The 72,089-nt window shown below is 37.2% G+C and overlaps 4 protein-coding genes, 1 long non-coding RNA gene, 1 other non-coding gene and 1 pseudogene across 22 annotated transcripts; 5 read left to right on the top strand and 2 right to left on the bottom strand.

The window, feature by feature from the left end:
- The first annotated feature begins 3,395 nt into the window (after positions 1–3,395).
- On the top strand, positions 3,396–6,204 carry LOC133309105 (uncharacterized). Its single transcript, XR_009751278.1, has 4 exons — positions 3,396–3,828; positions 3,934–4,379; positions 5,112–5,176; positions 5,859–6,204. It is a non-coding gene; the product is annotated as an uncharacterized LOC133309105 (long non-coding RNA).
- Positions 6,205–30,183: 23,979 nt separating this feature from the next.
- Positions 30,184–40,005, bottom strand: LOC133309100 (uncharacterized). Of its 16 annotated transcripts, none has more exons than XR_009751276.1 (14): positions 39,697–40,005; positions 38,946–39,028; positions 38,579–38,707; positions 38,204–38,338; positions 32,837–32,884; positions 32,689–32,740; positions 32,523–32,584; positions 32,326–32,426; positions 32,031–32,105; positions 31,361–31,417; positions 31,038–31,157; positions 30,821–30,904; positions 30,623–30,675; positions 30,184–30,485 (listed from the first exon to the last, which is right to left on the bottom strand). XR_009751276.1 is itself a non-coding variant. In XM_061509842.1 (12 exons), exons 5-12 carry the CDS (start codon positions 32,871–32,873, stop codon positions 30,881–30,883), a joined length of 528 nt encoding a protein of 175 aa, XP_061365826.1. In that variant the 5' UTR covers positions 32,874–32,884; positions 38,204–38,338; positions 38,579–38,707; positions 38,946–39,028; positions 39,697–40,005; the 3' UTR covers positions 30,189–30,880. The 16 variants fall into 16 exon arrangements, 4 of the variants coding, with proteins under 4 accessions (XP_061365826.1, XP_061365824.1, XP_061365827.1 ...); XR_009751274.1 differs by having other exon boundaries at positions 30,184–30,495; positions 30,623–30,665; XR_009751275.1 differs by having other exon boundaries at positions 30,623–30,665.
- LOC133309102 (small ribosomal subunit protein uS3c) lies at positions 33,666–35,850 on the top strand. Its single transcript, XM_061509845.1, has one exon. The coding sequence runs from the start codon at positions 34,029–34,031 to the stop codon at positions 34,683–34,685; it is 657 nt and encodes a 218-aa protein (XP_061365829.1). The 5' UTR covers positions 33,666–34,028; the 3' UTR covers positions 34,686–35,850.
- Positions 36,351–37,022, top strand: LOC133309101 (small ribosomal subunit protein uS11c). The gene has a single exon (XM_061509844.1). The coding sequence runs from the start codon at positions 36,570–36,572 to the stop codon at positions 36,984–36,986; it is 417 nt and encodes a 138-aa protein (XP_061365828.1). The 5' UTR covers positions 36,351–36,569; the 3' UTR covers positions 36,987–37,022.
- On the top strand, positions 37,033–37,701 carry LOC133309103 (DNA-directed RNA polymerase subunit alpha-like; annotated as a pseudogene).
- An 8,795-nt stretch (positions 40,006–48,800) lies between the features above and the next one.
- LOC133309104 (small ribosomal subunit protein cS22) lies at positions 48,801–58,100 on the top strand. Of its 2 annotated transcripts, none has more exons than XM_061509847.1 (4): positions 48,801–49,227; positions 50,755–50,856; positions 51,031–51,255; positions 57,733–58,100. In XM_061509847.1, the coding sequence occupies exons 1-4, from the start codon at positions 48,919–48,921 to the stop codon at positions 57,769–57,771; spliced, it is 675 nt and encodes a 224-aa protein (XP_061365831.1). In that variant the 5' UTR covers positions 48,801–48,918; the 3' UTR covers positions 57,772–58,100. The 2 variants fall into 2 exon arrangements, with proteins under 2 accessions (XP_061365831.1, XP_061365830.1); XM_061509846.1 differs by having other exon boundaries at positions 48,807–49,227; positions 50,956–51,255.
- A 6,982-nt stretch (positions 58,101–65,082) lies between these two features.
- LOC133309108 (small nucleolar RNA R71) lies at positions 65,083–65,188 on the bottom strand. Its single transcript, XR_009751281.1, has one exon. It is a non-coding gene; the product is annotated as a small nucleolar RNA R71 (small nucleolar RNA).
- Positions 65,189–72,089: the final 6,901 nt, after the last annotated feature.

Here is a 72,089-nt window from a genome sequence, read left to right as displayed (position 1 = left end):
TCTACGATAACGTTGCGACTCTAATCGGTTTTAGCATACACTTCCCTTGGATGCATACAGTGGAGGGTGTTACACTAAATGGTATCAGAGCAATTTTGATTCATGGTGTTTGTGTATGATTGTGTAATTGTTTGTTGTTAGTGTTTGTTTGCGGGACTGTTTGCTGTCTAATTATAGTTGATGAACTGTTTGATGGCTACTGCATGTAGAATTAAATTATTGGACTGTCTGAACAATGATTGGCACGAGCTGAATTATTCTGTTAAATTGTGAAAGTTAGTATAATTGAAATATTAGAATTTTCCTGAGATATACTGAAATCACTTTGTGGCATTGTTACTTAAAGCAGTTTGAAATTTATTACTTGGAGCAGTTTTAATTCTTGAGGATTGTGTAATGTAGTGCTCGGTTATCTGAAGTGCCAGGCTGTATGGTAGGGATTTAACTTGCTGTTTGTATTATTGAATGTGTCCGGGTTGCTGTATGTTGTGTACTGTTTTATTATATGCCATGTTCGGTTGTGAGGTTTACACACTGTAATGAAGTATTTGACTTGAATGGTTGTTGTCACTAAATTGTGCAAGAGTTGTCTGATGGTACTATGTTGCAGTTGAATTGAAATATCTGCATTGTCTAATTGTATAATTGATTATTTGAGATTCTGTCCTGAAGTGGGAATCATGTCTCAATCCTGAGTCTGTTGTCGCGTATGCCATGCAGTGAGTAGGATCCACTCATTGTTTAGCATTACGAAAGTAGAATTAGTATTTATGAGGCACAAAAACCTCCTCAAGAGAGAAGTCTGATGTGTAGCAGATTGTAATTGATTAATGCCTGAATGACGAATAAATAATGAAGTATGGAATTTGACGATTCCCAGTGATTGATGAGATGATATTCCAGCTGTTACTGGGAATGGGTCTGGCCAACACATTCCTTGGTAATACGGTAGTATCAAATTGTCAAGCACCGAGAGTTAATTTAATGAAAAATTTTGATTGATGATTTAGTACCTAAGCATGAAAATCGGTAGAAGTGAATATAGGAATTAACTTGCATGTTTGGAATAAATAAATTATATTTTTAGTGTCGTGTGATTAAAGGTAGTAATGATCAACTTTTGAGATAAGATGGTGTTTAAATATGTATTAAGAATAGGGAGTCTTCAGTTTGATAAAATGAAATTATAAAAATATGTTATTTGTTTTGGGTATCAGTTTGTTAGGTATAGCAATTAAAAAGAAGTATTTGAAACTGGAAATTTGGTAGTATGTCAGGATTTGAGTTTATGAATTGCTTGAATTGTTTTAACCGTCTAGAATGTAAACTCCATAGCAGTGAAGCCTAGTTAAATTCAGTTTGGGCATTGTGCTCAAGAAATTATATGTGTTTCATGATCTGAATGCGTGAGTTCTATTATAATCTAATTACTACATGAAGACTCTTTTATTTTTGTGAATCTGGTTGGGTTAATTTTCTGTTTTGAGTACTTGATTTTGTGAACTTTATTTATGTTGAAAGCTGAAATTGAAGTGTGGCTTTATGCACTTGAACTATGAGAGCCTAGTCTATTTGATGGATTAAGATTGGTAGCTGTTTCAAATTGTAATGTGTGTAATGATTGGAAAGTTCATATCATGGTTAATGAATCCTCTGATCAGTGGAGTCAATTACATCCGAGGTACCTATGACAGCGGAAAGCTCGAGGAAGTTTCCTCATATGGATGTTTTGACGAACTGTATGAGAGGTACCACCTTACGTGATATGTACGAAGAGCATGCTAGAATTAATTAGCTGCATATATGACTGTTTGGTATCTTGGTTTTGTTGAGTACGTTGTAAAAGGATAGACATGGTTACACTTGATTCTAGGAAAATTTTAGACAGTAGCTACAGAATCAACGAACAAGCTTAACATCTCTTGTAATCATGGCAATTAGAAGTTAGTACTTTGGAATCTCGGTATCCTTACTCGTGTCCTTAATTCAGCTTCATAGTTAGAGTTTAATTAGAGGTGCCTCATAAACCCGAAGCTCTAGACAAAAGCACTACTCATCAATGTAATTCCTTTTCCGCAAGATAGTTGCAAATATTGTGCTATTAACTTAATTGATGCCGTTAAATTTTTATACCTAAATAGTGATAAAATTTTGTGATTTTATGAAGATCCTTCTACCTCATAAATTGGAATCTGATGCGTTCTGTTTACTTACTCGGTTTTCTATAGACTAGTAAGTTGTGAAATTCTAATCGTGATGTTTGCCAAGTCAGGTAATTAGTTGTGAAGTGTTTATTGAATTGAATTCTATCATATGTAAGGAGTAAGTAGGATGTGGGTGGAATTCTAAGTTGTAATGTGTAGACTGCAAAGATATAATAATTGTAATTGAAGGTCTTAGTTAATTAGCCCTCTGTTGCACAAGTAATAGACAAGTACCTCTAGTCGTTTTAAAATTTGTCTAATTCGGGATTGTAAAATTTTGTTTGTGTGATCAATTGTGAAGTAACCTTCTAGCATGCATAAAATTTTAGGGTCATCTTGTAGGTAATTACATGCATTTTCAGTATAGTAAGTATAGCAGGTGTATCAGTAAGAGTATGGCATGTTATTGATATTGACACACATGAAGAAATGCAGAACATAACTAGTAACGTAATGGGTAGCTGGAGTTTCTTGTTTAGTAAAATAATATGTTGTTTTACTCCATCTTTGTTGCAGTATGAATTTGATGTTGTTTAAAGAGATCCAGGCAATTGTTTTTATTATGATTAAGCTTAGGAAAGTTTCTATTTCCTTATGTACAAGTAAGATTTTGTTATATATTATCTGATGAACTTGTGAAGTACGAGTTATTTGTAATACTCTGAATTAATTGATGGCCTTGATAGCTGCCTAGTTGAATGTGTTATAATGTTTTGCACGAATATAATGGTGATAGGCATTCGACTTAAGCAGTCTTTGGGATGGTAGGACGAAGTTTGAGGACAAACTTCAAATTTTGGTGGGGAGAGTGTAACATCCCGCAAAAATTAGGTGATGCATTTATAATACAAATATGAGTGTGGACATATGTTATGAAATTGAAACACTTGTTAGAAAGGATAGGATTAAGGTAATTATAACATACGAGAATCTTAGTTACCACTTACGAATATTTGAGATAGTGTACACTAGGAGATGAATTGGACTCCATCTATTTTTGGGCTACGGCCCACATGTCTTGGGAGATGGCTAAGTCAGCCAAAACCATTAGTCAATCCTTTAAAAATATATCCTAATGAAATCTAAATGCATGCTTTTCATTGGTCACAGCCACACGTACATCTTCCTCCTATCACCATCCTTGTACGCACAGTGCAAGCAAAACATCTCTAATTAATTGGTTGGCCTTGAGTTGGGTTAGGGGTCAGCTTTATGTTCTCCCTCACACTATGCACGTTGCTAAGAGCAACAAGAATGGTCTCTCTCCTCTCCATTCAAAACAATAGACTCAATCAACCATTTAACCTCACAAACCGTGAAACCGTGAAGAACACCAAAAAGATTCAGTTGTGTCCCTTTCCCCCTCACCATCTTCAAAATCCGTAAGCCAAAGAAAGATGATAAAACCCCTAAGCACCTCCTTCTTTCCCCTCTTCTCTGGTTAAACCGAGGATCAACAAGCAAGGAGGATAAACTTGAGCTCTCATCCTTCATCCTTTTCCCCTGTGCGCACGACCAACATCAACCAGAAGTAGGCAATCTGAACTTGATTTCTTGAAGCTTAGGAAGGATAAAAGACTACTCCTTGTCCGATTTGGGGTCCCTTGAGTGCAAGCACGGAGATGTAAGTTCATCATCCAGACCCTTCTCTGTCCCTTACGGTTCTACCAGTACATGCATGCTATGAAGATGTAAATTTTGTCACCTCTTTCCCTTTGATTTTGTCCAGTCGTACAACCCATGGATTGGGGACATGCAAGCCCAAAACCCCTAAGGATGCCGTTTCTCCTTTCTTCTTTTAGTTGGCTGAGCCGTTAGCATCAAGGGGATGAAATGCCCCCTAACTTTGTGCGTTTTCTTGGCTCCTCACGGTGTTATGGAGTCTCCCCTCACTGCATGCCGCTGGAAACTCAAGCCATTGGAAATGTGGAAAGGTTAAAGACAATGTTCGGAGACTAGGTGGCTGTTTTCCTCAACCTTTTAGAGAGAATGTGGTTACATGCAAGAACGAGTGAGCCTCCCTACCTTGTGTATTCTCTGATTTCGACGCATGATAGGATGAGTGAGTGTCATTTTCTGTTTTAAATTCACGGACAGTGGGAAGGTGAGGGTACTGCCTCTCGCTTGGGGGATGCTTATGAACCGAGTGGAGAGCGAGTTGGGTACATGCTAGAGGTATAAATCCGAAATCTATACTCTTTTATTTCCCCTCACTGATTCGGCCTCTAAGTGTATTCAAGGAGAAAGTGTTTTTTTATTCCTCTCCTTGTTTTTGTTTCGTAGGAGACCCACGGCCTTGGTACATGTAAGCACCAGCCGATTTGGGAGCTTGAAAATAGCTCCATTAATTTTGTTGGACTATTTTCTGAATTAGAAGAATTAATTGAACCTGGCATGTGTTATAATTGTTGTAGGCAGCCTGTTAGAAGATATTTGTTCATGCCTAAGAACCGATTTGTGGGGCTGTTGGTTGAAGTAGAATAATGTATCTAGCCTTACCCATGTAATGACTAAGTAGACAGCATACTTTAGTCCTAATTAGCGCACCTTAAACCGTGTAGATGATATTGTGTAAATGATAAATTGTGGCACCCAATTAATGGACCAGAATCCGAACCTACATGCATGGAAGACCATGGTTATGTCACTGTCATCGATTGGTAAAAGAAGCTCTAAGTCAAAATAATTAAATTAGAACAAGAACCATGAAAACCGAATTGGTATGTGTAGACTACCTTAGATTTTGGTCAATTAAGGACAATTGGTAAACTAATACTATGGCAGAAAAGTTGTTTAGTAAATGAACATGGAAACCGATTGTAAAGCAAGAATTTAGGACAATGGGAAACTGTGTAATGTATAGGACGATATGAAGTAAATTCTGATTTGATATATATATTTGATTAGGTACGCAAGATCCTAGCTAATTGGACTGTTTGATGATATTTGGTTACAAGATTATACGCGCAGAGGTATGTGTTTGGTAGTTAATCCTTTGTGACTCTTAACTTAGTTCTTGGAATTTTTGATATGTTGCCCATGTGTCTCATTTTGATTATGTTTGGGAAATATTTGTATTCTGTATTGAAATATGACTTGTTGAAACTCCGATTTTTGTGGAGATATATTCTGCTTAGAAATTTGGTGTCATAGACATGTGAGCTATGATTTATGACTCTGAATTCTGATCATATTCACGAACATCATATATTCGCATTTATCATGTGTGTGAAGCAACTCAAAACATCGCATGCATCATTAAACATGCAGTTTTGGAATTTGAAATATTTGATCAAAAGAAGCATATGTTTGAGCACACATCATATAGGCATCCCTCAGGTACCAGGGATAAGGAACCGTGACTCAGTTCGCATAGGTCGCAGTTGGAATTTCCCTCTGTTGGGCCAAATGGAATCTCCACTGTGTTAGTTAGTAGTACGTGCACTGTAGTGCTATGAACGTACATTGCTCTAGCGTTATATACACATTCTGTTTAGCATTCTGATTATATCTTAGCATCCGTTCTGAACTTAAGTGCTGTAGCATGTTAGAAATTCTGCATCTAAGTTATTATTGTTGCACTATTGGATTTTCTGCCACACTACTGGGATTTTTTCTCACCCCTTCTGGGGCTCAATTTTTATAAAATTGCAGGAAGATAAAGAAGTGTTTGATGAGTTGATTACAGGACAGATTATGTTAAAATTTTGCTATTTGGGAACCTTGCTGTTGGTTCACTGTTTCTGTTGGTCATGCACTGTATATTCGTGGTTAATGTAATGCTTTGTACAGGGGTTAATTTGATTTCGTGCTTTGATTTTGTGGTGAAACATGGCTGTATTAGGAAGTTTACATCAGTGCATGGAATCCTGGTAAACGTGTCTCATGTTACTGTTATTCGAAAAATTCAGATTAAACCAGTTATGTTTTCTCGGTGTAAAGAGTGATTCAAGTGGCTAGAATATGTAAGGTGATGATGATTAATTGCAGGAAGTAACTAAGTTCTGTAGAGTAGGATTTCCTTATACACCATGCGAGTTCGATTAACTTTCAGTATGAAGTTTTAAAAGGAATACAGCCAGCACTTGTAATTCGGATTTCTCACTGATTTTTTATGCATATTGCGAGTTCGATTTCCGGGGCTACAGACCTCCGAATGAGGTATAACTTACATGCACGTAAAGCCCCATTTGTCTATTTTCCAATTATATAAAGATTATGTCTAAAACTGGTAAAACCGATTTATTATGATTTTTGCAAGTATGGAGGTTTTTGAAAAAATACACTGATTTAATGAGTACCTTGCGAGTTCTGTTTCTGGGGCTACAGATCTCCGTTTGGGATATAATTTACCTTGCGAGGTTTTTCAGAAAAGTTACGTTTCAGCATAATATAATTTATATCAAGAGCTTGAAAGTTTGATTTTATATGCTTTTGTGAGACAGACTGTTTTCAGGAAAAATTACCCTTTCAACGGCGAAAGTTTTATTTTTAAAAATTTAGTTACTGTTTCTATTTTACGAAGTTAGTTTTCCAGGCAAGATTTTAAATTGGTAACATCAAAATTTTTTTACGGATTAAGTATTTTCTACGATAACGTTGCGACTCTAATCGGTTTTAGCAGACACTTCCCTTGGATGCATAAAGGGGAGGGTGTCACAAAATGTTTGAATTTGAATTTGAATTGGCTATGAAAAGTTGTTTCATAACAAAAGGATAAGATAAGATCTTGTTGGAACAAATCCCATGTATCAAGAGGAGATCTTTGGAGATCACCAAGGGCTATTTGGGGCGCTGATTTGGTGTGATTATAAGTGTCATCTAGTCAACCAAATAAGCTCCAATCAGATTTGGTTGGTTGAGAGAATCACTGAGTGAGTTGGTTCAAATTTGAATGCAGCTGCTCAACATATCTGGACCCCTTTTGGGGCTGAATGGGGCACATAGATGGCTGGCCATATGATGGCCATTAGGTCAAAATTTTGACTAGATAAAGATCTAGTCTCATGAGGATTGAATGGTAGGTTGTTGCGAATTTTGAATTGCAACAACTCCACCATTTCTCTCCCTTTATGTGCGCCATTTGTGATCAGAATTTGGTGTAGAAAATCTGATTCCATCCTTGCTTCCTCTCATCCTTTTGGTGCGCCACTTTTGTTAGGTTTTCCCTAAGTGTTTTTGAAATTAACCTAGCTTTTTCTAAGAGCATCCATGCCCCACTTTTGTGAAGCTTTCATGCTGAAGACTTCACTCTTCTAAACACATTTGTCTAGCCGCCTCCTTCACACATTGGACACCTAGCAAGCTTTTGTGGTGATCAATTGGTGGCTTTTCAAGAAGAGTTCTTGCATCTTGACGTGGGGTGGTGTGGATCAACGTTAGAGGGTTTGGACCCTTCAAACCTGACATTGATTTCCTTGGTGTTTGAATCACAAACAAAGTTAACATCATGTTGTCTTAAAGCACGAGTCTTGATTGCATGTGTGATTCCGCTTGGGAAAATTTTTGTTTTTCCCTCTCACATGCTTCGGCCTTCAAGGCCATTTATCTTTTAAGTGGTATCAGAGTCCGGTCGCTTTACTATCGGCGGGTGATGGTACTTTGTTTGTGAAAATTATTTTTCACGGTCAAAAGTTCTTTAAGGATGTTAAAGATTTATTCTTTGCATGTGGGTTGTCTTTTTCCATGAACTTGATTAATATGATTATGGTGTTCATATATCTACGTGCACTCATGGTTTTGTTTGTTTATGATTCTTTGTGAAAGTTTTAAAAGAAACATCTTTTAGAAGGGAGTATGATTCAGCCATGATGTGAATATTCAAATGCCTTGTTTTCTCCATGATCTTTTTTATTTCAAAGTGCATGAAAAGGTTCATGGCATATCTCAACCATATGAATAAAATTAGGGTTTTTGATTTTTTCCATTTTGATCTTGATAATTTTATGTTTTGGTTAGATGAATTGTTCATGAACATAACATAAAATTTTTGTGATAAAATGTTTGTACATGATGATGTATGGTTCGGCCATGTTAGTATATGGTTGAATGAATGGTTTAATTTTTGTATTCTTTGAGAAAGATTTGACAAAGATTTTTTTTTTTGGTAAACGACAAAGATTTGAATTATGAATAAAGATGCATGATTCGACCATTTGGAGAAAATTAAAAATTTTGAATTTTGATTCTTGTTTTGATATTTTAATTGTTAAATATCAAGATATAAGTGAGAAAATATTTGATATGATATTTTGTGCTTGCAAGTTGTCTAACTTTTCAGGTGCAAAAAGGAAGGGGATGGTCATGGTGCCCGAATTTAAATTTTAAATTTTAAATTAAAGGAGAAATTTTGCTCTATTTAAATCAGAGGTGTAAATTTGAATTTTAAATTTTGTATATTCATTTGTCCCTCCAAAGATGTTTTGGAGTTTCTTTAATTATTTTGTAATTAGAGAATTAGGCTAGTGGAGTTTAGACGACAAGGAGCCGTGGCTTAAGAAGCAAGATGGACGAATGCACGAGCACCATGACCGTCTCAAATAAAATTGTTTTATATTCTTGTATATTTTTAAACGACTAGTATGCATGAGATAGTGTATCACGGATGCATGCTTTTATGTTTTAAAAACGACTAGTATGCATGAAATTGGACAAATCGCATTTGTATGTATTATTCTGCACATCCAATTACGACTAGTGTAATCTGATTGATGTTTGACATAGGTTACGACTAGCATGATAATAATACCTATGCGTTTGATGAGACTTAGTAAACCCTAAATAAAAGGAACCCTTAAAGGAATTAATTATTAAGTGCATGATTACCTCCCACCACCAATATTACTCAAACCTCCTCTAAATAGTGGTGCTCCACAACTCAGTTGGGACCCACTGTTTCGTTGAGTAAGAGTAGTATTAGAAGTGTTAAACACTTAGGGTGCTGGTTAGTGCTTAACTAAGAACATGAGTTGCAGGCTCAGCCGGGCTCATGTGCTTAGGGTAATAATGCTAGGTTGGTTCTGAGATGCACCACTAAGTGACAAGGAGTTGTCAACCTATGAGATACTGTTGATAAAGATCAACCCATTATTTAATTTAATCTTGCGTTCTCAGACGAGGGTTAAAATAATTAATCGCACTCTTAAAATCCCACTAAGGTAAAATCTAAGAGTAGAACAACCCTAAGTCAAAGTTTAAGGGTCGTTGACTTAGATAAAATAGTGGGAGGGGAAAATTATTTAAAGTCTTTAATAATTTGTTCTTATTACACGACAATATATTAATTAATCTATCTCTACATTTTTCAGTTTTTAATATGATTAAACCACTGTCACTGCGCTCAATACTCGATACGAACAAATTAACCGGTCCTAATTTTATGGACTGGTATCAGAACGTCAGAAATGTTCTGCGGGCCGAAAAAGTTGCTTATGTCCTTGACACTGTTTTACCTATTGCGCCTAAGGAAGGGGAAGATGGGTTCACGGAATTTGATTTTGAAGCCCACAAGCAACACATGGATGATAATGTGTTGGCTTGTTGCATCATGCTGGCATCCATGTCAAGCGAGCTGCATAAACAGCACGAGCATATGGATGCCCCCTCCATTGTCCTTCATCTCAAGGAGTTGTATGATAAGAAGGATAAGCATGAGAGGTATGAGACCTCTAGGGAATTGTTCCAATGCAAGATGACTGAAGGCATGTCTTTTAACCGTCATGTCCTGAAGATGATAGCGCTCGTTGAGAAGTTAGAGGGTCTAGGCTTCATAATGGATGCTGAATTAATTAATGACTTAGTTCTATCATCACTTCCTCCTTCCTTCAGTCAATTCATTATGAATTACAACATGCATGAGATGCTTGTGAGCTTGCCTGAATTGTTAAGTATGTTAACAACTGCTGAAGTGTCTATCAAGAAGGATAAGATACATGTTTTTCTGATTGGTGGGCCTAAAAAGGCCAAGGGTAAGGGCAAGGAGCCTGCTACAGGCGACTCCCTTAAGCGCAAAGGAAAATCCAAGAAGAAGAAAGGCAAAAAGAAGGGTAAGAGTGCACCTAAGGACAAAAGCGATGCTGAGTGCTTCCATTGTGGTTAGAAAAGCCATTGGAAGAGGAATTGTCCAGACTACCTGAAGAGTGTGAAGGACAAGAAGCATGGTGATGCTTCTACCTCAGGTATTTACATGATTGAGATAAATTATTCTTGTGCTAATCCGACTTCATGGGTATTGGATACCGGTTATGGTTCTCATATCTGCAATGTGTTGTAGGTGCTTAGGAACCCTAGAAGATTGGAGAAGAACGAGGTGGACCTCCGCGTTGGTGATGGAGCAAGAGTTGCTGCTCATGCTATTGGAGATACCAACCTCATTTTGCCTACGGGCCTTTTGTTGCATTTGAATAATTGTCTTTATGTTCCTAGCATTTCTAGCAACATTATTTCTTGTTTAGAACAAGATGGTTTTGCTTTCACTATTAGGGATGGTACATTTTCGATCATTATGAATGATATTATTTTGGTACTGCTTCTTTAATAAATGGCCTATATGTTTTGGAAATGAGAACTGAAGTGCTCAATGTAAATGTGAAACGACCTAGGATAAATAATCAATCTTATCTTTGGCATTGTAGACTATGGCACATAAACGAAACAATATTGTCTAAGATGCATGAAAATGGATGCCTAGATTCCATGGATTTGGAATCCTATGGACAATATGAATCTTGTCTAGCTGGGAAAATGACTCGTCATAAGCCTAAAGGGCTTGAGAGTCATAGGGCTAGTGAGTTATTAGAACTCATTCACTCTGATGTTTGTGGCCTAATGTCTATAGAGGCTAGAAGATGATACTCTTATTTCATTACCTTTACTGATGATAAATCAAGATTTGGGTACGTGTACCTAATGAGATATAAATCCGAAACCTTTGAAAAGTTCAAAGAGCATAGGAATGAAGTAGAGAAATAGCGTAGCAAGATGATTAAGACATTGCGATCAGATCGTGGTGGTGAATATCTGAGCCATGAGTTTCAGGATTATCTGAGAGAAAATGGAATTCTCTCGCAGCTTACTGCACCTTACACACCACACCAAAATGGTGTCTCCGAAAGGAGAAACAGGACCTTGTTAGACATGGTTAGGTCTATGATGAGTGAGACTCAACTTCCAAAATCGTTTTGGGGATATGCCTTAGACACAGTGGCATACCTTCTAACTAGGGTACTGTCTAAATCTGTTCAGACCACACCATATAAGATATGGAATGGTAAGAGACCCAACCTGAGTTACCTCAGGGTATGGGGATCTCCAGCATATGTCAAAGCATTGGCATCAGACAAGCTTAGTGCTAAGAGTGCTAAATGTCTATTTGTGGGGTGTCCTAGAGGTACTAAGGGATACTACTTTTAATCCATGGATGAACACAAGGTGATTGTGTCCAAGGATGCTGAGTTCCTTGAGAAGGATTTGATCTCTCAAGGAGCCAGTGGGAGTAAGATTGATCTTGAAGAAGTTCAAGGACCACAAGAATAGATTGAGGAACCCGAGTCTGCTCCGCAGGCGACGTTCTCCAATGGAGAAGTAAACACACAACTCCGTAGGTTCTAGGGTCATCCATTCACCTGAGAGGTATGGGTTTGTGATTGAGAATCAACAAACCGTCGAGGATGATGAACCTGGTAACTATGAGGAGGCGGTCAAGGATGTTGACTCTTCTAAATGGCTTGAAGCCATGGAATCTGAAATAGATTTGATGCATCAAAATAAGGTATGGACCTTGGTTCCAAAATCGCAAGGAATAGTTCCTATCGGTAATAAATGGGTCTTTAAAAGAAAGACTGGTGCAAATGGCAACGTTCAAACCTACAAAGCTAGGTTGGTTGCGAAATGATAGCGTCAAAGACAAGGAGTTGACTATGATGAGACTTTCTCACCAGTTACCATGATCAAATCTATTAAGATCGTGATATGCTACTATTGCAAGCATCAATGAGTTAGATAATTCGTTTTGATGAAGTCGTTAAGAGTAACGGTTTCATCAAGGTTAGCGGGAGTAATGTCGTTTTCTTGGTACTTTATGTAGATGGCATATTACTTATAGGAAACAACGTCCCCACATCACAAACAACGAAAGACTGGCTTTCAAAAGCTTCACCATGAAGAATTTGGGAGAAGCGGCCTTTATACTTGGTATAAAGATCTATAGAGATAGATCCAAGAGGCTGCTGGGTTTATCTCAATCCACATATGTTGACAAGATGCTAAAGAGGTTTAGCATGGAAGGATCGAAAAGGGATTTTCTTCCTGTCAGTCATGGGGTACATCTTTCAAAGGCTATGTGTCCTAAGTCACAGCCTGAGAAGGATCGCATGAGTGGAATTCCATACGCTTCGGCTATTGGATCCATAATGTAAGCCATGATATGTACGAGACCAGATGTCTCATATGCTTTGAGCATTACGAGCAGATACCAGACTGACCCTGGAGAGGGTCACTGGACAGCAGTCAAGACCATCCTTAAGTACTTAAGAAGAACTAAAGATGTGTTTCTGGTCTATGGTGGGGTTGATGAGCTTTCAGTGAAAGGATTCACTGATGCCAGCTTTCAGAGTGACAAAGATGACTGCAAGTCACAATCTGGGTTCGTATTCACCTTAAATGGTGGGGCAGTATCTTGGAAGAGTTCCAAGCAGGAGACTACAACAGATTCAATGACAGAAGCTGAATACATAGCTGCTTCAGAAGCGACTAAGGAGGCCGTGTGGATCAAGAAGTTCATATATGAACTAAGGGTGGTTCAAAGCGTGGATGAGCCCATACAGTTGCTTTGCGACAACACTGGAGCCATTGCGCAGTCAAAGGAACCTAGGTCTCATCAAAGATCTAAGCACGTGCTCCGCAGATATCACCTGATTAGAGAAATCATTGATAGAATTAAAGATGTATTATGTTCCCACAGATGATAACCTAGCTGATTCTCTGACGAAGGCTGTTTCTCAGAGAAAACATGATAGTCATTATGAGGCTTTAGGTATACGACTTAGGTCAGATTGGCTCTAGGCCAAGTGGGAGCTTGTTAGTATATGAATGTCCTAGAGACAATCTTTTGATTAGATTAGGACATATGTGGACCTTTTTTATATTGTCGCAAATAAATAAAAAGCACTCTTTATCTTGTTTCATATTTTGTCTCAATTTTATGGTTAATATATTATATGAGTAACTGGATAAACCCCTTGGAATAATATAGGTATCTATTGCGTATCTGTGATGAGATCACGATCATGAGGATTTAAGGATTCCGGATGTTTATTCCTAATTTTATGTTCCTAGTCTAGAGACACTGAGAATGGGGATCAGTAATCTCGGATAAGACTAGCACGACTTATCTACTTGTATTCGGATACAAGGTAAAGACCTCATGAGCTAGGAATATGGAGATGCCTTAGCTAAAGTCGTGGGTGGACCTATAAGGGTATAGATCGCACTGAACAGACCCACAAAAAGACTCTATGAGGAAATCTTACAAAAGTATCATTAGAGCAGTCTCTTAATATTTGGGCATTTCTTTCCTTAGACCATAAGTTGTCACCTAGACTGTGTTCTAGAAGGCATGTTTTGATTGTATACCTCGTCTGCCTGAAACATGGAGACTCATAGGTATATTTTTGGGCATGTCCTGAAAGAGCACAGGCCTAGGGTGATAAGCTGAAGGAATTCGTCAAATCTCTATAAGGGATTAAGTTATCCGTAAACCGGAAAAATCGGGATGACATTTACGGGACTCGGGAATCTATGCATAGTAAAAGAGATCATGAGATGATCTGCCTTTAGAGTCAGTAAATTGAAGATTCCCTATTTCGAATAAAGCTTACCCTAAACCGCAAGTGTAACATCCTGTCTAATTAGGAATCTATTTAAATTGTAAGTAGGAATGTGGTAGAGTACTTGCCTTTGAATTGTATGACTATTTTCCCTAGGGTGGAATTAATTTAAATTAGGGAATTATTTGAATTATAATTGTGGGTGAGTATCTATTTAGGCATTGAAACTCTTGTTAAAAATATAGGAACAATTTAAATGTAACATATAGAAAGTCTAATGATACCTAGGTGATATAGAATTAATAATTTAGTGGGCTAGTGCATGAGTTAGGAGAGCCCTTGGACATAATGTTTTGGACCTCATTCCTCCCCTTGGTCGACGGCCCATGAGCCTTTAGGAGGGACTTGGTTCAGCCCTAAACTCTTGTCTATCTTAACCTTATCCTAAGAATCTTGCAAGGTTGTCCATGATTGGCTTAGAACCAACACATGGCAAAATTCAGCCACTTTACATCCTCTTGTTTAATGCGCTGATATGGGCAGAAAGCAATCTGAATGCATGTGCCATTCGGCAATCTCAATCAGCCATTTTAGCATGCAACCAATGAGAGAGTTTTGGTCAGCTTGCATGTGTTCCAATTGGGCAGAAATCCCACATCCTTTTACCCTCTTTGTGCGCATGAAAGAGGGAGAGACCCAAGTTATTTTTGGCCTTTGGTTAGCCTTTTTAATCAGCATACAAACTTGTATTCTTTCTCACTAAGCACTGAAGGTGTAGGACAATAAGTTGAGGATTTATCTTAGTGAATCAGAACAAAACTTAGCCATTCAATCCCCTCCTTTCCTCTTTAAAACCGTGAGCTCATTAGAGTAAAAGACATCAAGAAAAATTACTTATCATCCTATCCTATCCTTGCTCGAACCGTGATAATCTTTGAGGAAAACCACCAACCTTGTTGAAATTATAATCTTCCATGTTCCCCCACTTCTCCTAGCTAGAAACCGTGAGCTCCATGAGCAAGGGACGGAAGTAACTCAACATCTTCTCCTTTGTTATTTGTTCAGCCAAAGTCCATCATAAGGAGGTGAGCCATTTTCTCTTCTCCTTACTCCTCTCTACACACAAATCGGTTCTCATTGAATTTTCTGTTTGCATGCGCATGGTTCTGCCTTGGTTAAGTCACTACCTCCATTACACGTTGCTAGGTTTGAGCTCTTGAACATTAGAGGGTGGAAGCTTGCTGTTTGTTCGAGTTGGGGTCTTGGGTGTGTAGACAAGAAATCATAAGTAACCTCAAATCCCCTTGTCCTTCTTGTTGTTCGACTTTGGCTTAATGAAAGATAGATTTTGTTATTTTTATTCCTCCTTAATTCTGCCCTTTTGAACCGATTTGGGCTTTGTGCTTTCTAGCACAAAGAATGGTTTTTGGAGCTTGGAATAAAGTCTCCATTGTGAGCTTGCTGTTTGTTAAATTAAAATGAGATGTCTAGTGATGAACATGCTACTGTATCAAGTTTACTTGGATTAAATTAAGTTGACAACATGCTTTAGGTTCCTTTGTAGCGCACCATAGGTAGCAAGGTTAAAAATTTGAACAAAAATCCTAAACATCTTTTTATAATGAAAACCGATTTTGTGTGGGTTGGAAACCTTGGGATTTTTTCGCTGTTAAACGTTGGTAAAATTACTGTGAAGTCAGAAAATTGTTAGGGAAGAAAGCATGATGAAACCGAATGGATATACATGGGGGAACCTTGGATTTTGTTACTACAACAAGTTTGAAAAATTGTTATGTAGTCAGAAAAATTAGTGAGTAAAGGACTTATAGAAACCGTGTAAAATGCTAAGGCTTGTAGGCATGGCTAGTGCTTGTAAATTATAAGGATCAACGTTTGAAATTCTGTTTGGTTTTTACTTGATTAGGTGCGCATAACCCTTGAGTGTGGACTGATTATTGCTGCTGTTTGGTAAATATTTGTGGCACGCGAGGTAATTGTTTGGTGGCGAGACCTACTGTGACTATTAGCTAGTTTACGGAATTGTGAATTGTTGCTCACATGTGCCTTGGATTCGTATTCTGTTATATGTTACTTGTATTCTGCCCTTGGACTTGACATGATGGAAATTCTGTTTTGGGAAGCATTTGTTATTCGGCAGCTTGGTATTAAAAATACATGTGATATATATTATTCTGATTATGATCTAGTCATGCACATGTACATCATAATTTCATCTGTTTTGTTTTTGTGTGCGAACCATACCATAACATACATGCACGAATTTCATGCTGATTTCTGAACTAAGAATATTTATGAAAAGAACCATTTGTTTGAGCACGCATCATGTAGGCATCCCTCAGGTACCAGGGAACGAAACCGTGGCTCAGTTCGCGTAGGACGCAGTTGGAATTCACCTTGATGGGCCATATAGAATCTCCACTGTGCTTGTTAGTAGTACGTGCACTGCTATGCTATGAACATACATTATTTTGGCGTTATATACGCACTTTGATTACTATTAGTAACTGTCTGAATTTAATGGTTGATGCGACTGTTTTAGAATTCTGTATCTAGTTTACTACTGTTGCATTACTGGTTTTGCTATCACACGACTAGGATTTTTCTCACCCCTTTTGGGGCTCGATTTTTATAAAATTGCAGGAGGACGAAAAAGCATATGATGAAATATAAAATGTTTAGTTTCTCACCCACATGTCTAGTTTCTGATTATATAAACTTTATGCCAAAATTCTGAAAGCTCGATTTATTATGATTTTTACAAGGCAGACAGGTTTTTCTGGAAAATTATTGATTCAGCAAGCAATGTATTTACCAAATTTTCACACTGTTTTCGAGAACAACCATATTTCAAATATAAAATGTTTAATTGTGAATGGAAAAAGCAGTTTAGTATTTAAATCAATGACGTTAAGACTCTAATCCGCTTAGCAGATATCTCCCTTGGAGGGTGTCACAACAAGGGTTGATATGTTTCCTTACCCTAGGTTTAATGGGAAGGTAACCGAGACGAAAAGAAATACATACGGCAACCAAATATGTGTAATAGGATGATCAAGTCATTAATCTAACTAGTTCTGGGGCAACAAAGCATTGCTAGTGCTTTGTGTTGTCATTAAATGGGTTGTGGGCTTGTTAGGCCCGAGCCCATTTATGTCAGTGGCTATGTTGGACCTAATGGGTCACACACTAACACCTTAATTGTTGGACCTATTGGGCCTAATAATGGTTGTTAGCCCAAGAAGAAGTTTGGAAGCCCACCTAAAAGGGAAAAGGGCGCATGGATCATGTAATTGGCTTGGATGGTACAAGACATTACTAATTAATTTAATTAGTTAAATTAATTATCAAATATTTAAATTTTGAATTTGAATTTTGAATTTTGAATTTTGAATTTGAATTTTGAAATTCAAATTTTGAATTTGAAATTTGAATTTTAAATTGTGAATTTGAATTTTGAATTTTGAATTTTGAATTTGAATTTTGAATTTGAATTTTGAATTTAAATGTTTGAACGTTTGAATTTAAATGTTTGAATTTGAATTTGAATTGGCTATGAAAAGTTGTTTCATAATAAAAGGATAAGATAAGATCTTGTTGGAACAAATCCCTTGTATCAAGAGGAGATCTTTGGAGATCACCAAGGGTTGTTTGGGGCACTGATTTAGTGTTATTATAAGTGTCATCTAGTCAACCAAATAAGCTCCAAACAGATTTGGTTGGTTGAGAGAATCAGTGAGTGAGTTGGTTCAAATTTGAATGCAACTACTCAACGTATCTGGACCCCTTTTGGGGCTGAATGGGGCACATAGATGGATGGCCATTAGGTCAAAATTTTGACTAGATAAAGATCTAATCTCATAAGGATTGAATGGTAGGTTGTTGGGAATTTTGAATTGCAACAACTCCACCATTTCTCGCCCTTTTTGTGCGCCATTTGTGATCAGAATGTGGTGTAGGAAATCTAATTGCATCCTTGCTTCCTCTCATCCTTTTGGTGCGCCACGTTTGTTAGGTTTTTCCTAAGTGTTTTTGGAATTAACCTAGCCTTTTCTAAGAGCATCCATGCCCCACTTTTGTGAAGTTTTCATGCTGAAGACTTCACTCTTCTAAACACCTTTACCTAGCCTCCTCCTTCACACATTGGACGCCTAGCAAGCTTTTGTGGTGATCAATTGGTGGCTTTTCAAGAAGGGTTCTTGCATCTTGACGTGGGGTGGGTGGATCAACGTTAGAGGGTTTGAACCCTTCAAACCTGACACTTATCTCTTTGGTGTTTGAATCACAAACAAAGGTAACATCATGTTGTCTTAGAGCATGAGTCTTGATTGCATATGTGATTCCGCTTGAGAAAATTTTTGTTTTTCCCTCTCACATGCTTCGGCCTTCAAGGCCATTTATCTTTCAATTATAACTCACTTATTATAATTAATCAAGCCTCATAATAATTATTAGGGTCAATTATGGAATTATTTCCTAATTTCACATAATTAATTAATTAACTTCCTTAATTAACGGTGCGGGTTTTTACATTCACCCCACATTTTTAGGATTTTGTCCTCAAAATCAGAATATACCTGTCTCGAAAATTAGAATACTGCCGGAGAAGCTCGTCCTCTCGCTCCCAGGTACACTCCTAAGGAGTTTCTTCCTGACCATCGGAATGATTTTGCTCCTCAGATGCTTCTCGCCACGATCGAGAATCTTGATGGGTCCGACAGGAGTTTTCAAGTTCTCCCGAACCTCCACAAGATCCGGTTGCACCACGTGTGAAGGATCTGCTACATACTTGCGAAGCTGAGACACGTGAAACACGTCGTGGATGTTGGCCAAGTTCGGAGGCAATGCAAGCCGGTAGGAAACAGGTCCTACTCTACCAAGGATCTGGTATGGTCCAATATACCGCGGGCTCAGCTTCCTCACTCCGAGTGCCCGTCCAACACCGGTGACAGGTGAAAGTTTCACAAACACGTGTTCACCCTCACTGAACTCCAGTGGACGATGCTTGACATCGTGGTAACTCTTCTGGAAATTCTGCGCCTACTTCGACTTTTCCCTGATCATCTGGATCTGTAGGGTGTTATCTTGGATGAAGTCCAAACCAAACAACTCCCGATCCCCAAGCTCAGACCAGCAGGTAGTACGACACCTCCTACCGTACAACGCCTCGTAGGGTGTCATGCCCAGGCTAGCATGGAAACTGTTGTTGTAAGAAAATTCTACCAACGGAAGGTACCTTTCCCATGCTAAACCCTGCTCCAACGTGCAAGCCCTCAACATGTCCTCCAAGGTCTGGATAGTCCGCTCAGTCTGTCCATCAGTCTGAGGGTGATAGGCTGTACTCAGTCTCAACTGAGTTCCAAAAGCTTCCTGCAGCGCCTCCCAGAACCGAGATGTGAACTTCGGGTCCCTATCACTAATGATACTCTCTGTAACAGCCCGTTGTACACCGGTATTGTTAACATTAATATGATATTAAGCGCAGTTACAATCACAGCAATTCATTTATAAAAATACGAATAAACTTTTTCCGATTATTACGCGAGCATTTAAAACAATAAAACGCGAAATAATTAAAAGTTGTGACTATAACTGTTAACTCTTGCGGAATATTTATTTTTAACTATTTTTACATTACACTCTACTCAATATAAGTTACTAAGGGATTCCCATAAACCCACTTAGCCAATTACTAAACTGTACGTTTTTACCCTTTCGAACATGGTTCACTCATTAACTTTCTGCGAACACACCGCTCACAACCAGACCTTCTTCTCAGATTATATTTTTGTCTTACTTAATTCCCTTTTTAACAAGCTATCACACGCTCAATTCGGAGCTCATTTGCTCCGGTTATCGCCGTTTGAAGTTGGATAAGCAAAACAGCCAACAAACCCCAAAACAGCTCAAAACCTCTCTCAATCTCTGAATTACTGCACTGAATCCATTAATCCAATTGCCCTCAAATGTTTACACCATAAACTAGACACCTCAATCTTCGATTTGATATATCATACGCTTAATTTGACTGAGAAACGAAGCGGGAATTAATTTCCCAAAACTTGTCCAGAACTGCCACATGTGTAGTAGGCACATGAGCAGTCTGCGTTCCTTCATTTTTTCCAGGTCGAATACCAACCCAGAATTTTCCCAAATTTTGACACAAGGTAGAGGACATCTCAACCTTCAAAATGGCGTATGGCACGTCCCTATTGGATTTCTATGGAAGGGGATATGCTCTCCCGAAGTTCGTCCAAATATGCCAATTCTACAGAAAATTCGCCAAAGTTTCCTTTGTTTTTCCTTAAAATCCCCAATTTGTACAAGCTCATTTATGCTCAAATGTACCTAATAATCACATAATAATACAGTAATAATCCAATGGATGGCACACACAAGGACCAACAACGCCTTGGGGCACTTACAACCCAATCCAGTTTATAGTTATTAGACACATAGCTCACTTTAATCATTCTTAGATAGTTGCAATCACTAACATCACTTTCATGCATTTTTTCATCATACTTGTAATCATTATCTAAAATAGGCCTAAGGCCCTTCCATCATACTTGTGTTCAAGGAGGGGCTGGTCGATTTTGAGAGAGAGAGAGTGATGTGAAGATGATGGTGAATAGTGAATGGCTTAGGTGGATAAGTGGGCTTAAGTGAGGTGGGTCCCACGCCACCTCACGCGATTTAAAATTCATCTGAATTCTCACTAAACGTCCAAAAATTCATAATTTATTTAGAAACTTTAATTTTTAACATTAATCATTCTCCTTTAATTATACTTGCTCAGATGAATCCGGATTTTTCCAGTCGTTCGGAGAAAACACTATTTTAAGCTATTGCGCGCGCCATTGGCACGCTTCCCCAAACTGACTTAATTCCATCAAATATTATCAGAAATCATATTTCCTAACTTTATAAACCATTTATAACTCATATTTGAAACTTAGAGTTCGAAACTCAATCGACACGTTTTACGGTGCAATCATACCACAATACTTTTACCCGCGAAAAACACTATTCACTGATTTTTCTGAAACTTGCCTATCCACTCAATTTTTCGTTCTAAATCCATTTCCAGGGTTATTTTTACCATCTGAGACCTTCTACTCAATTTTTATCTTCCTAGGGTTGTGTGCATGGCTAATTACCATTTTGCCCTTTCTTTGTATTTTAGCCTAATCTTCAGGATTTTCACTAATCTTTCACTTAAATACTCACTTAATATTTTAAATATTTGATTTAGAAATGTGAGGTATTATACTCTCGGGCACCTTGTGAAGCCTCACGATCTCGCGAACATACAGTTTGGCCAACTGCTCAGTAGTGAAGCTCACCTTCACTGGAGGAAAATGGGCAGACTTCGTCAGTGTGTCCACTATGACCCATATAGAGTCGCAGCCAACCTGAGTCTTCGGCAAACCCACAACGAAGTCCATGGAAATGCTCTCCCATTTCCATTCCGGAATCTCAAGATGTTGAAGTTTACCAGACGGCTTCTGGTGTTCTATCTTCACCATCTGGCAAATCAAACACTTGGACACATACACAACTATGTCTGTAACACCCTCCCTTGTATGCATCCAAGAGAGTCGTTTGCTAATCGTTATTAGAGTTGCGGAATTTAGTAGCGAACTTTTTCTTTTAAAATACCCTTGAGTAATGAAAGTGGAAAGCTAATAAGATTTTCTTGATAGAACTTTGTAAAAACCTTGCTGTTTGCAAAGTTGGAAATCTCCCAAAAATAGTTCGTGTACAAAATCAATATCAAATCGAGTTTTCAAAATATTTTTGTACGGTTTCCAGAATCTGAAAGTAGACACTTGGGGCTTCGCGTGCATATAAAATAATAGTAAATCGGAGTTCATTTGCCCCTCAAAACATAACTCGTAAGTGGTCCGTAAATCGTTAAAAATTCAGCATTTGATAAACGTTAAGAAAGTCCCTTTTCGCAAAACATTTCAGATTTCTTAAAGCAGCCGTTGTTCATAAAAAGACTTAAAGCAGAAATATGTCATAGTTTTACAGTCATCCAAAAATCATCAAGTACCACATAATACAGTCATCCCAAGCTTAAAACAGTCAACAGTGAATAAATCCAGACAGCAGCAAAAATATAACAGAGTTCAACATCCAAGTCCTCAAATGCTTTTACGTCATCCTGCAATTTAAAAATTGCAGCCCCAAAGGGGTGAGAATAAACCCAGTAGTGTGGCAACAAAAACAAATACAACAGTATTAACTAGGCACAAAATAATAAATAGTCACTTCAAACATTTAGTCCTTTTCATCAAATATCATAATGCGTATATAACGCTATTTTTCCTTTACGCTCATAGCACCGTCGTGCGCGTAGCATCACAGTGGGTATTCCTAATGGCTCCTATGAAGGTAAATCCCACTGTGGAACCTATGCGGACTGAAGCCAAGTGTCCCCTCTCCTGGTACCAGGCATGCCTATATGATGCATGCTCAGTCACATGTCCTCAATACAAATATATATATTCAAGATGTCATGAATCAAGTACACATGCCATGTTATGCAATCGCTCCCAACAGAAAAATGTATTATGATGTAAAATGCATGCATATATCATATCATCCTTTCATATTCTTACCATTGGCTCATCATCATCATAACATACATAGAACAAATGTGAGCAACACATTACAATTCCATACACTAGCCAATAGTCACATTAGGTAATACCGCCTACACATACCTCACTTGCCACAAAATAATTACCAAACAGCAGTGAAACGTTCCACGTTCAAGGTTTATGCGCACCTAAGCAAACGAATCACAAGTCAGAATCGACCGTCACGTCACGTTATTTCTTATACGCAGTAACATTTTCATTCCCAATTTCCCTTAATCATCAATCGGTTTGTATGATTCTTTTCCTACTAATTTTCGGACCTTAAATAGCTATTACTAACTCATTAACAGTGAACAATTCTAATGTTTCTAAATCCAAACAGAATCGGTTTACAACATATGTAAAACTTAGATAATTTTCTTGAACTAAGGAGGGTTCCGAAATTACAGTGATTTACAATTCAAGCTTTAATTATTCATTCATTTTATTTTTTTTATTTTTTAGCCTTATATGCCTTAATATCAAAACCGTAAAGTGAGCAGAAATAAGGAGATACTGGTGACAACATTTGACTTCCCAAGATACACACACAACAGGAACCATTGGAAGAAATTGAGAGATTTATCCTCCTATAGTACCTATGCTAACCGGCCAAAAGGTGTAAGAATAATAGAACAAGGATTTGCTCTTATGAATATGTATGCCACACCAAAACAGTGAGGGAAAAGAAGGAGGGTTTGAAACTTTATTCATTTATTGCATGCATTCAAGTATCACTTTATAAGACCGACCAGAATTTAAGAACATGCCACACAAAAGTTGCTTCCCAAGAGGCATATACCAACCGAAGCAGAGAGAGTGAGAGTTAGGTTCATGTCTCCTTACCTCTATACAGAACGGTCCAGGTTCCACGATTGGAGCAAGAAAGGGATCTTCAAGATTAGTGTTATATTCCTTACTCTCCCACTCTCTTAAGGGCACAACTTCAGTTGAATGCAAGAATGATTATCCACTCTTCAAAGATTAGGTTCACCACTCCTAGGTGATGGTTCACGGCTGGGCAAAAGATGTTAGGAATTGAAGTGGCTTAGGCTCTAATCTGCATGCAATTGGGAGTCATCCTCAATTCGAATAATGCAAGAGTGGACAAGGAAATTACAAAGGAGAACCTCACCTCCTCTCTGTTGGATTCGGCCGAATAGTTAGAAAGAGATGAGAATGTAATTTAGGTTCTAAACTCCTTGGTTGGTACACGGTCAAATAAGAGGAAAGAAACACACTTAAGGGTCTTGCTCTTCTCCTACGAAATTCACGATTTGAGAGAAGCTAGTGAACTGATTTTGGTTTCAGAATAGAGCTGATGAGTTTCCCACTTGTTTTCCTCCTAGTTAGTAAATAGAGTTCCTGGAATGGAAGTCTTTGTCATGAAAGGAAGTCTGGCTGAAGCTAAAAAAATGCCCAAGTGTCCCCAAGGTTAGCACAAGTGTGGCGGACATGCAAGAGAAGAAGAAGGGCATGTGGCAATCATGCAATGAAGATGAGGATCTATATGGCGGTCACACAAGGGTTGGAGGGAAGCATGTGTCACACATGCAATGGTTGAAGGCTTTTAATTTGATACCTAAAGAGTATTCATAGGCTGAATTATGTTTGGGTTTTAATACTTGTACTCAGAATTTTCTCACTAGCCTACACACGCATGTGATGGAAGAGTAAGTTGATTTATTGACCAATAAAATTTCATGCAACCTGACCTCTAGTTCCTTCATTGGTTGCATGTCTAGGGCTGAACATTTTGGTGAAATAAGGCTGAAAAGTGATGGAGATTTCAGCAAGCAATGTCAGCTCTTTATTTTCCTTCTAAGCGCATGTGAGGAGAGATAGAGTGTTTGACTTGAGACTTTTAAAAAGTGAAATTGGATCAGAATTTTTCTGATGCTATTTGCCCATTCTAGCGCACATAGCTAGAGGAATAAGGATAAGGTTTGTTCCATGTAAACAAAAGGAAACTAGATGGCACACTTGGATTGCATGGAGAGATTTTATCTTGCCACCTCATGGACATACAAGGCTGAGTTGGGTTTATCTTCAATCAGAATTTTCTGATGCTTTCTTACAAATTCCACGCCTAAAACAGAGTGAATAGAATAGGTAAACACTTGTCTTTTTCATCCTCTTTAATCGCATAAAGTGAGGGGCTGGGTGCAGATTTTTTTTTTTTGCCCAACTAGTTAATATGCAGGCTGCCCTTTTTCAGCTCATTGGTTGCATGATTTAAAATGGAAAGGTTTTGGAAGATACAACAAGTTATCAGCCTTCTCTTTTTGGTCTAACCCAACGCATGTGAAGAGGGAGAAAGATGAGAGTGATGCTAACTTCTCTTGGATAAAGACAAGCAAAGGTTCAGCCTTGTTTCTAAGTTCTATGCGTACAAAAAGGAGAGGAAATAAGAGGGGTTTTGGCCATGTGTAGGTCTTTATCCAATGGTGAGTTGCCTTCTAAGGATTCTTAGGATAAAGTGATGAGGTCAAACATTTAGGGCTGACTTGTGAGATTAAAATCTCAATTTAAACATCAGAATTTGTGACCAACTTATGCGCACATGTGTAGGAAGATAAGGGTGTAATTTTTGCCAAGTGTGAACACTACCAAACAAAGGCTGATTAGTGGGAATTACTTAGGATATTTGTAGGGATAATAGACAATGGACTTGGGCTGCACCTAGAGTTCTTTCTAAGGTCCTAAGGCTTCGGCCAACACAATGCTAGGACCAAAATGTACAACCCAAAATACTACTTAGACACTAATCCAATAACATTTTCGGTTCACATAGATCTTATTTAATATCATGTTTTCTTTTCTTTGATATACTACAGTTAATACATTCCCCTACTTTAATAATTAAAGTTTCATATGCCTAAAGTACTTACAACATTGCAATTCAACCAACTTCCTAACCAATTTAATTTCCCTTAATGGAAAATAGCTATGTAGTGCGAAAATCATACATGTATCCTCATAAAATTCGAATCTCACATAGGCATCTATATTCTTCCTAGTTTCACATATATAGCTATATATATTTTTTAATTTTACGTGGGATGTTACAATGTCCTTCTTCATTCCTGGCCACCGGGAATTTCTCTTCAAGTCTTGATACAGCTTTGTCGCACCAGGGTAGAGTAGGATCTTTGTCGCGGTTTATTGGGCCATACCATATCCTTGGTAGAGTAGGATCTGTTGCATACCGGCTTGCCTTGCCTCCGAACTTGGCCAACATCCACGACGTGTTTCACGTGTCTCAGCTTCGCAAGTATGTAGCGGATCCTTCGCACGTGGTGCAACCGGATGATGTGGAGGTTCGGGAGAACTTGAAAACTCCCGTCGGACCACTCAAGATTCTCGATCGTGGAGAGAAGCAACTGAGGAGCAAGATCATTCCGATGGTCAAAGTGCAATGGTCAGGAAGAACTCCTGAGAAGTGTACCTGGGAGCGAGAGGACGAGTTTCTCCGGCAGTATCCTGATTTTCGAGACAGGTATATTCTGATTTTGAGGACAAAATCCTAAAAAGGTGGGGTGAATGTAAGAACCCGCACCGTTAATTAAGGAAGTTAATTAATTAATTATGTGAAATTATGAAATAATTCCATAATTGACCCTAATAATTATTGAGGCTTAAATAATTGTAGTAAGTGAGTTATAATGCTGAAAATCGCTTTTCTGACAAAAAATGCAGATACCGGTTCTGCTACTCGGTATAAATGCGTACCGATGAAGTATCCTGGAAAATTATAATAAGTGCATGAATATTCCTGGAATAATATGTAGGACTGTGATTTCAAGTGTCAAGTTCAAATAATGAGAACTGGTGTTATAACTGATACTGTCTATGGAAAAGCACGTGCCGAAAAGGTGCTGCGAAAAATATAATAAAAATATGATAAATCTTGTAAAATTGAGTAGGTTCAGAATCCTAAGTTTGGGATTAAAATGCTAAGCGTAACATTTAGCGCTAATACAGTGCGATTAAAATTTAAGTGGCCTATATAAGGCCATGACACATGATCCTAGGTCAGAATTGTTACCTCCTATGTGAGTTTTGCTGAAGCTTGGTGACCATCCACCTTGCCATTCCATTCCTTCTCCATTTTATCACCAAAGACACCACATTTGATCATGGTTTCTTCTCTTGATCAATATATCTTGGTGTGAGCTACCTTGTGAGAGTGAGAGGATATTGTTTCTGAGTTTTTGCTTCTGCCTTGCGAGGTGTGAGGGGCTGAGTTTCTGGTTTTGGAGTTGTGGTGTCATATTCTTGGTGCTTGGTGCTCCAAGAAGCTACCTTTGTGAAAAAAGGAACCACCTTGTGTGCCATTTTCGTTTCTCTTCGAAGTCAGAACTTTAGAGCTGAAGTGAGAGCTCCAAGAGCATATTCTTGCTCTGTTTTGAGCTTGTGGTATGATCATCACCCTTATGCTTGAATTTTCTCTGTTAAAAATGGAAACTTGATGCATGTAATGAGCTAAAGTTGATAACCTAAGGTTGGGTAATGTTAAACACACCTTAAATCGCATGTTTGAGCTTCTATATGCATGAAATGAACCACCTTTGGGAAGGATATCTCGCGAAATGCAGAACTGCATTCTATCGCGACATATCCAGATATGGATATCCGGATATTTATATCCGGATATGGGGATCTGAATATCCGGATATTGATATCCGGATATGCCCCCGACAAATATCCAGATATTCTGGGTTTTCGAAGAACAGTAGATTACTGTTCATACAGAATTGAGTTATGGGTTTGTGGACCCTAGTTTGATGAAGTTGAACTTCTGTAACAATTAATCTAAGTCAGAATCTAATTGATTAAGGGCTTGTGGCTTTGTTGGAAGCCTAAAGACATGAAACGTAAAGGAAATGCGTTGTCTTTATATTGTGTGATTATAGAGTTGAATATTGATATGTTAATTGGTCCATAACAGATTGTGATTCTGCTGTGTTTGGACTTTGTGCTTGTGTGGACTCTTGGATTGGATAGTTAGCTTAAGAGGTAAGCTTTCGTGTCCTCGGTTTAGTCATTGTTGGTTCCACCATGTCCCATGGGGGTATGGTTATATGCATGTTGTGTTACATCCTTTGATATTTGAAATACTTTTGAGCTGTTGAGTGAAAATGCTTATGATATATATGCGGTGTTCACCCGATGGGATGTGATCCTAAGGGTAGGTACGACAGGGCGCGTACTGTGTGGATAATAGACGTATTCCTGCATTTCTCTGGCCAGTAGATTATAGCATTGACACACATGACATGATTATCTGCCATTTTTCACTATTTTAGAAATGATGTTGATAAACTGCTTTTGAACTTATATTGCACATGTAAGCGAGCTTGGGGTGGAAGATCTGTGAGGACCCCTTGTCTTACTGAGATTTCTGGTTTAGAGATCTCATCCCACGTTTGGGGACGCTTATTTCAGGTTCAGGTAATTTGGGGGCTGATGCCTCTGGCGGCAAGAGGTCGGAGCTTAGGTGATTATATTATGTTGTATGCTGACATGACTGGATTTGGATGTTGTTTATGTTTTCTGCCTTTAGTATGATATTTGAGTTGAGACTTCTGTTGGGCTTGTGCCTTATTTGGGTGAGCAAGGGGTTTGTCCATGCCGCTTTGATGTTAGTACTTTTAGTTTGAGTTGTATAAACTATCAGGGTTTGTCCGGTCTACATGTTGTAGTTCCGTAACTAGAGACTTATTGATGTTATTAATTTAATGAGGTATTTAAGGTTAGCTGTTTAATTACAATTTACATACAGGCGATGTTTTTGAAATGATTAAGTAATCAAGTTGGTAACGATAATGACGTCATAATTGAAAAGAAAAAGATATTCCGCATTTTAATTAAGCGCAGCTTAATACGATGATATGATAACATTACCGGATATATACGGGGTGTTACAGCTTACGTGGCCAAGGACTTGCTACCACGTGTGTTATGCTAAATAGCCACGTGTAGGTAAAAATTTTCAGAAGTGTGGCATTCTGGTAATATTTTGTGTCAAGAGTGGCAATTTGGTTGTTGTCCCTAAAACCTTCCACCAAAAATTATAATTTTTTATCATCTTAATCTAAATGTCTTAAGCTTCCAACAACATATTATACGCCTTCTTCTGACAAGTACAACTCAGGATATTTTCGCCATAAGGAAATTGCTTAAACTCGTCGTTAGTAAAATAGGACATTGGACACTTTAATTTTTTGGGAACGTTTCCCCACCCAGTTTATTCTCAAATTTTTATATATAATACTAGATATCTTGGGATTTATTTTGACATAATATTCATCCCGTTTTGTTAAAAAACGAATGAGTTATGAATTTTACAAACTCCATAGAGTGTGTTGTCAACAGGACAACTTCGGGTACTATTTACTCTTATTAATTCTGGGGACAATCTAGCACTAAGAAAAATCCCATCTTTTGAAACAAGAAAATAGACACCTTAAGGTTTAATTTGTTATCTCACACTCTCCATTTCGTTAAGAAATGAATGAGATATGCGTTTTCCAATTTGGGCTGAAAAGTAAGCATAATTCTTAACAACCTGAACATCCTTCACCACTTTATTCACGAAAATTCCAATTTAGGTCAGATTACTCTGAATTTTTGATATATTATACTAGACTTGTATATATTTAATTTGATACAAACCCCACTCAGTTTGAAGTTCCACAACTCCAGTTATGAATTTTACAAACATAGGTCAGTTTTGCCTTTATTTGGGTTTGTACACTTTCTAATCAACTCAATCTTGTTCCTTTTAAACAATCATCATTAATTCACTTTAAACCCTAATTTCTTATTTCATTAAATACATTATGTGCATGACTTTACCCTTACTTGGCCGATTTATTCTTGGTTTATTAACCAACACCCTTGTTTCATTTTAAACATCTTCATACATAGTTTTACTTAAAACTCATAAGCAACCACCAAAAAATATTAAACACTACAGCAAAAACGTGTTTTAGCGTTTTTTAATCTTAGCGGCGGTTTGAACCGTCGCAAAAAAATTCTGTGGCCCTTTTAAAACTGATGTAGAAATTGGCAACGTTAAATATTTCCAAGTCGGTTTCTCACAACCGACGGAATAACCGACGCTAAAAACTAAATCGACGTTATATTTGCAAAACCGACGTTAAAAAAAATAATTAAATAAAATTGTAATATTTTTAGCGGCGGTTTTGAACCGCCGCGATTCTTTAATGCTGTTTTTTTTAATATCTGCTTCTGTTTTTGGTATTTGCTGCTGCTTTTTGTTTTTGCTACTACTACTTTTTTTTTTTAGAATATTCACTCCCTCACCTTTTATTTTATAATTATTTATATCATTATAAAAAAAACATATTATTAATTGACCAAACATTTAAACCTCTGAATTTATTATCATTAAATTTATACAAAATTAAATGTAATTCAAAATAAATATAAATAATGATAATAAATTAAAAATTTCTCATCATTAAAAATTAATTGATCCAAATACATGATAAAGCAATGTAAATGTGCTTTGCAAATTTAACATTGTAATTAAAGTATCAGTAATATTACAAATGTTTAAACCTGAGTAATCTTACATATTAAGCCTAACTGAAAATTCTATATATGAAACTGAAAATGTTGAGTATACAGTCATACACGCAAGTGAATTTACTTCAGCTTGAGGAGAATAACATGGAGCAAATGCAGGGACATGCACCCAAGGTTGGTATTTCTCATCCCACACTTTCAATCGATCATCAATGCCATCTTTGGTGAAATTCCTACCACACACTTAAGCAACAACGTTAGACACAGGAAGTATAACAGAAGAATCTCATGTTGACCATTTTAATGCTTGAAGATAGCATAAGTACCAACTATGCCTAGAACCTCAAGGCAGGCATGCAAGAAGTCTCACCTTCCTTACATTCAAGGTCTCACAGTAAGTCTTGGAACCTAGTCTGAAACCAACTTTGTATTTAAAATTTCCCCCAAAATAAAGGAATAATTACAAAACTTTAGAAAATAACAAAATAAAAAAGAAAAATATAGAACTATAAGCCATTAAGACAAATAAGCTCTCCAATATCAGAAAAAGAATTAACGGTATGATTACCTCTGCAACGACAGCTTCATTGTCAAAAGGATTCATTGAGCAGGTTGAATAAATGATTCTTCACGTAACTAACTTTGTCGGTAGCTTAGGAAAAATTGAAAAAATATAATTTTTTTTTCAAATCTCAGCATTAAATTCAGAGATATCTCTTTGGCTTAATGAAACTACTAGTGGGAGAAATGGAAAAAAAAAGAAGAAAAAAGAGCGCTTGGATTACCATGATTCTCCTGTTCTTGGGCTTTATTTCTCGGACATTGATATCTTGGTTCTCGAAAGCCAGTTTGTAGACACTAATTGGACATTGTTTGTGTCTTTGAGATTGGATGTTAGAGCAAATCTGTTGTCGAATAATTAGTTAGAGCAAGACAAAAGTAATGAAATAATAAGGAAGACAAAACATACAACACATGTAGTTAAAGTCAAGCAACTTTCCCCATAGTCATATAAAAAGGATAACGCATGGAATAGTTGCTAATACAGATCAGAAGTGAATATATTTATTTTAACAAGTGACAAAACACAAAATTATAACAAGCTCACCATTCTGGCTCGCTCTCCTTTTTCTTCATTGGCTTCATCCTTAAAAATTCTATAAATCTACGGCATTCACCATGCAAGAAATTCTCATAAGGATGAACAAAGAGTACATCAAGGGAAAAAAAAAGAGCTTCGGCCCATTAATAATCATCAAGTCATGAAAATGATTCATACTACAAGTATACTTTTTTTTTTTGAAAAAAAAAAATAAGACACTGAATCTTAGCAGAAACTGCTTCGAATATAACAGCTTGTCTTTCATTAATAATCTGATGGGCTTTAAATATAGCCATAATACAAAAAGATACGAATAACAAACGAGAACCAATCTAAACTAATTTAATGGAACAACTTAACAAACCGTAAGCTAAGGATACAAATTTAAATGAATAATAAAACAGACTACTTGAACATCTAACAAACTAAATATTCAAATTTGAAATACAACAGCAATTTGAAATGCAACAGCTGCACAACAGTAATTTTTTATTTTAAATAATCAAGCAATACTAATAATAATAATAATAAATTATCGTGAGCTGGTGTAAGCAAGCTAGAGAAACTAATTGCAACCTATTGTCATTATACATGAATTAAATTGAATAGAATGCATAAACTGCAACCTAATCTCATTCATAAAATGCATAAATTAAATAGAGAGAGAAACACTAACCACTAAGACTAATAATGGTTCTTCCCTTGTCTCTATAACATTGGCCTTCCACCAAATATCCTCATCAATATCTATCTGAAACAAAAAATTGAATAGACTAATATAAATCCAAAGGGAACAAATTAAATTTTGCCCAACTATTGTACTTGTACAGCTAAAGAAAGGAGTTAACCGTCTTATATAAATAATAAAGCAATGAAGACAATAATTGACTGAGGCCTTAAATATGAAATGTTTAAGAAAGTTCATAAGCACAAGTACAATACAAATTGTACATAATGAAAGAAATAAGTACCATTATACGAATGTTGTCACGCTCTTCATCATTAAGGATGAATCTTAACTCCAAATGCAAGTCCCAAACTCCTTTCTCTAATATCAACCTGATATGAACACCTGCTAATTATTTACTACTACTTGTTAGACAGGTTTAGTCTTTGGTTGATTATAATAAAGGCCAGTTTTTGAATTGGGATGTGTATAGAAATTAACCTGCACGTGATATTTCATTCCCCTCAATATCCTGAATTTTAAAAATCAAATCATCACGGAGGCTAGTTAATGGGTTGAACAAGACAACAGAACAAACATATTATAACATAGAAATGGTCGTAACATCATATCATATAAACACGGTAGAGTTCTAAGTTAAACTTACAAGGAAAAGTTTCCCTTGTCACTAATTTGGTACTCTATTTTCCCCAAGGAAACTGCATTCATTTAATAATAACTTTGTTATAATTGGCATTTAAAGGTGTGGAGGGGAGAAGTAAGGACAAATTTTAAAAGCAAGATCAATTGCATACCCCTTATGGATGTTGATGATGATAATGGAAGATCCATGAATTCCAGTACTGTAAAATGAATAGAGAAGAAAAGTAAGAAAAAAAAAACTTAACATCTTTCATAAACTGAAATGTAAATCCATTAAACCCAACTAAAAATAAATCATTACCAAAAAAAAATGAGGGAAAAAAAATGATTTTGGAAGAATATATATGTAAAGAAAGAACAAATGCCTTGGAATCCAAAACAAATTTAATTTTGGTAAAGACAGCATAGATCCGAAGATGTTCAGAGTAAACAAAAGGATTAAAAGGTACCCAAATCGACAATAAGTCTATGGATCTAAGAAAATCATGACATAAATAATGAAAATCCTGAATTTTGAGACATTATAGAAGCTGGATTCGGCTCTTAGTTGTTGATTTTTGAATTGCTAGTGAATATGAATGATTTTATGTTTTTTTTGTTTTGGCTTATGTTTGTGGGTGCAGGTGATAATTTGATTCTTCGTCGCCGTAGTAAAGTAAATAGTAGAGTAGATAAAATCGAATTTGTTTCTTCGTCTTTACAAAAAAAGGGAGTAATTAACTGTGACACGTTCACTAACAAAAAATCCTTTTGTAGCGAATCACTTATTAATAAAAATAAATAAGCTTAATAAAAAAGCAGATTGGACATACCATTGCTATCCATAATGGAAAAGAACATTTACCCATATATATAACAGATCGTATGGTGGGCCATAAATTGGGAGAATTTTCACCTACTCTCAACTTCCGAGGACATTCAAAAAATGATAATAGATCGCGTCGTTAACGTTAATTTTAACGCGAATTTAGATAGAAAAATATAACTTTTTGGTCAATATATATATTCGTGTCTGTTCACAACACAAAGTACGAATAGTAATTGATAATTTTTTTTGATAAGGAGTTAGGATACTCAAACTTATGCTTTAGTGATTTTAATATCTTCTTCTATTTTTTTTTATACAGCAGGAAATAGAAATATTAGTCACAATATAGATTTCAACAAACTAAGTCAATGAGTCATAAAGATCTATTTATAATTTATATATAAATAAGAAAGGCACGCCTTATTATCCTTACTACTTTATAAATATACTGAATTACTTAAGAAAAAAAAAATCGTATGAATAAAAAAAAAGTATACAAATATGACACATCATTTTATGTATAGTAGTGGGGAATTATGGGACAAAAAGTAAATCCGCTTGGTTTTAGACTTGGTACAACTCAAAATCATGATTCTATTTGGTTTGCCCAACCAATCAATTATTCGGAGAATCTACAAGAAGATAAAAAAATACGAGATTGTATCACGAATTTTATAGAAAAAAATACAAGAATTTCTTCCGGCGTCGAGGGAATTGCACGGATAAAGATTCAAAAAAGAATTGATCTGATTCAAGTCACAATCTATATGGGATTTCCAAAGTTATTAGTTGAGGGTAAGCCTAGAAGAATCGAAGAATTACAAATGAATGTACAAGAAAAAGTAAATTGTGTGAACCGAAAAATCAACATTGTTATTACAAAAATTGCAAACGCTTATAGACACCCTAATATTATTGCAGAATTTATAGCCGGACAATTAAAGAATAGAGTTTCGTTTCGTAAAGCAATGAAAAAAGCTATTGAATTAACTGAACAGGCAGGTACAAAAGGAGTGCAAATACAAATAGCGGGACGTATCGACGGAAAAGAAATTGCACGTGTCGAATGGATCAGAGAAGGTCAGGTTCCTCTACAAACCATTCGAGCTAAAATTGATTATTGTTCCTATACAGTTCGGACTATTTATGGGGTATTAGGAATCAAAGTTTGGATATTTCTAAACAAAGGGTAATTAACTTTTCCTTCTCTTTAATGTTCCGTGTTTTTTGATAAAACAAAAAAAAATGAGAAATTTTATAAGATTGAATAAAAAAATTCAATAAATCATTGGATATTGATAGAATTGCTATGCTTAGTGTGCGACTCGTTGGTTTTTTTTTGATTGCTTTAAATTCAAAAAAACTAATCTATAATATGAATTTAATGAATAAAGAACTAATAACCAACTCATCGCTTTTCTTTATCCGGATCTCAAGAACTAGTAAAAATAGAAAATATAAATAAAGATTTGATATATTAGTGGATATAATTATAGCAACTTAAATTTTTCATAAACATAAAAAAGAAAAAAACGAATCTGATTCTGGGTTGTAAAGCAATAAAAATATATGGATAAATAAGGTGATGAGGTGAAAGAAAGAGAGATATATCAATGATATAAAATACGAATATGTAAAGGTCTACGCAAAAAAGGTAGTGTAATAAAGCATCAATATAAATGAAATATGAATTCATCTATAATATAGATGAATTTTTCCCTAGAACAAATAAATCAAGAGTCCCGGGTCAATATAAAAACTGAGAAGGTTGATTCCAGAAAAATTCAAATCTTATTGAAATAAAAACTTTTAAATTTAAATAGAGACTCCATTCTAGAATTAAGACCTAACCATTAATTGAGAAGCTGTGGGAACGACGAAAACTATGAATGCCTAGGATGTTTTTTCAAACAAATCTTAATGATTCATTAGATGGGATAGCGGAACGAACCAAGAAACAATCCTTTGTTTGAAAGGTTGTGGACTAACCCTACATTACATCTTAAATTGATAATGAAAGAGTAAAGATTCGCCCGCAAAAATTTAGATTTGTTTAACAATTTTTGCCAATCCGATATGATAATAAAAAAAAGATTTGTTATAACCTTATAAGATAACAACATTATTCAGTTCCATACGGATAACAAAAATTGTCTATAAGAATAGATACGAAATTATATATCAAAACTTCTAATAGACCAATAGATTTTATTATCAAATATCAAAAAATCCTGTGATTCTATTATTAATTAAAGATATGTATCTTGTTGTATAGGATTTTACCGGTTAAAGCATATATATATATATTTAAAACATATATATATTGAATAGCTTCTTTATATTTGCGAGGAGCCGTATGAGGTGAAAATCTCATGTACGGTTTTGTAATAGAGATGGTATTGAGAAACAACGTAAACAACATAGAGGAAGAATGAAGGGAATATCCTATCGAGGTAATCTTATTTGCTTCGGAAGATATGCTCTTCAATCACTTGAGCCCGCTTGGATAACATCGAGGCAAATAGAAGCGGGACGACGAGCAATGTCACGAAATGTTCGCCGGGGTGGACAAATATGGGTACGCGTATTTCCAGATAAACCTGTTACGGTAAGACCTACCGAAACCCGTATGGGTTCGGGAAAGGGATCCCCCGAATATTGGGTAGCTGTCGTGAAACCCGGCAAAATACTTTATGAAATGGGCGGGGTCGCAGAAAATATAGCTAGAAAAGCTATTTCAATAGCAGCATATAACAAAAAATTATATGATTCAACCTCAAACCCGTTTGAATGTAGCGGATAATAGTGGAGCCCGTGAATTGATGTGTATTCGAATTATAGGAGCGAATGATAAATATGAAAATAAGGGCCTCTGCTCGTAAAATTTGTGAAAAATGTCGATTGATACGCAGGCGGGGACACGTTATAGTAATTTGTTCAAATCCGAGACATAAACAAAGACAAGGATAATATTTCCACAAAAAGAGGACTTTTTTTTTTTAACCAGATGCACAGATAAAATAAATTTAGATAAAAGAAAAAAATAGTATAAATTTCAATATGAAATCATAAAAAATATGGCTAAACCTATACCAAAAATTGGTTCGCGTAAAAATGGACGTATTGGTTCGCGTAAGCATGCTCGTAAAATACCAAAGGGAGTTATTCATGTTCAAGCTAGTTTCAACAATACCATTGTGACTGTTACAGATGTTCGGGGTCAGGTGATTTCTTGGTCTTCCGCCGGTACTTGTGGATTCAAAGGTACACGGAGGGGAACGCCATTTGCAGCTCAAATCGCAGCAGGAAATGCTATTAGAATGGTAGCGGATCAAGGCATGCAACGAGCAGAAGTCATGATAAAAGGTCCCGGTCTCGGAAGAGATGCGGCATTAAGAGCTATTCGTAGAAGTGGTATAGTCTTAAATTGTATAAGGGATGTAACCCCTATGCCACATAATGGATGTAGATCTCCAAAAAAAAGACGTGTGTAAAACTAAAAATAAACATCGAAGAGATTTAAAATTCAAGAGAAAACAAAAACTACAGTGGAAGTGTGTTGAATCAAGAGTAGACAGTAAGCGTCTTTATTATGGACGTTTTATTCTGTCTCCACTTATGAAAGGCCAAGCCGATACAATAGGCATTGCGATGCGAAGAGTTTTGCTCGGAGAAATAGAGGGAACGTGTATCACAAGTGCAAAATCTGATAAGATACCACATGAATATTCTACCATAGCGGGTATTCAAGAATCAGTACATGACATTTTAATGAATTTGAAAGAAATTGTATTGAAAAGTCATCTGTATGGAACTCGGGACGCGTCTATTTGTTTCAAGGGTCCTGGGTATGTAACTGCTCAAGACATCATTTTACCACCTTCTGTAGAACTCGTTGATAATACACAACATATAGCTAACGTAACAGAACCAATCCATTTGTATATTGGATTAAAAATTGATAGGAATCGCGGATATCGTATAAAAACACTCAAAAACTTTCAAGACGGAAGTTATACTATAGATGCTGTATTCATGCCTGTTCGAAATGCAAATCATAGTATTCATTCTTATGTGAATGGGAATGAAAAACAAGAGATACTCTTTCTCGAAATATGGACAAATGGAAGTTTAACTCCGAAGGAAGCACTTTATGAAGCCTCCCGGAATTTGATTGATTTATTTATTCCTTTTTTACACGCGGAAGAGGAAAATTTAAAATTAGAAAACAATCAACACAAGAGCCACTGCGGTACCAATCAAAAAGACGGTTGTTGCTACTGGATGGCAAAATGGGTTTTGAAATTTATTAACATTTTCCAAAAAGGGTACTGTTAATAATCCCATGGGACAATCAAATAGCAAACAGTGAGTGAGAATCAAATACTACTAAAATTGAAAACAAGACTCATGTCATACTCCTTAAAGTATGTGACATTAAGTGGTCATTATTTACCCCACTTAATCATATTAGTTGCCTTGGTATTCAACTTGTCCCACCCAACGGTCTAAACTCTAAACTCCAAATTTACACAAAAGATTATCTGACATTTATTTTTTAAAAAACAATTAAACTTTATTAAATAAAAATATTAAACTTTTTTTAAATAATTCTGTATACTATACCTGATCATCTCATTAATTATCATAATATCCAAAAGAAAAAAAAAATAAATTTTACTATATTCATTAATGGAACTGAGCTTAATACCTGCTCTGGCCGGAGCAAGACGACGTTCCCCAAAATGATGACGTTTCCAGAATCATCCAAAATCTTAGCGAACTCGACACCTTTATTCCAAGAAGTCGAACCCGGTGCATTGAGTGTCCTCACAACTGGGGAAACCTTCATATTTTGCATATAAAAGATGTTCAGAACTTCTGGTAAGGACAAAACAAAAGGCTGTATAAACATATTCTTAAGATGATCATGTTAACATATTTTATCAAGGAAGAAACAAAAGAATACATATGCCAGCCAAACAATCAAAACCTATGTAATTGAGTCTAAACGGCATGACTTCTTAAAATACAGTTAGAATTAAGCACAAGGCATATAAGCTCTATTTTGTTTCCTTAACCATACCTAAAAGGCTCTCTCTCAACAATGTGGTAAAGGTGACCGGGTGCATAGAGTCTCCTTGAATCTTTGAGCATCTTCTCCTCTGGTATACATGTATCCCTCATGCACCTCAACCACAATAGGCATGGCAAACTGCCAGCCAAAGAAATCAACATTTTTTATCAGTACCAATTATCATACCATGAAAACATTAAAATTACACAAACAATGATTTTCACTAAATGGTAGAATCACCTTATCAATGAAGTCTTTTCCTATACAAGTATAGATATGTAACAGATAAGAAGGAAACTTTACATGTAAATGTACCACATTAGGACATTTCATCGAACACCTAAATTGCAAGAGAAATAAAGGATAAGAAATTTACCTGAAATGGTATATAGTATAGGTGGTGGATTTTCAATTCCGAAATTTTTCCAGAAGATCACTTGAAGGTGCAGAGAGATTTTCCTAAATTTTCACACATTTCAAATTCAGCAAACAAAAAAGGAATTATAAAGAAGACTAGGAAATCAAGTACATCACCGAAAAATGCCAATTCACATGAAGCGGAAAGTAGTAGTTTCAAAATGCCGATTACATTCTAACCTTGTTACTCTTCAAATTCGAGAATCTTTCAAAATGGAGCGAAAAAGTAAACACAATAACCAAGATTGAATCCAAAAAATTTGAAAACCAATCCAAAACCTAGAGAAGAAGATGAAGAAAGAAAATACCCATGATGGAGACAGCAGAAGCGCGCAATATCAATAGAAGAGAGTTAGGGTTTGAAAATGTTCTACTCAAACATGAATAGATGCCAATAAAGGTTCCGTCCTCATAAATATGAGCTTAGTGAGAAAATAGAAATGAAATGAACACTGGGAGACTACGAAATGTGTTTTTTGCGGAAAAGACGAAAAAATAAATAAATAGGATATGCCAATAGGATAGATACATAGCCTCTCAAGAGGTGGGGAAAATTAAATAACTTAGGGGTCGTGTTATTCACTGGATTACGGTTTTCTTGTAGTGAAACCACTTAAAATAACATCATAGGATCATGTTTACACATAACCCTAATCATTCATGAACAACTTCATATATCCTTTCCAACCATCAAAATCAAGATATATTACCTTACTTAGGTTCTTTAGAAGCTAGAAAGTATTCTCCAACATGTAAACCTCAAAACCATCCCTGAAAGCTTCTTAGACAGCCATGAAGTCTCACACATAAAGGTAGATATCTCTCAATATAAAACTCCTCTTAAGGAACTAAGACCTAAGGCTTATTCACAAGACTTCATTCTTGAAATCTCATGAAGAAACCCAACCCCTAAAGTGTTTAAAATAAAATCTCCAAGCTTGTCTTTCTTCTTTGCAAGTTCACGGCCTCAAGAGAAAAAGAAGAAAAGAAAGAAATTATGGAACACATATAAGAGGAGACATAGCCGACCTTGTAGTTAAAAATACAGTAAGTTCATTGACTTAATTTACTTAATAACTTGTCTTTCAAGTCTTTCAATTTGTCAACTTATACTTATATCTTATTGGTCCACTCATTTCTTTCCCTTTAACTAGAATCTTCGGCTGCATACAAGGAGAAAACAAAAGGAATTTAACCAACCTACTTAGTGTAAATATCATAAAGTAACCTAGTTGAATGTTTTTCTTTGCTTGCCTACAATCTTAGACTTTTCAAAGTAACCCCTCATTGGTTTATTTGTTATTCCTCTTTGACTTGCCAACACAAATTATTTTACTACTTGTTGTCATGCAAATAAAGAAAGTGGCGTAAGATGATGGTAAAGAAGCAACCGAATTTTGTTGATGGCAAATGCCCAAGTGAATTGTATTTGACTTAATTAATTCTTTAACTTTTCAACCTTCACATTCATTGGTCCATTTTCTTTAGACTTTTCAACTATGGCTCTTATTGGTTAAATAGCTATTCTTCCAAGACCAAATATTTGAATTACATTGGACTGCTAGTCAAATCATGTTCTCATTGGTTCATCTTTTAAAGTCTTTTCAAACAATACTCTAATTGGTCCATTTAATCATATTTTGACCTAATACAATTCTATTGGTTAATTATTTAATCTAACTTTGATCTGATTTTAATAATTAATCTAGACCTCTTTTGTAACAGTCCGTTGTACACCGGTATTGTTAACATTGATTATGATATTAAGCGCAGTTACAATCACAACAATTCATTTATAAAAATGCGCGAGTGAACTTTTTCTTTTTTATTACGCGAGCATTTAAAAAAATAATAAAGCGTAATAAATAAAGCTGTGATCGCAACTGTAAAATCTTTGCGGAATAATTATTTAAACTGTCTAAATATCATAAAACATCTCTCTCAAGTCACTAAGGAGTTTCCATAAACCCACTTAGCTAAAATCTCACTTTTACGTTTTCTACCTACCCGAACATGGTTCAGTATTTAAATTACTGCGGACAAACCACATGCCGTGAACCTTTCATCTTTTAGTATGTTATTCTAGACTTAATTAACTTTCTAAAAAGCTATCACACGAGTCATAAAGTTCTCGTTTTCTCCGGATGTCACCTTTTGAAGTTGGACAAGCAAATCTGCCAGCCAACATCAAACAGGCTCCAAACAGCCCTCACTCCATCAATGATTATGGAAAATCCACTCAACCAATTGCTCTCAAATTTTTATACAGTAAACTAGACACCTTAAACTTCAATTGGACATATCATACACCTAATTTGACCAAGAGAAGAAGCGGGAATAAAATTCCTAAAAACTGCCAGAACAACCCCTGCACAGGTGCATTCTGGACCGTCCGTGTTCACAGGTTTCTACAGGGAAGCGTGGTTCTCCTTTGGCTTTCAAATTTTGACACAAGGTAGTTGATATCTCAAGCCTTAAAATGGTGTATGGCACGTCCCTATCAGACTTTTGTGGAGGGAGGTATGCTCTCCCAAATTCACCTAAATTCTGTCACTTCTTAGAAAATTCGTCAGAGTCTCCTTTATTTTTTTCAATAAATCCCACCTTTAAAGGTGTGTTATCTAACCTCAAATGTACCTAATAAACATGAGTGGCACTCAAGGACCAGCATTGCCTTGGTGCTCTTACAACCCTTCACAGTTTATATTCCATTTGATCAACTTACATAATCATTGCTTACTTTTTCAAAGTTAACTAATTTCAATCACAATATCCATTTGTATGCATTCTTGAAACATAAAACATAAATCATTCCTAGAATAGGCCTATTGCCCTTTCATCATATAGCATGTGTAAGAACCCGCACCGTTAATTAAGGTATTTAATTAATTAATTATGCAAAATTAGGAAATGATTCCATAATTGACCTTAATAATTATTAAGAGGCTTTAATAATTATGGTAAGTGATTAAGAATGCTGAAAGTCGTTTTTCGGAAGAAAAGTGCAAATACTGGTTCTGCTAGTCGGTATAAATGCGTACCGAAAAAGTATCCCGGAAAATTAATGTAAGTGCATGATAATTACTAGAATAATATGTAGGACTTGTAAAACGAGTTTCAAGTCCAAATAATGAGAAATGGTGCTAGAAACCGGTACTGGCTCTGAAAAGCGCATACCAGAAAGGTGCTCAGAAAAATATAATAAAAATATGATAATTCTTGGAAAAATGTGTAGTTTCAGAATCTAAAGTTTGGGATTAAAATGCTAAGCGTAGAAATTAAAGCTAATACTGCGTGTTTAATGAGTAAGTGTCTATATATATGGCTTTTAAGGGGAACACAACCCTAGATAACTACCTTGTGCGTGGCTGGAGAAGGAGTGGCTGACCAGAATAGTGCCTCTTGGTTTCTTCTCCATTTCCTTGACCAAGGTGTCACCTTTACTTGATTTCTTCCATCTTTGAGCTTGCAAACACTTGGTTGGGGTGAGGGTGAGCTTTGTGAGGGTTGTGACCAGCTATTTTCTGAGTTTGGAGGCTGTCTTGGAGTACCTTGAGGGCTGTCTTGTTGACTGAAGTGTTGAGGGGCTTTGTTCTTGCCTTGTCATTGCTCCAAGGAGCAATCTTTGTGAAGAAAAGAGTCATCTTGAGATACATTTTCGTGCATTATCCTTGAGTCAGACTTGAGGGGCTGTGTTGAGCTCCAAGAGCATCTCCATTCTGATTTTTGAGTCTTGGTATGTTGTACCACCCTTTGATCTTGAGTTTTATGCTTAAAAAGGGAAGCTTGATGCACGTTAAGGTTAAAAGATGATAACTTGTTGTTGGGTAAGGCTTAACACACCTAGAAATGCATGTTTAAGTGTTTAAAATCGGTAAAAACCCAACCTTGAAGGATATCTTCACGAAATGTAGAAACTGCATTCTGTCGTGAAATATCCGGATATCTGCCCGTGGAATATCCGGATATAGGATATCTGGATATGTGATATCCGGATATGGGGTTTTGGGATATTTGGATATTGGATATCCGGATATGTGAATTTGTATATATATGGACAGTGAGATATCCGGATATTGCATATGCGGATATGGTCCCGAGGAATATCCGGATATTCTGGGATTTCGCAGAACAGTAGTTGTGTTGTGTGTACAGTAGGCTATTGAGGGTTTGTAGACCCTAGATTAATGAAGTTGAACTTCTGTAATTAATGGACTAAGTCAGAATCATGTGATTAAGGGCTTGTGGCTTTGTTAGAAGCTTTAAGATATAAAACGTAATGAGAAGGCGTTGTCTTTAATTTGTATGCATGTGGTACATGTTTATTGATTTATATTTGGTCCATATCAGATTGTGATCTGCTGTGATTGGACTTTGAGCTTGTGGCATTGGATAGCTAGCTTAGAGGTAAGCTTTCGTGTCCTCGGTTTAGCCATGTTGTGGTTCCACCATGTCCCTTGGGGATATGATATATGCATGCTGTGTTTCATGCTTTTGATATTTTGGAAATGCTGTTGAGCTATTGTATGTTAGTGCCTTGTTGATATGCATGGAGGTGTTCCACCTATACGGTAAGCCTGAGTATGTAGAACATACAAGAGGGTGAGGCTGTGGGTGAGGTGGAAGCGGTGTTCCTTGTACTACATGTAGGGAATAGACATATTCCTACATTTCTCTAGCCAGTAAATAGTGATTACACACATGCCATAGATATCTGTTGCACTACATTGTTTTGGAACTGATAATGATATAAATGCTTTTAGAACTTATATTGCACATGTAAGTGAGCTTGGGGTGGAAGATCCTTGAGGACCCCTTGTCTTACTGAGATTTCTTGTTTAGAGATCTCACCCCACGTCTGGGGAATGCTTATTTCAGGGTCAGGTAATGTTGAGACCTCAGGCGGCAGGAGGCCGGAGCTGAGTTAGATTGCTGTTATATTATGCTGCCTTGATTGGATGCTGGTTATGTATGCTGCTTATATGCTTATAGCTTCAGTTATGTTTATGGAGTTTTATGTTGAGACTGGTTGTTTACTATGTTTATTTGGTGAGCATGGGGATTGTCCATGACACATAGTATTGTTATGTCTTGATTATGTCTTGAGTCTTTTGGAGTTGTAATACCGTGATTACGGATACACACTTTATACCGTGATTTAGATACACACTTTATTTATATATTGAGGTATTTCAGTAGATGTCTTATTGCAATTTACATACAGGCGTTATTTTATGAAATTGTTTAAGTAATCAAGTTGGTAATTGATAATGACGTCATAATTGAAAAGAAAAAGAATATTCCGCATTTTTAATTAAGCACCGCTTAATACGATGTAATGTTAATATTCCGAGTATACACGGGATGTTACAGCATGCTTCAATATTACATCAAGTCTCCAATAATGCAAATTACAATGCTTCTTTAAAATATTACAATAACCTTAATGAAACAACTTCAATATACAACATAATTCCTTCAAATAAAATGTGATAAACATAAGCTAAACTTAGACAAAATATGGCATGAACAACGATGATACAATGCATAAGCCTAATTCTACATACAATATTCATGCCCTAAGTCTAGCCTAGGCTCAATGGCCACAAAATGCAAAATGGCTCTATGTCCAAACTCAACCTACAGGCCTCTTGCCCGCCGCTCCAACTCCACTGGCACTACCTGAAATAAAGTCCCCAAAGCGGGGTGAGATATACAGATATATCTTAGTAACCCAGAGGTTCTGGAGAATACTTCGCCCAATGGCTCACTTCGATGCATATCAACAACATAATATAACATTTAAAACGGGATAAAGTAAGGGATTTAGTGAAGTAGGGAAGCATAGGGAATCAAAATACGACGAAGCTGGAATGATCAATGCCAATACCACGCAATGTTCGTCTTGTTCTAGCCTCTGTGGCAATTCAAGTGACTTAAACACATCGGAGCCCCCTTTCTTTCCCCTCTCCCACGCCTTCTCCTTCTTCTCTTTGGATGAAACCGTGACACAATTTTTGGAGGTGGGAAAAGCTTGAAAATTTAATTTGATTTGTAGACACTTAGAGAGGAAACTTTGATCATGAAAGTTGTTTACCTTGTGATTATGGTCAACTTCCATGTTGAGTAAACTTGTGGAAGATTATTGTGTGAGGAGCTAGATCCCTATGAAGATTTCGACCTAGATGTTGTTCATGAGTTTGGAAGCTCACATTGCTTGCATTGATGCTTGAAACTTCATCCTTGGAGTCCTTGGAGTTGATTTGTGGTAAGTCTTCAAACTTTTCATTGAGTTTCATAGTCGATCGAAAGATTTGATGTGCTATTGAGTAATGGATGATGGTGGGGCTGTTTAGAGGCCTTTTGTAACATCCCGGGCGCTGACAAGGGCAAGGAGTGATCGCCGGTGCGAAAGGGCATGGACAAGGAGCGGCTCCTGGCAGGCATCATGCGACGAGGGTACATGAATGAATCGAATCAACACCCGAAAGATAGGGATTCCAGAGACTGCGCTGGTATGGGACGGTACAGTTGGGAATAACTTATAAGAATTAATTGGTACTACCTATACTAACAAGATGCATCTACTTTTCGATAGCCCGGAATGGAAGAACTCCATAGTTAACCGTGCTTGACTTGGGGCAATTCTGGGATGGGTGACCTCTTGGGAAGTTTTCCCGGGAAGTGTGCGAGTGAGGACAAAGCACGCTGAAAAGTATCATGTTAGTGTGTGGGGACAGTCGTTGATCCTTGCAAGTTGTCAGGCGTTACAAGTGGTATCAGAGCAGGGCCTCTCTTCCAGTACGGTGTGGTTCGAGGACGAACCAGGCAGAAGCTGGTGAGCATGTAACATCTCGGGCGCTGACGAGGGCAGGGAGTGATCGCCGGTTCGAAAGGGCATGGACAAGGAGCGGTTCCTGGTAGGCTTCCAGCGACGGGGGTACATGAATGGATCGAATCAACACTCGTAAGAGAGGAATTCCAGAGACTGCGCTGGTATGGGACGATACAGCTGGGAATAGCTTATAAGAATTAATTGCTACTACCTATACTAACAAGATGCATCTATTTTTCGATAGCCCGGAACGGAAGAACTCCATAGTTAAGCATGCTTGACTTGGGGCAATTCTGAGATGGGTGACCTCCTGGGAAGTTTTCCCGGGAAGCGTGCGAGTGAGGACAAAGAACGCTGAAAAGTCTCGTGTTAGTGTGTGGGGACAGTTGTTGATCCTTGCAAGTTGCCAGGCGTTACGACCTACGTCATTGTGTATTTAAAAAAAAAAATACTCAATTATTTTGAGTATGATCATGTTAGAAAAAAATATCAAATATTTTAATTGATGAAAATGTAGTCAAATTAAGATGAACTAAAATCAGGCAAAAAAATTAATATATTATTATTTTAATTAAAACTTCCAAAAGCATAGCTATTTTGAACCAATTTACGGATCTAATGCACTCAATCGCGCCCCTGGTAGGCGCAACTAGTTGCGTCTCTCATTGGCGCAACCTAGCAAAGTCGCGCCCCACACAGGCGCAACTCGTTCGGTGACGACACGCACACAAAAAAGTCAATAGTTTGACCGTAAAATTTCGGAAGGCCATAACTTTCGACTTGGGTGTTTGAATAAGGTATTCTTTTTATTCCACATAGCTTTTCGAGATCTACGGAATGACATCTCATTGAAGGATATTTGGTCAAAAAAAATTGGACACCAGAGTAATAGTCCATGTAAATTGAAGGATAAGGTATTACATGAGCTCGGGCTTACCATAAAACTTAAAAAAACCATAACTTTTGGCTTGGGAGTCCGAATATGGTGATTTTTTTTATTCCACGTAACTTTTTGAGATCTACGCGCTGGAAAAATTTTTGTGAATTTTTTTTAACCAAATCCCCTTTTTGATTTGCCACACGTAGCTCTCGAAAAGTTATATGGAATAAAAAAAAAAAGAGCACCTGATTCAGACACCTGAGTCAAAAGTTATGGCCTTTCGAAGTTTTACGATAAAATATCTCAAATTTGAACACCAAATCTACTTTAATGAGATGTCATTGTATAGATTTTGAAAATTGATGAGGAATAAAAAAAGTCACCTAATTCGGGCACCCGAGTCGAAAGTTATGGCTTTTTGAAGTTTTACCGTCAAACTGTTGACTTTTTTGTGCCACGTGTCATCACCGGACGAGTCGCGCTTGTGTGGGGCGTTATTTGCATAGGTTGCACATGTGTGAGGTCCGACATGTTGCGCCTATGTGGAGCGTGACTAAGTGCTATAGATCCGTAATTGGTTCAAAACAGCTATGTTTTCGTAATTTTTATTAAAATAATAATATATTAATTTTCCACCCTCTAAAATCATATTTTATATATGGGTTTATTATTTCTTATGTTATAGGAGATAAATTTATCTTATACGTACACATAATAATAAAAGTATGTGTGATCCATATTTTTTCTTTCTCTCTTTTCTCTTCACATGACCCCACACACTTTAATATATGCATATGAGATAAATTTATCTCCTATAATACGAGAAACATTAAACCCATTATATATTCATGAATCAAATTAACATTTAAACGAGTTTCAATGAAGACTTATATTCAAAATTATTTACCATGCAACAGAGTTACGAGATAAACTTATAGAGTTTAAAAAAGACTTTAAAGTAATTTTAACTTAAGAATTTTTGTGTATAGAACTAGAAGTTTATTTTAAAAAAATGTAGCTTTTCGAAAATATTATAATTTATTACCAACGATTTTCGGGCGATGTAAGTGGAAGTGCCTCAAAAACCCATTATAAGAAATTTTTTATTTTCGTCCTTTAATTTGATTTTGTTTAAATTTTTTTCCTATGATTAACTTTTTTAAATTTAAAATGATACTTTTTAATTTATTATTGAAAAGAAATTTGATTTGCGATACTTGAAAAAAAAAAAATCTTCTCAACGAAAATTAATAAAAAAAAAGAGAGACAGAAAAGGCAGTTTGGTCGATCAGTGTTGTTAAACCCGACTGGGACATCGACTCGATCAGGGTACTGGGTCACTGGTCGGACCGGTTGACCCGGATATATATAAATATATATAAAAATGAACATATAAATTCAATTATATTCTCCATATATAAAATGAATTAAACAAGGTTCACTAAATAAGCTCAAAAATATAAAACATAAATAAATAAAAATACGCATTATTACTATGTCAATTTAAATTGCAATTCAGAATCCCCATAAACATATCTCTTAATGACATTGAACTCATATTTTTCAAATTCAACTACATTAAAATGACATATGTCACATTTTCTTACTTTATTATTTCGCAAATTGCTTAGTATTGGAAACTGAAATTTGAGGTCATTGTAGAAGAATATATTAGCAAATAAAATTACAAAAAGTTTTTAAAATGAGTTCTGCACTTTTTTTCTGATAAGATGAAACAGGTTTGGTTTTTTCGATTTTTTTTAATGCATGACCCAACCAGGTCACGGGTCATCGATTTTGACCGGGTTTGGCCGGTTTTGTCCGAGTTTTGATCGAGTTTGACCAGGTCGATGTATGACCGGTCCAATGCTTGATCCGAACAGATCCGATGACCGATACACCAGATTCCAAGTTGACTTGGTCGGGTCGGGCCGAATTTTAGAACAGTACATGCTACTTTCCTTCATAAGAAATTGTTTTATTTTTCATCTTTTAGTTTTGATTTTTTTTCCTATACTTATTATTTGATTTTTGTCTTAAATTTACTATTTGAGTATTCGAATGTCAACCCGACCCAACTAAAGACTTGTATCCAAAATGATTTCCAACATCAACAAGATAACAGGATAAAACTCTGATGCTACAAACACAAAACCTCCATTCCTTCTTGTTGTGTATCCTCGTCACTCCTTCGTATCACGCACAACAACAACAATAATGGCTTCTCTGCTCTCACCACCCAATTTCGTTTCCCTCACAACCCCACCAACATCAAGTTCCTCAACTCACATCATCTTGAACTTGAGACAGCCCCTTCTCAAGTTGGTGCCTTCCCTAGCTGTTGGAACTCTCACACACCGTTTTCGGAGACCCTTTGCCGTTGTGGCTGAAGAAGTTGCGGTCACCACGCGTGACCCCAACTCCGAGGCTGCAAGGAGGCTCTACGTTGGCAACATTCCTCGCACTGTCACCAACGATGAGCTTGCAAAGATTCTTGAAGAGCATGGTGCCGTTGAGAAAGCACAGGTATTTTACCTATTCATTCCTTATTAAAGTTCTGATTATTTTTTTCTCCATCCTTGTATCCAAATTTTCTGCTGACAACTTATTATTATTAGTATTATTTATATAATTTTATTGAGGAAGTACATTTGGGGTGTTTTCTTACTATTTAAGTGAATTTGAAAAGGGGGTGTTTTAATCTCCTTTTTGGGGTGGGGATGGGTGTGTTTTACCCGTTAATTCTTGTCAAAGTTCTGATGTTTCTCATTCTATATCCAATTTCAGAGTAAATTTAGTAGATTAGAATTAGAAGCACATTGACTCATGGGGCATTAAAAATGAAGAATTGAGTGGATGAAATGCAGTTAGCCGGATGGAGTATGTACCACACAAGTACTAAAAATTAATCCCAATTTTGCTGATGGGAACCTTTTTTTATTTTTTAAGTTGAGGAAGTTGGGGGTGTTTGCTTATTTAAAATAAACTTAAAATTGGGTGGGTTTTAAGTAGATACATTTGACATTGAGGTGTACATAAGCTGTATGTATTATGCTACTACTTTTGTGGACAACCTTGCTGTCGTAGAAAGTTGAAGTAGTTGCAAGATAGAAACAATGCTCTGTATCCCAAGCGGGTGAAATATATTGATCTGATGATGATTGAGGAGGCGATGGCATAGACTAAGGCTCCGTGGAGTCACCATACGAGTATGAGGCTAGTTGAGGATCAAGGGGAAGATGTGAAGGGCATGGTTATGACTGAGGAGGCGAGTGATGGAGAAGATGATCCCACATAAGGAGGAGTTGTCCTTTATTTATAAGAGAAAGACAATTCCCTTTCAACATAGGAAGTGTGATCCTTGACCGTTTCACCCCAGTGTCCCCAATATGGTGGTCATGTGAGTGTGGGAAATATGAGGGGACACATGTACGGAGGAGTCAAATGCTCGTAGGTGCTAAGTGTTTGGCGCCTTGCTGGGCAGCCATTTGAGCTAGCTGGGCAAGGCCAACTGGCCGGTCCATAACAAAAGTATAGGAAGCTTGGCTGTTTTAAGTTTACTTCTAGAAATCTAATTGCAACAAACATTGCACACGTCCTGATTTCTCTCATTGGTAATTGTCACATTGATATCAAGATAGCAGAATTTTGATTATGCGAGCGCATTAATGTGTATAATCATGAGTTAGGACCTTGTTAATTTTTGAAGAGTAGCTTAAAGGAAAAAAGAGGTATAGTAAGTGGTATTAGTAACTGACCTAGAAAAAAATTGAAATCTCAATCAATTTTATGATGCTATACTGCTTAATGGAATGATTATAGATTTGTATTGATAACATGAACTGAACAATGGAATGAAGGACTTGCAATGAAGCTGGGGATTTGAAAACACACTGAATAGTATGTTCAGAAGTCCATTGTTTATATCCTTCAAAAGTATTTGTCAACTTGACTTTATGGTTTATCATTATACATGGAATCGTTTGTCTGTGTACTGTATAATGTATGATTGGTCAAGTGTACTATTAACTTTTTCGTTAAAATTATTCATAGGTTATGTATGATAAATACTCTGGAAGGAGCCGTCGCTTTGCATTTGTTACGATGAAAACTGTTGAGGATGCAAATGCAGTAATTGAGAAACTTAATGGCACTGTAAGTTTCGTTGCAGAATTTGTAAAAACTCATAGAAAGATTGCTAATGTTCATTCAACAATTTAGATTTCTTAAAGGATTTGTGAGTTCTTATGACAGGAAATTGGAGGGCGTGAGGTTAAAGTAAACATAACTGAAAAACCTTTGACCACAGTAGATTTACCATTACTCCAGGTTGAGGAATCAGAAAATATTGACAGTCCCCACAAGGTATATGTGGGAAATCTAGCCAAGACAGTAACAACTGATACTCTTAAAAGCTTTTTTTCTGAGAAGGGAAAAGTTCTTAGTGCTAAGGTTTCCCGGGTCCCTGGGACCTCAAAATCCAGTGGGTTTGGTTTTGTTACTTTTTCATCAGCTGAGGATGTAGAAGCTGCAATATCATCTTTCAACAATTCTGTAAGTTATTTACTGCTCTTCTTGTTTATTTGCTAGCTCAGACATCCAAATATTAAGTACATGGCACCTTAAATAACATGTTGAGGATAAGTCCCTTCTCCTAATCTTGCTTATAGTTATAGATAATGATAATATTGGTGCAGTTTTTATATACTTGCTAGGGTTTTTGGTCAGCAATATGTTATGGATATAGTAATATCACACACATTCTAATAGCTGGTCACATAGAAGTGCACATTTATGGACCAAATGATGTAGTAGCTGCCAGCTGGACACATCTCTCTCTCTCTCTCTCTCTTCATGCTTGCTTATGCATATTTTGACTTTGAATGCCGTATTTTTCCTCTCAGCTTTCCAAGATTTATCTAGATGTTTGTCATGTGATACAAGTTTCTTGTCTTCAAAGCTGTTGGCATTGTTGGTCCAGGTGAACTCAAGAGGGGGCGTGAATTCAGTTATATTAAATGTTTGATTTAAATAAAAGCAAAATATTTTGATTACAATTTTGACAAATAAATAAAGGGATTAACGTTTCTCCTGCAATAAGAGATAAAATTATCTCTTGCAAACTCCAAAGCGAAGTTGTTTGGGATTTGGGAAAAGAATTCTAGGTATTTTAGTAAAATTTATGATATAAGAAGAAAGTAAAATTTCCAAAATACTCTGCATTTTATCCCTAAACTCCAAAACGACGTCGTTTTGGGATTGCTCGAGGTAAGTTTATCTTCAATTGAAGTAGAAACACTTTTCCAATAAAGAAAAGAGCAACAAGATAACACTGCAATTATGTGGGAAAAACTTCAATAGGATGACAAAAATTCCCGTCCCCAACTTGTATACCTCTCTCCAATTTGGGAGAATAACTCACTATAACGAGTTAAGCTCAATTCAAAGTACAAGAGACAATGTGTGGGACTCAACAAATATGACTTTAAAATCCTATCATGCTTCGATCTAAGTTGTTTGATGGGATTGAATTTGTAGATTGTAAATAATGGGAGCTTTAATGAGTGACTATGATACAACCCCTCCCAAAATAAAGACTTACCATAGACAGCGTTGCAGGGAATTACACCCTATCAGCCTTTTAGGAGATGCATCCAATGATAAAAGCGTAACAAACTTATCAGCTAGTGCCGACTCAGCAAACGGTTAGAGTAGCATATGAATAAAAATGGAATGAAGGAGCTGAACGTGAGATCTTTGGGCAATTGGGAACTTGGATCTTTTGGGAGAGATCAGGGGCTCTCCAACACCTCTGAAACTATCTTTAATTCTTTCCTTACTTTTGTATTCTTCTGTTTTCTGTAATTAGGAAGTGATTGGGAGAAAATACTGTTTCAGTGAATATTTGTAATTGTGTTGTTGTTTGGAGAATATATACAATTGTCTCTGTTTTCTTGAATTTACTCTGTATTAGGATTACTGATTAGTCTGGTACAATTGGTATCAAAGCTCTCTTTCCTGTGAGCATTGAATGGTTGTGACGAGAACTACGGATCACCGTATGGAAACAATGGAGATGAGAATTGGTAGAACGGAGGAAGGTATACAGCAAGTGGAAGCTAGCTTAGTAGAGGTATTAAGAGGGATGCAAGAGTTGAGGGCAGATGGAGAGGATCAACGATCCAGAAGTCATTTGCATCGCGGACGCGACGAGCGAGGGAGCACAAACTCCAGTGTCCATTCCGACGGGGCAATTGGGAGGGAAACCTATGGTGAAACTATAAGGAGAAGACTGGAACTGCCGTCTTTTTCCGGTGGGGGGGCTTACAATTGGTTAACGTGGGTGGATAGATATTTCGAAGTGAATCCATTAACAGATATGGAGAAAATGAGAGTGGTAATGATCGTTATGGAAAAGGAAGCTCTTCATTGGTACCAATGGTGGGAGAGAAGCACAACCAATGCTTCATGGGGACTATTACGGGCTGAGGTGTTGAGCCGCTTCCAACCGGACTTGGAAGGCAACCCGCTCCATTAGTTGCTGAGTCTACGCCAAGTAGGGAGCGTTCAGGAGTACATAAGAGATTACGAGAAAATTAGTGGGTGTTTGGATCTCGTCGATGATGAAGTCCTCCGTGGGATATGGTTGAACGGATTATCGAGATGCGTTAGGGAAGAACTTCTGTTACAACCTTTAGATAGCCTACCATTGATGATGAAAAAGGTGCAACGAATTGAGAGACGGAACTGGGCTTGGATGGCTGAAGGCTTGGGCCAGGGCGTACGTTTAGGCTTCTGAAAATGGGTCAGACAACTTCAACCCGTTCTAATACGGGTCGTTTTAATTTCGGGTCAGCGAGTCATAATGCGGGTTCCACACGTAGTCTTTCACAATCTGGACCCCAAACCAACTCAAACATGTCGAACCCTAATCCAAAAATCCCCAATTCTCAGGCGAATCTTATCTCGTTTAATCAACCTCAGTGAAATGTTGAGAGTTAGGCGAGCAACACTAATCAATCCGGTAATAGATGATTGTCGCAAGTAGAGTTACAAGAACAATCCCGTAAGGGGTTGTGTTTCCATTGTGCAGAACGATGGGATCCAGGCCATCGCTGCAAGACAAGGCAACTGAATCTTCTTGTGGTGGTTGAAGACGATGACGAAGACAATGTGCATGTCACTGAGGATGAAGCGGATGGTAGCGGAACGAATGAGGTAACGCTTCATTTGTCGTCCCACAGTTTGCTAGGGCTGACATCAAGTAAATCCATGCGTCTTTGGGGAGTGATTGGAGGTAATCGGGTGGTGATTCTAATCGATAGTGGGGCTACGCACAACTTCATCAAGGAAGAGACGGTAAGAGAGCTCCGTTTGACGGCTGAGGTCACGCCGGGGTACAAGGTTGAAATCGGAAATGGAGATCGCGTGAGTTGTAGCGGGGTGTGTGGAGAAGTGAAGTTAAAGTTTCAAGGCCTTGAAGTGGTTCAAGATCTGTTTCTGTTCGCACTGGGAGGGGCAGATGTGGTGCTAGGCGTGGATTGGCTACAAGAGTTGGGCACAGTTAAGGAAAATTTTCGTGAGCTTACTCTCATTTTCAAACAAAACGGACAGAAGGTGTTAGTTCGAGCAGAACCATTGCTCTCTCTTGTGGAGGCTTCTCTAAAGACGGCAATAAAAGCCATTAAGAATGATGAACAGAGATTTCTCTTGCACCCAAATTGGGGTCCTTCTCTATTCCGGAGACTCAGAAAATATGGGAGGGGCTCGAACTGTTGCTGGGTGAGTATGAGGACGTTTTTGCTATCCCCTTGGGTCTTCCTCCAAAACGCAACAGAGACCATGCTATCATTCTGAAACCAGGGAATGAGATACCCAATATTCGACCTTACTGGTACCCATTCTATCAAAAAGGTGAAATTGAAAAAAAATGTTGATGAATTGTTGCACAATGGTATGATTAGGCCTAGCGTTAGTCATTATTCCAGCCTAGCGAGTATGCGTCGATTATAGGAAGCTGAACACAATGATTGTGCCTGACAATTTTTTAATGCCTATTATCGATGAATTGATAGATGAGATTGGTGCTGCTTGCTTATTTTCTAAGTTGGATTTGAAGTCAGGGTTCAACCAGATTCGGATGAGAGAAGAATAGAAAAAACTGCTTTCAGGACCCATGAGGGCCATTATGAATATCTCATAATGCCCTTCGGGTTAACTAATGCCCCATCTACCTTCCAATCCATAATGAACGAAGTTCTCAAACCTTTTCTTCGCAAGTTTTCCTTGGTGTTCTTCGATGACATTTTAATATATAGTCAATCGAAGGAGATTCATATTCAGCATCTGAGGACAGTTTTGGAAGAGTTGCGAAGGCAGTAGGTGTATGCAAATAAAAAAAAATGTACCGTTGAGCAGCCACAAGTTGAATACTTAGGCCACATTATCAGCTCAAGAAGGGTGGCAGCTGATCCTACTAAAACCATGGCTATGCAAGACTGGCCTATTCCTATGAATATTAAGGGGTTACGAGGATTCCTCGGCTTGACCGGATATTATAGAAAATTCGTTAAGGGGTATGGTATATTGGCGAAGCCTTTGACGGACCTACTGAAAAAGGACGCTTTCTGTTGGAGTGAAGTTGCGCAAGTTGCCTTTGACCAATTGAAATTAATCTTGTGTGAGTTGCCCACTCTGGCCTTGCCTGATTTTACTAAACCGTTTACTATAGTGACAGATGCGTCCGGAAAGGGAATTGGGGCTGCACTCATGCAAGAAGGGCCTTTAGCGTTCATTAGCCAGGGGTTTTCCCCAAGGGCGCAGTCGAAGTCAGTCTATGAAAGGGAACTAATGGCTCTAGTCTTTGTAGTACAAAAGTGGCGCCATTATCTTTTGGGAAGGCATTTCGTGATCAAAACAGATCAGAAAAACCTTAAGTTTCTTATGGATCAGCGTGTGTTGGGAGAGGACCAACCAAAATGAACTTCCAAGCTTCTTGGCTTTGACTTCGAGGTCCAATATCACCCGGGGAAGGAATATGTGGTGGCTGATGCCCTTTCGCGTAGGGGGCTATTTAATTCCTTATCAGTAGTTGGGCTGCCTATGGTGGAACAAATTGAACAGGAACAGGGGGCAGATTCTAAACTGAGGCAAATTATATTATTGGATTTAATCAAAGATCCATCCCGGCATCCAGGATTTTAGATTTTAGGTGGAAGTTGACTTATAATGACAAATTAGTGCTCCCAAGGAACTACAAATTCATTGCTGTCCTACTCAAGGAAACGATACCCCAACTGGGGGCCACTCTGGTTTCTTTAGGACTTTTAAACGCATTTCCAATCTGGTTTATTGGGAGGGAATGAAGATAGACATACAACGACGTGTGGCATGTTGCGCAGTTTGTCAGCAAAGTAAGGCTTCTAATTTGACCCCTGCTGGTCTCTTGCAACCTCTTCCCGTTCCAACTCAGGTATGGTCCGATATATCTCTTGATTTTGTGTGTGGATTGCCTAAGGCTTTTGGGGTTGATACCGTATTAGTGGTGGTTGACCGACTGACCAAATATGCCCATTTCATCCTGCTTTGTCATCCTTATAGTGCTCAGGATGTGGCTCTGATTTTTATTCAGAATATAGTCAAACTGCATGGCTTCCCCCTCACCATAGTGTCGGATAGAGATCGTGTCTTCCTTAGCACTTTCTGGTCCGAATTGTTTAAACAGGCTGGTACCTCATTAAAATATAGCACTGCTTACCACCCGCAATCGAATGGCCGGACGGAAATTGTTAACAAATGTTTAGAAACCTATCTCAGGTGTTTTTGCAGCCCTCAGCCAAAGCAGTGGCCTAAATGGCTCCATTGGGCTGAATACTGGTATAATACCACGTACAAATCTTCAACGGGCGTTTCCCTTTTTAAGGCACTGTACAACTCTGATCCCCCATCTCTGTTCTGAGTGGGACACTATGTCCATGTGGCTGAAGTGGATCTACTATTACATGAAAGAGATGTCATTTTGGGGGAATTATAGCAACAACTGACAAAGGCCCAAAACCGCATGAAAGTCCAAGCGGATAAGCATCGGAGGGATGTCCAATTGGATGTCAATGATATGGTTTATCTCAAACTCCAACCATATAGACTTAAATTTTTGGCTCAGCGTGTTAACGAAAAACTCATCCCCCATTTTTATGGACCTTATAGGGTACTTGCCATAGTGGGTACAGCTGCCTATAGGCTTGAATTACCCCCTACTTGTCTTATACATCTGGTTTTCCATGTGTCTTTACTGAAAAAAGCCCTTTCCAATGTGGAATTGGCCAGGATTCAACCTCTACCATATGTTCTGACTGAGGAATTTGAGCTACTGGAGGTACTACAGTGGCGGAGGACAGCAGGTGGTGCCATTGAAGTTTTGATTTGTTGGAAGGACCTCCCCTCTTTTGAAGACTCTTGGGAGGACTCTTACATGCTGAACTGCCAGTTCCCTTAGTTTAACCTTAGGGACAAGGTTAGTATTTTTGGGTGGGTGGGGGGGAAGTATTGATACAACCCCTCCCAAAATAAGGACTTACCATAGACAGCGTTGCTGGGAATTACACCCTATCAGCCTTTTAGGAGATGCATCCAATGATAAAAGTGTAAAAACTTATCAGCTAGTGCTGACTCAGCAAACGGTTTGAGCAGCATGTGAATAAAAATGGAATGAAGGAGCTGAACATGAGATCTTTGGGCAATTGGGAACTTGGTTCTTTTGGGAGAGATCAGGGGCTCTCCAACACCTATCTTTAATTCTTTCCTTACTGTTGTATTCTTCTGTTTTCTGTAATTAGGAAGTGATTGGGAGAAAATACTGTTTCAGTGAATATTTGTAATTGTGTTGTTGTTTGGAGAATATATACAAATTGTCTCTGTTTTCTTGAATCTATTCTGAATTAGGATTACTGATTAGTCTGTTACAGATTACTTTGCTTCTAAATGCTATGCTGACAGTGATTTGGTACTCATTTGATGACTTGTTGACTGCAGTTGTTAGAAGCGCAAAAAATTCGTGTGAATAAGGCGTAGAGAATTGACAAAGTTGCAGAGCATGTTTGATCAAGTGTCCTCTTGCAGGAAGAAAGTTTACTTTGTGTGAAGCTGAAATCACAAACAAATTCCCTAGTTTCTTTTATAGCACAAACCCAATCATATCTCGTTGATAAGGCTGTAAGAGATGTGTGAGAGTAATGTAGTCGTTAATGCTTATCTTGCAGGCATTGCACCTTTAGTTCAGGATATTGGGACCTCACTACTTTCTTCATGATTATGTTGCTCCTTTTTTCTCTGCTTCAATGTGGATAGTCTTGTTGTCGTATGCATGTATGTATTCCATTCCAATTTTTTGTCTGAATTTGAACCCCTTTGAGCATGCACATGCAAATATTGGAGTACTTGTGCACATCGCATCGCATAAAAAATCACCAAAAAAAAAAAAAAAAAACTTTGTCGATTTTGATATATGAGAATTGAGAAGTTCAAGCATGTGTATAAAATAACTTTGATAAAGGATGGAACTTCCAACATCATTGTCACTTCAAAGTGTTAAGACTTGACAAAATGCTAATTAACCGTAAGTTCATTTGCAAGAAAAAAGAAGTTATTAACAGTTAAGTCTGACTTGTGTTTATTTAGGTCGTGATTTTTTTAATAAAATAAAAATTTATATATTCTTTTAACAATTCTCATAATATTTACTTTGCTATGGAGCACTCCGGCATTTATACATATGCTTGAGTTGTAACTTAGCTTTTTGCCAAGCATGTGGAAGCTCCACTTATTTTAAAACCTGAAGAAAAAAAATTCTTTGGGCAAATTACCAACATGGAGTTGAGTTGTTTTTTTCGCTTGAACTCATATTAAACAAAAATATGGAAGTGTGCATGATTCAGTTCAGTTCGGGTTTTTTTTTGTCGAATTGAATTGAATTTGTTGACTTTTTCGAACAAATTCAGTTCAGAATTGGCTCATAACTAGTCCAGTTCAATTCAGAAATAGTTTTGAACTGGTTTTGAATTAATTTAGAATTAATTTTTAAAATCAATTCTGACTTCGAATGAAGAGTAGGAAAATATTTAGGGAAAAAAAGATAAAAAATAAAAAATATATAAATGATACTAGAAATTAAAGAAAGCAATAAATAATTAAAATTAAAAAATAAAGTAAAAATAAAGACAAATAAGAAAGAAAAATACACAAGAGAAAAAAGAATAAAAAAGTTAAATAATTAAGAAATAAAAGTAAAGAAAAAAGAAGACAATAAATAAAAAAAGAAAAGAGAAAAAAGAGGCAAAATGAAAATTAAATGAAAACAAAAGAAGATAAAAAAAAATCAGTTCGGTTTAAGAATTGGTTTAAAAATCAATTTAGTTCATAAACTGATTTTTAAAAACAATTCAGTTTAAGAAATGTTTTTTACAAATTAATTTTTTTAACTGCATTTCATTTCTTTTAGTTCTTTTGCACATTCCTAAAATTAGTTTTTGAACTAGTTTTGAACTCAAATGAAAAGATTAAGGAAATAAAATAAAAAAAATATAAATGATACTAATTTTTTTTTAATAAATTAAAATAAAATAAAAATAAAGATAAATAAGAGAGTAAAATATATAAGAGAAAAAAGAAATAAAGGTAAAATGAAAATAAACAAAAAGAAAAGAAGAAGAAAATTCAATTTTGTTGGACAAGTGACTTCACTACTCTAGAGGGGGAGTGAATTGAGTTTTATAAAATCTTTTCGCAAAGTGCATGATCAATAAATTTTAAAGAGTGATTCTTTAAGAAAATAATTTAATAAGAAAAAGTCTAAGTGTAAGAGCAAGTGTATGATCAATAAAGTATGCTAACGAATAAATAAACACAATCTAAAAATACAATTTCAAGACTTTTTTTTTTAAAGTAAGGAGTTTAAGGTTAGAGAAATTGCAAAATAGATGTATCCTAGTTCGGTCACCACCTCTGTGACCTACGTCCAAACTGAAGTCGTTCGATCAAACTTTTTCACTAGCTATCAAGCTTAAGTGTGCTTGACAAACCACTACAACCTTTCAAGACTTCAGGCTCTTGATGCCATACAGTATTTCACTCCAAATTTTCTTAGGAATTTGGTGACCTCTCAAGTGTAAAGGGTTCACTCCCCTAACTATTCAAGAAATCAAATGGAGGTGTTTAACAATAGTTAAATACTCTCAAAGTACAAATTATACAAGTTGAAGAACTATGGATGTTGACTCTCTCACAAAAATAAAGCTCAAAAGAGTATTTATTATCAAGATGACAAGAATAAAGCAAGTAATATAATTTAAATGAAAAAAAAATGATCAAGAAGAAGTGTCTAATCAATGGAACAATGATTCCTATTTATAGAGGCTCCCCTATGGGTGTTAAATCAGCCATTTTCACAAATTAGCTGTTTTATGGCCGTTATTTTTGTCTTCTGCACAGTGGGTAATCGATTATCATAAGGTGGGTAATCGATTACCATGAAGGGTAATCGATAACCATTGTTGGGGTAATGATTACCATGAAGGATAATCGGTTACCATTGGGGGGTAATCGATTACCAACCTATTTCGATTACCAACCTATTAAAAGGTTGGATTTCGTCCCAAAATGATTTTCTCATGATTTAAATCAGTTTCAAATACTTTTAATCATTTGATGAATATTTAAAAATAAATTTTCATGCTAGGAAAGAGTTTAAATATCAAACGATGATTTAATGCATGTATTTGAAAAATACTTTGAGCTTTGTTCAGGAAAGAAATCAATTTCCCTTTCAAATAGTCCTAAGTCCTAAGATATATTACTTTGAGGTTGCTTGGACTTAGAGTCTTCTCTTGAAGCTTGAGTCTTAATCTTCTTTAAACTTCTATTTGATTGTTGCACTTTGAAGCTTTCTTTACATGCTTGTTTGTTATCATCAAAATCGTTGGACCTTTATATTCTTTACATAGAGTGCATTGGTTCCACAAATTTGGTTAATGAACTAGCTTGAAAACCAATTTAGCTCATAAACTCATTTCTTTTAGTTATTTTGCATATTTTTTAAATTGGTTTTTAAACGAGTTCTGAACCCAAATGAAAAGATTGAGAAAAAAAATAAAAATATAAACGATACTAAATTTTTTAAAATAAATTAAAATAAAGTAAAAACGAAGATGAATAAGACAGTAAAATAGGTAAGGAAAAAGATTAAAGTAATAAAGATAAATATAAAAGAAGGCACTATATATATATATATATATATATATATATATATATATATATATATATATATATATAAGTGAAGAAAAATAGAGAAATAAAAAAACAGAAGAGAAGAAGGAAAAAAAAACAGTTCGATTCATGAATTGGTTTTCTAAACCAATTCGGTTCTTGCATTGGTTTTTGAAGAACCAATAAAAATAAGTTCTTTTGAGTACAATTCAATCCAATTCACAGTTCAGTCATTTTTTTTATTCTTTTACACACTCTTATAAAAAAGTCAAATCTTGATATTGGAAACATAATTTTTTAAAATAATAAGCAAACATTTAATTAGCTTGATATTTGATATTTAATAATAAAATATAACCCATTGCTAGTGTTATGGACCTGAGCAAGGCCCATATTCTCGGAAGACCCAGACGACGTGAGCCCAAAGGTAAACTCTATAAATAAAAGCTAAAGACCACATGTATGGCTGATCTCTCTCTAACCTATTTTATGCAATCACACAGCATACACACCACCCCCTCTTGGCTAAGGCCGTTATATCGTGTGTCGTGATTCGCTACCCCCAAGATACCTAATCCATAGGTATCTAGAGAGAGCACCAGATCCAACATCAATTAGCTAACCCTTGGTTAGACATCTCTGCCACTCAGGCAGAACATTGGCGTCGTCTGTGGGAACACTTTTCCACGACCACGTGGTTAAAGGCCAGCGATCAAAATGGTGCAGACAACCAGAAGCGGTTACCGGCAACCATTGATGTCGAATCCTAGACATGAACCAATCCCCCCAATTAGGGAGGATCCATCGAGTCAGCATATGCCCAATAACCATCAGCAGGTAGATACCAACGCTACTCATGTCAGTGATATGCATTTTGACTCAGCATCAACTCCAGCAGTTAACCCCCATGCCCCGTATGTGGAAGGGTTGCAGCCGATTAAAAGACAGTTGTGAATCCTGGACAAATGCCAAATGGTGCAAATAATGACCAGCGAGTGGCAGATCTAGCTGTTGCTGCGATGCTTAGGAGGATGGAAGAGCTGGAGAGAAGGAATGAGCTCCAAAGACAAGAAGATGCTAGGCAGATTCGAGAATTGGAGTCATGACTGTGGCAGGCCAGGAACCCGGATCCCGTACGAGCTATAACACAAGTCATGACTGACTTGAGAATCATGAATCCTCGTCAGGGCAATGATAATCGAGGAGGGAGCTTGGGTCATATGAGGAACGCCGACAGCCGAGGTCAAAGGGTAGTTACTAACCCGGCTCAGAATCAAGAAACACGGCATAATGGTAGCCGAGGCGAAGGGAGGAATCTGACAAGACAAACAGAGAACTTCCGGCCTCATGTCGACAGGCAACAAATTAGAAACCCGGATGATGTGTCCGGGGTATACAGGAGAAAGTACAACAGGGGGCAATACAACGATAGTCTTTTTGTGGACGAGATTGTTGATGCACCCTTCCCAGGAAACTTAAACTTGTCAGAACTCCCCAAGTATGATGGAACTCAAGATCTCCAGGTGCATTTGGATGCTTTTGATACGGCCATGTACATTAAGGGGATAGAAGAGCCTTTAATCACGCGACTTTTTGCAACTACATTGACAGGAGCAGCTCAAATGTGGTTTTTATCATTTACCAGCCGGGTCTATAAGATCCTTTGAGGAATTTGGTGGAAGATTTTTGTTGACTTTTGCTACTAGCAAAAAGCAGCTGAAATTAGAGTTTGCGTTGGGAAAAATAAGCCAGCAACCCGGCAAAACTTTACAAAAATATTTGGACCGCTTTAAAGTGGCGGCTTTACACGTTCAGGGTTATCTGAAAACGTCCATCTACATTTAGTGATAGCAGGGCTGCATGGATCCTCTAGGCTGGCTAAATTGGTATACAAGGATCTAGTTCGAATGTTGGTGGAGTTCATGGCTCGGTCGAAGAAGTACCTTGAGCTAGATGATGTGCCTCTGGCAAGTGTAGTTTTTCTGTGTTAAAATTGATAAGAATTGAGTCATAAGAGAGCAATTTAAATACATATTTGCTATTTATATTGATTCTTTCGCTGTCAATAATATTTCTCACCTATTGGTTGTGTTTTTACAGGAAAAAGAAGTGAAAATAATAAAAAGCCTGTTAACACAATTCCACATGGATGCAGAGGAGTACAAATTTCAGAAGCATGGCGCGGACCGGCGGCACACTGGCGCACACCCGCGCCAGTTTACAGAATTCACAGCTGTGCTTTGCAAGTGGCGCCACTATGGCGCCAACCGGCGCCAAATTAAAAGAAAGCAAAAATGTCACAGTAGCATGGCGCCAAATGGAGCCAAGTGGCGCCAAAATGAAGTGTAGGTGGCGCCAATTTGTACCAAAACTCCACGCCAAGTAGCACCAATTTGAAGCAACATTGCGCCAATTTTGAGTTAGTGGTGTGGCGCCAAGTAGCGCCACTATGGTGCCTACTGGCGCCACTTTACGAACAATCAGTTCCGACTTTGTTAATTGGACAGAAGCGCGGCGCAAACTTGCGCCAAACCGGCGCCAACTGGCGCCGGGTTGCGGGAAATAAGTACCGTGTTTTCTGAAGGGTATTTTTGGAAGAAGGAAAATAGTCTTATAAATAGGATCCTTATGACAGAATTAAGGAGGGAGACTTATTTTATTGAGGAGAGAGACGACGGCGGTGCTTAGAGAGGATTCCAGAGATCAAGTTCTTCTTCTACTTTCTTTTTAATTTTATGTTTTTATTGAATATTGGATTTTTAGCCATGATTATGTTAGGCTAGGTTACTTTTTATTGTAGTTAGGGTCACAAACCTTATGTGAACCCTTGTTACGACGGATTGGTTTATTTCTACTCGTTTATATAAATTTCTTTATCTTTACCTTGTGCAAAATTTCTATTTTCTTTGTTAGACTTGATCAATCTAATAGTTGATGATAGTTAGAGGGTAAGATAACAATTATTATGCATGCTCGGAATAGATGTATATTTAATTGCAGATGCTTGAATTATCGTGTTCATTGCTTAATTCTCATGAGGGGTTACTAAGGGATTAGGATTCCAATTGAGATTAAAGGGTTAAATTGTCAAGGGTTTGGAATTTAACTAATTAATTCTACATGATAATTATCTGAGTATTTATATAAATAAGTATTTTTAAATCAATCCAAAGTAAGAAGTGGGGATCATAAGGTGAGTGCGCTCTAGCTACAATGCTTTTCTCACATTTACAAAGATCAATTCTCAATTTATTGTTCTATTTCTCATAAACAAAATTACAAAAACAAGTCTTTGTTTTTAGTTCTCACTTTTACACAAATCGACAATATTTGTCACAAACCATTTGAACTCATCCATTCTTGAAAGGACTATTATTTGATATACGATCACAATCCCTGTGGAAACGATACTCTACTTACTTTCTATATTACTTGTGCGATCAGTATACTTGCCGGAAAGCATCAAGTTTTTGGCGCCGTTGCCGGGGATTGGCGTTTCTTATATCAATTAATTTTGATTTTTAAGATTGGATTTTTATTTTTATTTTTATCTTTGAATTTTCTGTGATTCTTGAACAGTGCTACTAATCTCTTTTCTGAGTTGTATGCGAGGAAAAGTGCCAGAATTTCCACTTGATTTGGAGATTACAAAAACAGAAAAGAGGAACAGAAAACTTGCTCGGAAGAAGCTTGCACTCAACGAGTTAGGAATTCTGTCTGAAGAAGCACACACCATGGCAGGGAACAATAAAGAGGACAATCCGCTCATGGATACCATTCTTACTCCTTCATTCAACAGGCCCAATGCGAGCATTGTTCAGCCAAATGTTGCTAACAATTGGGAGCTCAAGTCCTTTCATATTCAATTGGTGGAGAGAGCTTAGTTTGGAGGAGAGGAGAGTGAAGATCCTCACTGATTCGTTGACATATTCTTGAGGATCTGTGACTCAACCAAACACCCTCAGGTGTCGAATGTTGCAATCCAGTTGAGGTTGTTCCCTTTTGCTCTTAAGGGAAAAGGTCTTAGTTGGTTAGAAAGGCAGCCAGCAGCAAGCATTTCTACATGGGATGATATGTCTCAGAAGTTCTTTGCTGAGTTCTTCTCGATGGAGAGGTACAACCAGATGGTGAATGACATCACCAATTTCACTCAGTTATAGGGTGAAACTATGTGTGGAGCATGGAACAGATTCAAGGATTTAATGAGGAGGTGTCCTCAGTATAACTTGACTGCTGGTAATCAGGTGAGAATTTTTTTCAATGGTTGCAAGCCCGAGGCTCGGATGGTGTTGAATGGTGCAGCAGGTGGCACTATTAAAACTTTGAGAGCAAATGAGACTCTTCAGTTGATTGAGAGGATGGCTACCAATGAAAATGAAGTGCTATCATCCAAGCCTAAGAGAGGTATCCTTCAACTGGAAGGTAATGATGCGGTGCTGGCTGAAAACAGTTTGTTATCTCAGCAGGTAGCAAACTTGACATCAAGGCTTGACAATATGTAGTTTGCTGGTGTTCAGACTAAAGCTGCTGTTGTGTGTGAATATTGTCAGGACAATCATGAGTCTAATGAATGTCCTTTGATGCCTTCTGATTCACCTCAACAAATGCAAGTGAATGGCATTTGGTACGATCAAAGACCTCAACAGCAAAATGTTCAAAGAGGTCATAATTTTGCTCCTGCAGGTAATAATTATCAACGGAAGATCGAAGACACAGGTCTTAATTACAATTCAAACAACTACTTGCAGCCTCCACCAGTCCAAGCTAAGGAACCTTCTGATTTGGAGAGGTTAGTTGGACAAATGGCTCAACACTCTAGTGCTTTCATGGAGGAGACAGGGGCCAATACCAAGAACACACATGCATCTATCAGGAATTTAGAGACTCAAATTGGCCAACTGGCTAAGCAAATTGCTGATAGAACTCCAGGCACCTTCCCTAGTAACACAGTTACTACTCCCAAGGAGGATTGTATGGCCATCACAATTAGAAGTGGTAAAGTACTTCCATCACCTGAAGTTGAAAAGAAGCTAGATACTGCAGGTGAGCCAGAAAAAGAGGTGGTGATTCCTTCTGATGTTGAGAAACCTGTTCAGAAAGGTAAGGAAGAGGAATCACCAATTATTGCTGAAAAGAAGAAATTTGAGCTGAATCCGGAGTATGTGAGAGCCATGGCACCGTATCCAGAACGATTCAAGAAAGATGCTCAAAAGCAGCAATATGGAAGGTTTCTTGATATATTCAAGAAATTGCATATCAACATTCCCTTTGCTGAAGCTCTGGCTTGCATGACCAATTATGTCAAGTTCATGAAGGACTTGTTATCAAGAAAGCATAAGCTGCAGGAATGCCAAACTGTAACACTCACTGAGGAGTGTAGTGCCATCATACAGAAGAAGTTTCCACCCAAACTCAGTGATCCAGGGAGCTTCAATATTTCTATTGAAATTGGTAACACCAAAATTGGCAGGGCATTATGTGATCTAGGGGCTAGCATTAATTTGATGCCCCTTTCTATTTGTAATTCCTTGGGGATCACAGAGTTGAAGCCTACTTTAGCATCTCTTCAACTTGCTGATAAGTCTTTAAGGAAGCCTGGTGGTATTATTGAAGATGTTCTTGTGAACGTGTACAAGTTCATCTTTCCTGCTGATTTTGTGGTGTTGGACATGGAAAAGGGAGCTGAGATGCCTCTTTTGCTGGGTAGACCTTTCTTAGCTACATCTTGTGCACTGATTGATGTTGAAAACGGGAAGCTCGAGCTAAGAATGAATGATGAGACCGTTACTATCAACGTCCTTGATTCTCTAAAATAGTCTTCTCACAAAGACGATTGTTTTAGTCTTGAAGTCTTAAGGGGAAAAAACATGTAGCGGTTGAGGTTCCTGAAAAAGCAGATGATTGCAAAGAAGATGATACCTCATAAGTGGAATTGAAAGAGCTTCCTCAAACTCTAAAAGATGATGTCAAAGAGGTGAGGACGCCTCAAAAGAGGCGTAATCCTACAAAGAAGAAGGCAATGAGAAAGGAAGTGGTGAAACTCTTTGATACGAGTTGGAAGAGACACCGGGAGCTGAAGTTTGACAAGAGACATCGAGACTCTGTCTCTCGGAAAAATCAATGCTTCAAAGAGTTCTTAACTTGGCTCCATGGTTTGGACCAAATCTGGGAATGGTGGTCTCATACACCAAGGCATCCAGTACCACCGGACCTTCCATTTGCTGAGTCATTCCACGCTGCTTAAGGGGATGGCAGGGAGGGTTGATTATATCTCCTTGCTGTCGGAGATTTTGTATATTAGTTTATTTTCTGTTTCGTAATTTTTTTTTAGTTACATTATGTTGGTATATCTCTCTCTGATGTTTTAATGTTTGCATCATAGTTTATCCTATATGCCACTGTTTGTTCTATTATGCAGGTTTTTCTTCCTTCCTGTGGTTAAATTATTGCTGAGGACAGCAATTCTCTAAATCTGGGAATGGTAGGCTTGCATCTTAGAACTGCAATTCTTCTGTCAGGGGAGATATTCTAACTCTTTTAAATTTCTTAGTTATTTGTGTAGTATTTTGTGTGCTCTTGATTTTTTTATTTTTATTTTTAAAAGTTGGAAAATGTTTTCTGAGCAAGTCTCAGGTTTAGATATGCTTTCCCTAGTTAACTTGACAGATTCATCATAGAAAACATGTTTTGTATGAACTTCTGGCATGATATTGTATGGGCATGAGTAGATTTCATGATTGCTCGTTTGTCTAAATTTTGTGCTTGAATGATTAATGATGCCTGATGTTTCTTTTGGAAGTCTAGCTTGGCATCATAGCTGGTGAGATTTTGTGCTTAAACACTTATTTTATTTTGAGAGACCTCACTGTGATAGCATTCTAGAACTTGCTCTGTTTCTCTGAGATGCATGCATTGATTGAAATGATTAAGGAAATTTTATTCTGTTAGCCATGGCCAGATAGCCCACCTGTATGATTTCTCCATTGTTAACCCCTTTGAGCCTGAACCTTTTTGTTCATAATTCCTACTGATTGGTTAGCCTATATCCAAGTGACTTACCTTAATTGAGATTGAATTACTGATGTGTTGAAAATAAAACAAAGAGATTGAGGTAAGCTCCACAGAGGTCAAATAATTAGGGGAGGTAAAATTTCATCTTTGCCCTTAAAACAAAGGGAGAAAAGAAAAGAAAAAAAGAAAGAAAAAGAAAAAGGGTGAATGTAAAGAAAAGGTGGCTGAAAGGAATTAATTCCTGAAATTCTGTGGGAATGTTAGTGGAGCAAAACAATTGAGTTGAATGTGTTAAAACGAAATAATATCAGTTTTCAATCTCATTGTTGCTTGAGCTACTATCCATAAATTCCTACCCTTAACCCGGCCAAGTTACAACCTGTGAAGTCCTTATGATCAATTGCGCATGTGTTAATGTTCCTCATCTTTAGGAACTTGAGAATATGATCAAGCTTATGGTAGTGTTATTGTTGTGATGGATTGAGTGATTGTTACTACCCCAAACACTTGAGTGCTGAGCGTTATATGTTTATCTTGGTGAGGGGTGTTCAAGCTAGATTCTGACATTTTCATGAGAAGAGAAGGCATTGTTAGGAGTTCTTTGCATTGATTCAGTCATGCTTAGCATAGTGATCTATTGATTGTCTATGTGATGTTATGTTAGAATAATTGATTGTTTCTTGGATTGAGTCTTGTACATTGCTGGGGACAACAACGTTTTAATCTGTGAATGATTTGATGTGCCTCTGGCAAGTGTGGTTTTTCTGTGTTAAAATTGATAACAATTGAGTCATAAGAGAGCAATTTAAATACATATTTGCTATTTATATTGATTCGTTCGTTGTCAATAATATTTCTCACCTATTGGCTGTGTTTTTACAGGAAAAAGAAGTGAAAATTATAAAAAGCCTGTTAACACAATTCCACACGGATGCAGAGGAGTACAAATTCCAGAAGCATGGCGCGGACTGACGGCACACTGGCGCACACCCACGCCAGTTTACGGAATTCACAGCTGTGCTTTGCAAGTGGCGCCAACCGGCGCCAAATTAAAAGAAAGAAAAAATGTCACAGTAGCATGGCGCCACTTGGCACCAAAATGAAGCCAAGTGCCGCAAAAATGAAGTGTAGGTGGCGCCATTTTGTACCAAAACTCCACGCCAAGTAGCGCCAATTTGAAGCAACCTTGCGCCATTTTCGAGTCAGTGATGTGGCGCCAAGTAGCGCCACTATGGCGCCAAGTAGCGCCACTATGGCGCCTACTGGCGCCACTTTACGAACAATCAGTTCCGACGTTGTTAATTGGACAGAAGCGCGGCACAAACTTGCGCCAAACCGGTGCCAACTGGCGCCGTGTTTTCTGAAGGGTATTTTCGGAAGAAGGAAAAAAGTCTTATAAATAGGATCCTTATGACAGAATTAAGGAGGGAGACCTATTTTATTGAGGAGAGAGATGACGGCGGTGCTCAGAGAGGATTCCAGAGATCAAGTTCTTCTTTTACTTTCTCTTTAATTTTATGTTTTTATTGAATATTAGATTTTTAGCCATGATTATGTTTGGCTAGGTTACTTTTTATCGTAGTTAGGGTCACAATCCTTATGTGAACCCTTGTTACGACGGATTGGTTTATTTCTACTCGTTTATATAAATTTCTTTATCTTTACCTTGTGCGAAATTTCTATTTTCTTTGTTAGACTTTATCAATCTAATAGCTGATGATAGTTAGAGGGTTAGAACCCTAGATAAGAATATTGAGGTTTTCATCTTGAAAGGGGGTAAGATAACAGTTATTATGCATGCTAGGAATAAATGTATATTTAATTGCAGATGCTTGAATTATCGTGTTCATTGCTTATTTCTCATGAGGGGTTACTAAGGGATTAGGATTCCAATTGAGATTAAAAGGTTAAATTGCCAAGGGATTGGAATTTAACTAATTAATTCTAGATGAAAATTATCTGAGTATTTATATAAATAAGTATTTTTAAATCAATCCAAAGTAAGAAGTGGGGATCATAAGGTGAGTGCGCTCTAGCTACAATGCTTTTCTCACATTTACAAAGATCAATTCTCAATTTATTGTTCTATTTCTCATAAACAAAATTACAAAAACAAGTCTTTATTTTTAGTTCTCACTTTTACACAAATCGACAATATTTGTCACAAACCATTTGAACTCATCCATTCTTGGAAGGACTATTATTTGATATACGATCACAATCCCTGTGGAGACGATACTTTACTTACTTTCTATATTACTTGTGCGATCGGTATACTTGCCGGAGAGCATCACTGGAACAGATGGAGATGGAGAACATGGATTAGAGGCAGAACCAGAATACGTTCGAAAAACCTGGGAATCGAAGACAAAATGATTTCCGGGGTAAAAGGTAAGAAGAAAGAGCTCCAGTAAGGGGAAGGTTTGAAAAATACGCACCCCTTAATTCACCAGGTCACAAATCTAGAGGGAGGTGGACTCTACCTAAATGAAGAAGGTTGATAGACCCCGACCTATACTAAACTAGGCCGGGTTAGACCAATCTCGATATTGTGCCTTTCATGATGGGCCGGGGCACACCACCGATGAGTGCTGGGATTTGAGAGACGCAATTGAAAGGTACATCAGGGATGCCAAGTTGCGTCAGTATCTCATAAGAACCCAAGGATGGAGGAACAATAGAAAAAGGAAAGGTCGGCCGATGAGCTCGGCAAAAGAGAAAAGATTGAAGGAGGAAGGCCGAGGTAAGAAGCCAGTCAGAGAAGAGGATGAGTTCGTAGAACCAGAGTTTGAATGTAATGTGATTAGTGGAGCTTTTGGTGGAGGAGGTGACACAATGAATGCCAAGAGGAAATACCTGATAGGTGCTTTCGATCCGAGGGAAACCTAAATTCAAGGAAGAAACCAAACCAGAGTCGCTATTGCTATATTTCAGTAGAGAAGAGTTAAAAGATGTAATGCCAGGACATGTTGACAGATTGGTCATAACTGGGACGTTAGTCAATTGCCGAGTCAAAAAGATCTTTGTTGACAACGCAGTTGCGCTGACATAATTTTATGGCAGGCGTTCAAAAAGATGAACCTAGACGAGGAAGATCTGGAGCCTTGCAAAACTACCTTGATTGTGTTCAATGGCCAAAATACCTTCCCTAAAGGATACATTGATCTTAGACTTATTTTGGGGTCAAAAGAGACGTTCAAGTCCGAGAGAGTACGGTTCATCGTAGCCGACTTCCCTTCAGAATATAATATGATATTGGGAAGGCCAACTATTCATAATTGGGGTATGTGGTGTCTACCAAGCATCAAAAAATAAAGATGATTGGTAAGCAGGACACAGTGATCACCATTTTCGGGGACCAGAAAGAATCTCAGGAATGCTACTTTAAGTCGGTTAGAGCAGTCGAGAGTGGCCCCATATCCTTAACCCAACTCCAAAAAGATGATAACATGAGCCAGGTCGGTCCAAGCCAAAAGAGAGAGAAATCAGTTCACATGGTAGAATTGGACATGAGAGATGATACCCAAATGCCAAGGCCGGAACCCGATGGAGAGTTAGAGGAAGTAAACATTGGGGATCAAGGGCAAACCACAAAGATTGGCAAGAGGTTGAAGGATGATGTTAAAGATCGGCTCGTCAGATGTCTGATGAACAACAAGGATATTTTTGCTTGGAGGTCAACAGAAATTCCTGGAGTAAACCCTGGATCTAAGCTCAGCCCTGAACACCGACAAGTGCTAGAGGATCACGTCAAGGAGCTCTTAGAGGCTGGGTTCATCCGGGAAATACAATATACCACCTGGTTATCCAATATGGTGATAGTAAAAAAGCCAAACGGAAAGTGGAGGGTATGCACGGATTATACCGACCTAAATAAGGTATGTCCAAAGGATGCGTATCCTACGCCCAATATAGACCAGTTGGTTGATAGCTCGTCAGGATTCCAAATGTTATCCTTTATGGATGCTTACTCCGGATATAATCAAATTTTGTTACACTTGGAGGATCAAGAGAAAACGGCGTTCATCTCGGATAAGGCAAATTATTGGTATAATGTGATGCCCTTTGGGTTAAAAAATTCGGGGGCTACTTATCAAAGGATAATGAACCAAGTGTTT

The sequence above is a fragment of the Gastrolobium bilobum genome, unplaced genomic scaffold (genome assembly GCF_033153095.1).
Source record: "Gastrolobium bilobum isolate Gb01-03AN ecotype WA unplaced genomic scaffold, APGP_CSIRO_Gbil_v1 utg92831, whole genome shotgun sequence".
NCBI lineage: Eukaryota > Viridiplantae > Streptophyta > Magnoliopsida > Fabales > Fabaceae > Gastrolobium > Gastrolobium bilobum.
Note: the sequence above shows the minus strand (reverse complement) of the source record. Positions and strands in the feature narration are given on the sequence as shown.

Bases quoted from the DNA above. Each gene is read 5' to 3' on its own strand.
- LOC133309100 (XM_061509840.1), bottom strand. From the start codon at position 32,873: ATGGATCTTCCATTATCATCATCAACATCCATAAGGG. The intron at 31,418-32,030 runs GTTAGTGTTTCT...TGAATGCCGTAG, and splicing joins AACCATTATTAGTCTTAGTG to ATTTATAGAATTTTTAAGGA. The intron at 31,158-31,360 runs GTGAGCTTGTTA...ATTCGACAACAG, and splicing joins AAGGAGAGCGAGCCAGAATG to ATTTGCTCTAACATCCAATC.
- LOC133309102 (XM_061509845.1), top strand. From the start codon at position 34,029: ATGGGACAAAAAGTAAATCCGCTTGGTTTTAGACTTGGTACAACTCAA.
- LOC133309101 (XM_061509844.1), top strand. From the start codon at position 36,570: ATGGCTAAACCTATACCAAAAATTGGTTCGCGTAAAAATGGACGTATT.
- LOC133309104 (XM_061509846.1), top strand. From the start codon at position 48,919: ATGGCTTCTCTGCTCTCACCACCCAATTTCGTTTCCCTCACAACCCCA. The intron at 49,228-50,754 runs GTATTTTACCTA...AATTATTCATAG, and splicing joins GTGCCGTTGAGAAAGCACAG to GTTATGTATGATAAATACTC. The intron at 50,857-50,955 runs GTAAGTTTCGTT...TTCTTATGACAG, and splicing joins TTGAGAAACTTAATGGCACT to GAAATTGGAGGGCGTGAGGT.